This window comes from Castor canadensis, chromosome 14, assembly GCF_047511655.1.
Source record: "Castor canadensis chromosome 14, mCasCan1.hap1v2, whole genome shotgun sequence".
NCBI lineage: Eukaryota > Metazoa > Chordata > Mammalia > Rodentia > Castoridae > Castor > Castor canadensis.
The window spans coordinates 21,095,210-21,167,298 of NC_133399.1; the positions used below are offsets into that span (position 1 = coordinate 21,095,210).

The window sequence follows — 72,089 nt, forward strand, 5'->3', positions numbered from 1 at the left end:
TGGAATGGTATCTGATTGGGGTAGGTAGCAATCTGCGTGGGCTCAGAGCAAGGAGCGGAGGAGAGTGAGGTAAGGTAAGTATCCTATTAAGGGAGGTGTGCTTGATAGGAAAGTGTGGGAAAGGAGAAAGGGCTGGCCATACAACAGCTCAAAGGGGCTTAGGCCAGTTGGCTGCCTAGGGGCTGCTTGGAGGTGAGTGAGGGCCAGGGGCAGCAGGTCAACCCAGGAGAGCCGGAGCTCCAGGGACAACTTGGTGAGCTGTTGTTTGATCAGGCCATTGGCCCACTCAACCTTACCTGAGGATTGGGGGTGGTATGGAGTGTGGAGTGTCAGTGATGGCCAGGTGTTTAGACTAGTTGAGTGACCTTGGAGATGAAGGCGGGGCTGTTGTCTGACTGGAGACTTCGTGGAAGGCCAAAACGGGGAATGATGTGATGGATGAGAGTGTCTGCTACGATTGTAGCCCCTTCTGTGGCCGTAGGAATGGCTTCAATCCACCCTGTGAAAGTATCAATAAAAGTAAGAAGGTATTGGAGTTTTTTGTGTTTAGGCATATGAGTGAAATCCATCTGTCAATCTTCACCGGGCTGGCTACCACAGAGTTGGTGGAGGGATTGGCAGAGATGGAGTCCACCATGGGGGTTTGCTTGAGAGCAAACGGAGCAGGCCTCCTGGACCTGACGGATGGTGGATTGGGGGCCCCTGGGGTGAAACAAGGGTTCCAGGAAGGAGAGAAGGGCCTTGGGGCCTATGTGTAGTGAGTTGGGGATGGCAGTGATGACCTCTGTTGTCTGGCCCAAGGGGAGGATCAGACGGTTGTCTTTGAAGATCCACCCATTGGGGGACATAATTCCCCCTTCTTTGAGGAGAGCATTTTGTTCTTTTGGCTCACAGTTTGGAGTAAAGCCAGAAGAGAGGAAAAGGACAGGTTGGGGGAATTGACTGTTTGGCTGTCTTTTGGGCCATTAGATCCACAAAGGCATTTCCTCATGCCACTGGGTCGTTGGAGGTCTGGTGTCCCCTGCAATGGATGATGGCGACCCCCTTTGGGAGCTGTAGAGCTTGTAATAGTTTAGCAATGAGGGGTCCATTGACCACCAGGGTGCCCTGTGTGGTCAAGAAGCCCCTCTCCTTCCAGATGGCTGCATGAGAGTGTGCTATAAGGAAAGCATATTTAGAGTCAATATAAATATTAGCAGTTTTATCTTTGGTGATGGTGAGCACCTGGGTTAAAGCCATGAGTTCAGCCTTTTGAGATGTTGTTCCCAGGGGAAGGCAAGTTGCTGTCAGTACCCGAGGAGGGTTCGATGGTCACTATGGCATAGGCAGCTTAGTGGCCTCCCTGGTCATCTAGGATGGAGCTCCTGTCAACAAACATAGTGAGGTCAGGAGAAGGTAAGGGAGAGTTGGTAAGATCCTGCCTGGGGGTCATGAGACTCTCCACTGTTTCAGGACAGGAATGGGTTGGGTTAGAGGCTATTGGTAGGGAGGTGAGAAGCAGTGTAGTGGGGTTGAGTGGGGAGCAAGTAGTGAGAGTTATATCAGGATTGTTGATGAATAGGAGGTGAAATGTCTGTAGGCAGGAAGCTCATGAGAGAGAGAGAGGAATGGGTGAGGAGGTCAGTGAGTCTGTGTGGGGAATATATAGTTATTGGTTATAGTTAGGATAGCTTAAGAGCCTCCCTGGTGAGGGTGGCTGCTGCTGCAAGAGCTCGGAGGCACGGCTGCCAGCCCCTGACAGTGGGATCCAGCTGCCTGGAGAGGTAAGTGATTGGTCAGTGAATAGGGCCCAATAGTTGGGTAAGGACCCCTTTGGCTATTCCAGAAGTTTCATCTGTAAATAAGTGGTACGGTTTGGAAGGGTTTGGGAGGGCTAAGACTGGAGCCTGAAGGAGGGTGTCCCTGAGAGAAGAAAAACAGCGAAGGACCATGGACAGAGAGGTGAGTGGACCAGTGGGAGTCTCCTTGGCAGCCTGGTACAGTGGGCGGGCCAACAAGGCAAAATTAGGAATCCAGTGTCTAAAAAACCCAATGAAGCCCAAGAAGGATAAAATTTTGGGGGCATCATTAGTAGGAGGGAGGTCCTTTAAGGTTTGGACCCAGTCCATGGTAAGTGCCTTTGAGGTGGGGGTGAGACAGAAGCCCAGGAAAGTAAGAGCTTGTAAGCAGAGTTGGGCCTTGGCTGGGGAGACCCGGTATCCCTTAGAGGCTAGAAAGTTAAGGAGGTTGGCTATTCCCTTTTCAGAGTCCTGTTGGGAGGGGGAGCACAGAAGGAGGTCTCGAGCCAGAGCTTGACCAAAGGGGTGGGGGCTATCACGGAAGCCTTGGGGAAGAACTGTCCAAGTTAGCTGTTGGGTAAGGTGAGTATAAGGGTCGTCCCAGGTAAAGGCAAAGAGGAAATAGGAGTCCAGATGGAGGGGGATAGTGAAAAAGGCATCCTTGAGATCGAGGACAGAAAAATGAGTAGTATCAGGGGGGACATTGGAGAGGATTGCATATGAATTTGGGACCAATGGGTGAATGGGAATAACAGCCTCATTTATGATGCGTAGGTCTTGGACTAATCTGTAGGACCCGGAAGGCTTTTTTATTGGAAGGATAGGCGTGTTACATGGGGAATTTATAGGTATAAGGAGACCTTGATTTAGGAGTTTGGTAATTATTGTTTTTATGCCTTTTTGATGAGTTTCTGAAATAGGGAATTGGGGTCTACAGGAATATTGGTTAGGGTCCTTAAGAGAAATGTGGATGGGCGGGTGGTGTGTAGCCACAAGTGGGACTGAGATGTCCCAGACAATGGGGTTGACCGGAAGAGGAAAGGTGGGCGGAGCAGGTTCAGGAGGTGAAGGGGCTAGAAGGTTGGCTGAGGCCAGAAGGAGTGAGTGGGAAGTTAGAGGTTCTGGTAGGTGGGGAGGGATGGTTATGGAGGCCCCAAGCTTTGTTAGAATATCTCAACCTAAAAGTGGGGCAGGATAGGATGGGATAATAAGAAAAGAGTGTACAAATAGTATACCTCCAGCAAAGCAAGGGAGGGGTAGAGTTTTGTATGAACAGAAGGGAGAGCCATCAATTCCCATGACAGAGACCAATGAAGGAACTGTTAAACCCAAGTGGGCAGGCAGTACAGAATAGGTAGCCCCTATGTCCAAGAGGAAGGAGATGGACTTACCCGCTACCTGGAGCATGACCCTGGGCTCATCGAGGGTGATTGGGGTCCCCAAGTCAAGGCGTCTTCAATCTTCTGCCAGTCTGAGAAAGTCGGGGATCTGGATGTCTGGTGGGGCTAACCCTCCACGAGGAGCCGCAGGGGGTAAGCCCTGTCCAGGACAATCTGATCCCCAGTGACCCACCTGTTTGCATTTTGGGCAGGGTTTAGTTGGAGGTCTCGAGTTGGGGCACTGGATAGCCCAGTGGCCTTCCTTGCCACATTTGAAGCAGGCCCCCGGAGGGGCTGATGGGAGGTTTCGGGTTCCTCCTTTGACTCGGGGCTGTGGTCCAGCCGGCCGCAGGGCTGTTACCAAGGCTTGGGTTTGGAGGGTCGCCTTCTGTTGGAGATATTTTTGGCGGGTTGACTCTGCTGCCTCTTCTCAGGCATTAAAAACTTTAAATGCCATTTTCATCAGATCCCGTATAGGGGTTTGAGGGTTATCTTCAGCCTTTTTTAGTTTAGTTCTAATATCTGGTGCAGACCGGGATATAAAATGTCCAGCCAAGACTGCCACCACAGCAGGGGAGGTGGGGTCTAGTCAGGTATATTGGGTGAGGGCCTCCTGGAGGCAGTTAAGAAAAAGGGCTGGATTTTTGTCAACCCCTTGGGTTACCTCACAGAGTTTGTCAAAATTTACAATTTTGTTGGACACTGTGTCCATGCCCTGTAGGAGGCATCGGATCATTATGTCTCTCCTGCAATGACCTGGAGCTTCAGGTTGGTAGTCCCAGTTAGGGCCGCGGTTGGGAATTGCGTCTTTCCAACTGGGACTGTGGGATCAGCAAAGTGGGTTTGGTCAGCATAATGCCAGGCAGCAGCTTTGATGTGTTCTTGTTCATCAGGGGTAAGGGTGGAGGCCATAATGACAGATATGTCATGCCAAGTTAAGTCATAGGCCTGAGATAGATAGCAGAACTCTTTGGCATAGACAGGGGGGTTGGCAGAGAAGGACCCCAGGTGCTTTCCTATTTGTGATAGGTCCTGGAGGGAGAAAGGAACATGAACTCGGACCGGTCCTTCCACTCCAGCCACCTCTCAGAGAGGACAAAGGAGAGGGGGTAGGGAAGGGTGGTGTGACAGTGTGGGAGGCTATTGGGGATGTAGGAGCGCAGGGAGTAGGTGGAGCAGAGGGTGAGGGAGGCAAGGCCAAAGGAGATGGCTCCTTGGGTGGGAAAGGTTCTGTGGGTGGGAGAGGGGGAGGGGAACCTGGATGTGATGGGGAGGGGAAGCTGGATGTGACGATGAGAGTGGCTGTGGTCGGTGGGGGGGAGGGGTGAGTAATTCTGAGGACTCAGATAAAGGAGAAGGGTTGGGTGTGGGGGAGGGGACCCAGAAGGATAGGGTGTCTGAGCGAGAAGGATCTGGGAAGAGGAACATTGGAGGCAAAGAGAGGGACGAGACCGCAGCTCCCAAAAAGCCTGTACAGATGGGACTTCAGACCATTTGTGGGTTTGGCGACAAAAATTATCAAGATCAGTGAGGATATTAAAGTTGAAAGTGCCCTGTGGAGGCCATTTTGAATTGTTATTTAAAGTATATTGTGGCCATGCTGCGGTACAATAGAAAATGAGCCATTTGTGGTGGAGGTCTGGAGAGAGTCCCAAATTTTGGAAATATGAGAGGAGACAGGACAAAGGAGTCCCTGAGTCCAGCTTGGATTGGGAGGACCCCATTCCCAAATTGTTGGAGAGTCTCAACTTTTAGAGAAGCATCCCTCACTAAAAGAGGAGACCCAGTTTGGAGGAGGCAGCCTGGACAGGGGAGACTTCTCTCCGAATGCCCAGGTACGAGGAGAAACGGAGGGGCTGATCCTGGCACAGCCACGACTAGGACAGGGGCCCGAGGATGAACAAAACCAGGGAGGAGACTCACCCAAGCCGGAGCTGGAGCATCGATCCAGAGAGGAGGAAGGGCCTCAAGCCAGGGCCTGGCCCAGGGCCCCGACTGCCTGAAGTCGGGTGAGACTCGCTTCCTCCCGGGTTTCGGCACCAAATGTCAGGTCAACATGGATGGGAAGGTCAAATTGAAGCCAAATAACAAAGCAAATAGGCTTAAAGCAGGCTTTATTGAGAGCGTGCTCTCGGGCGAGGTTCACCGTCCCCAAAGAGCAGGGCTGGAGAAGCTGCGCCCGAGAAATGGCAGCCCAGTTTTTATAGCCTGGGTGAAGTCAAGAGCTTAAGGTATTATGGGGCATTGGGATAGGTTGAGGTTGGTGGGGAGGACCTCAGGGTAATATGGATCTGTAGGATAGGTCAAGACCCATTGCCCGCCAGTGGGAGTTGCCATGGTAATTAGAGGGGAAGAGGAAGGAGGAGGGTGAAACAGGAAGTCTCTAATTGCCTTGTACAGAAGTTGCCATGGTAACCATGAAAGGAAGGAGGGGGTGGAGTGGAAAATCAAGCAGAGAGTCCCTGATCGCCATGGGGTGGCTGCCCACTGGCCAAACAATTCTATTATATCTAAATTCAATAGGTGGTTTTAAGAAATTGCCCTGGGGGCCAGCAGAGTGACTCAAGCAGCAAAGCACCTGGCTAGCATGCATGAAGCCCTGAGTTCAATCCCCAGTACCTCCAAAATGAAAAAGGAAAAGAAAGTTTTAGAAACTAGATTGTTTCCAGGGATCATCAAAATAGGTTCCCCGTCTGTAAAAAGGAGATAAGCTCACCAAAAGCACTGATGCAGTAGTGTCTACACAATTTTTGAATTGAGCTCTAAATTCGCTTGACGTTTCTGCTCATATCATCAGTTTGACTACTATCAAGATTCCAAGATGGCCACTAGAGGGAGGAAGCAGAAAGCGTGCCTCCTAAAGTAAAATCTTGGAGAGATGCTGGAGACACACCTTACAGGAAAAACCACCAAGAAGAGGCAAAACTTTGACCCCTCCACACCTCCAGCTGGCGCAGAGCATCTCCACTTCACTTTAAGCAGAGAAACCAGGAGGGCCCCCAGGCTGCAGATGGCTTGGGAAGACACGGACAAGGTGAGCTCAACAGTACATGGTACTCCCACAGACAACCCTGGACCAGATCAGCATAGCCCCTGGACAATCCATTCTCTGACTTCCCAAGGCAGTATGCAACAATTTCTGGTTCCTGAAGAGACAGATTTCCAGTTCCAAGGTGTCTCTAGTTACAAACTTCCTATTTCCAGATCTGAGGATACCAACTTCCTGATACCAGCCATTCATGGGGTGGCCAGGGCGCTATTTCTCTACCAATTCACAGGAAATGTCTTTTAAGACCTGAGTGGACTCAGCACTTACAAGAATTTAAAGTAGAGAAATCAAGAAGAAGATTAGCTGACCTCAGAATGTATATTGAAGCATTGTAGGGGAAAAATCATAAACAAGATAATAGCTCACATTTGTTGACTTTTTTAGCCAGCCTTTCCTTCTTTTTCACGGGTAAAATTAAATCTCACACCTTCATCTGGCAATGATCATCCCCAATGTACAAAGCAGCAAACTGAGGCAGAGGAGAAATGTTTGCTTAAAGATCAGAGACGTTGTCAGTGGTGTAGCTGGACTTTGAAATCAAGTAGCCCAGATCTACTGTGGATATTCTTTTTTATTGTTTTTGTTCCTTTGAATTTTTTTATTATCATATTTTGTAAATTGACATTTACAGAAGCTTTTTTTGGTGGTGGTACTGGAGTTTGAACTCAGGGCTTCACACTTTCTGGGTAAGTGCTCTACCACTTGAGCCATTCTGCCAAACCTTTTTGTGTTGGCATTTTCAAGATAGGGTCTCACACAAAATTGATATTTATTGGAAATTTTCAACGTTCTCATGAAAATCTGATTACCCATTTCCTCTGCCTGAGTTCAGGATCCTGGAGTAGCATAAGGAGATCACTATGGTAAGGGAACATTCATATATCTTGAATGCAGTGTTAGTTACATGTGACAAAATGGCATGGAAAGCACTGTACCAACTGGCCTTGCCACTGGACTATTGTTATATAAAATATAATTTTTGCAGAAGCAGTGATGATCACACAAGACTCTTTGGTGCTGTTTTTTTGCAACTTCCTGTGAATCTTTATCTCAAAATAGAAACCTACTATGCTCTTCATAGCGGCAAAAAAAAAAAACAGTAGCATGATTCTTCATGTTTGAAATGTTTTCTCAAATATACAATGTCACACATTCCTATGTCAAAAGCTTTTAAGAGCCACCCTCAAAGTTTTCAGTACAGTTACTAGGAATACCAAGCAAAAATTTGAAAATAGATCTATGAGTTCCTGAAATGTTAACCATGGGACAGACTCGGGGGGATAAATATTCAGACCAGTGGTTTCCTAAGTCAGCTCAGTTAGTCACAAGTTACACATAAAACAGGAAGTACTTTTAACTCACACAGACCAGAATCAAAAGTCCTCTATGGCTTGGTTTGCTGGACTGTGGACCATGAAGAACAGACACCCAATCTTGCTTCTTCTGGGTAAGTAGAATTATGACAACAGATATAGACAAATAAAGACAGCTGAGAGACACTTATTCTGTCTGAGAATCTTCTGTCTTTTGATTTATTTCTGGCTGAGTTTTTTTTTTTTTTTTTTTTGGCGATGATCCTGGAGGTTGAACTCAGGGCCTCACACTTGCTAAGCAGGTGCTCTACAACTTGAGCTATTGTGCCAAAATTTTTTGTGTGGGGGGTATTTTTGAGATAGGGGCTTACAAAGTATTTGTGGCTTCTCCTAATCTCTGCCTCCTGAGTATCAAGGATTATAAGTGTGAGTCACAGGTGCCCAGCTCTGGCTGATTTTTTACTTCCCTGTAAGTAAGATTAAGGAAGACATTTTTTAAAGATATTTGCTCTTTTATAATAAGTTCTCCAATGAGAAAGTTACTCCTAAAAACTTAATTCCTGAGGGAAAACTTGGGGCTTTCACTATACTACCTGTATTCATCAGGGTTTGCCACAGAAACAGAAATAACAGAGTGCATGTCCAGAGAGAGCAAAAGGCATTTAATGATGTGACCCATGCAATCGTAAAGACTGATTTGGGGCTCAAAAATCCTCAGGATAGGTTTTGATGTAGTGACCCATGGAGGAGTTGATATTTAAGCTCTCATCCAAAAGCAACCAAATGCAGAACTCTCTGTTCCTCAGGAAGTTAGTCTCTTAAAGGCTTTAACTGACTATGTGAGGCCCACCCACATGTGGGGCGGTCTCTCCTTTACCAAAAGCCTACACATTTATTTGCATCTCATCTTTTAAAAATGCTTTCACATGGGCTGGAGAATGGATCAAGTGGTAGAGTGCATACTTAGCAAACCCCAGTACTGCCAAAAACAAAATGCCTTCAGACAATGTCTTAGACTAATGTTTCACCATCCCAGTACCGTGCCTGAATAAATTGACATGGAAAATTAACTGTTACACGTCCTTGACTACTTTTTTTTTCAGAAGAGTAGATAACGGAAGTCTGAAAACTCTAAGTTTTGGGGGGGGAGGTGGGACTGGGTTTGAACTCAAGGCACTTGTAAAGCAGGCGCTCTACTGCTTGAGCCACACCTCCAGTCCATTTTGCTCTGGTTATTTAGAGATAGGGAGGGAAAGGAAGAGGGAGAGAGGAAGAGAGGGAGAAAGGGAGAAAGAGAATTAGGAAGGGGTGCAGACATGAACAGAGAAGGGAGGGGGAGGTAGTGCACTTCAGTAGCAGGTGCCCCTGGGGAGGGGCCCCTGTAGAAACACTGGGAAAGCAGCAAGGACCCCTATAGCCCAGAAAGACTGGAAGGAAGGTGTTGGCAGGGTGTGGGGACCACAAGGGTCATCTTGGGCATGGATCACTTTCTGGGCCAGGCAGAGGGAGTGACTCACAAAACTCAGCTGGTCCATTTTGACATGGAGGGTGTTCTGCTGACATCTGGTCCTGGAGATGCCTGAAGCCCCCTCCCCAGACCACACAGCTTCCCCTGGACACAGGCAAAGCCTGGTGTGTGGGGAAGTTGGCTCCTCCTGGGCTGGAACATGCATCAGGCAGGATCGTGGCTGGGGATACAGCAGGCTACTTCATGGGGACGACTTTCTTTTGAGTGTCTGCCCAGAGGCATGGCCTATGAATCGCCCTCTGGTCCCTGCCTGCTCCTCACTGACCCCCTCTCTGCTCTCTTGCAGCCCTGTGCGTCTTGCTGAGTCCACAGGGAGCTGGAGCCCAGCATGGCCCTGGTGAGTCTGCTGGGAACATGTGGACCCAGGCACAGCCTGAGGAAGGGGACGTCCTCTACCTCCCCTGGGCCCCTCTGGGTGCTGCCAGCCCCACTCCCGCACTCTCTGAGCATGGTCTCTGTCCCCACAGCATGTGCTAAGTGGTGTCCTCCGAACTCTGTATGTGTCAGTGGCACCGCCTGTCGCTGCAAGCTGGGATTCAGTCCACCTGATAAGCTCATCACCAGTCCCACGGGGACCTGTGACGGTACCGAGGCTGGGGCCGTGGTGGGCACACTGGGGATGGTGGGGGGTCAGGAGTCACGGCTGGGGTGTCAGCCCTCAGCCTCAGACCATCATCAAAGACAGAAACAGAAAGGAAAAGAGGACGGGGGAGAGGCAAGAGTGAATAAACCTGGCTTCCTGGAGAGAGGGGACTGGGTCCCAGGAGTTGTGCCTCAAGGTGCCCTCAGAACTAGGAGGGGGACACTGAGCTTCCTGCCCATCTGCCACCCTGCCACTGTCCACGGTGCCCACATCTGAGGTGTCAACCAGAGGACTGAGAGGAGCAGAGCTGCCTGTGAGGTCTTCAGGAATGGCTTGCTCCAGCTGCAGCACCGCCTCAGGGTGCAGCCCGAGACTGTGCCTAGGATCTGAATGACAGCAGGGAGTTAGGTTGGGGAGGAGCGAACTTCCCTGAGAGAAGGCACTCCTTTGGGAGGTGACCCTTTGTCCCATTGATTTGTAGACATTGACGAGTGTGCTGCACCCCTGAAAGTGTCTTGTGGCAAGTTTGCGGACTGTGAGAACACGGAGGGGAGCTACTACTGCACCTGCAGCCCGGGATATGAGCTCGAGTCCGGGGGAAAGAATTTCAGCAACGAGAGTGAGAACACGTGTCGAGGTGAGAGTCCCCTCTCCCCCCACCTCCCTTGTCACCAGCAGACAGGTCCCCTGTCACGCTGCCAAAGTGGCAGGGGGCGCCAGGGCCCCAACCTCGCAGCTGTGTGCATGATGTGAGGTTACTCATTCATAAACCACTGTTGACATGTGAGATGTGATAATATTATTGTAATTCACTGTAAAAAAAAAGTGGGAAAGAATCCCTAGCCTTTAAAGATAAAAGCAAGAGTAGTAGATAGAGCGCCTGCCTAGCAAGTGAAAAACCATCAGTTCAAACCCCAGTACTACCAAAAAAAAAAAAGAAAAGGTATCCTCACCTTTTGTCCACTGTGTGACCTTAAACAAGTTACTCTGCTTCTCTATGCCTCGATTTATCTGCAAAAGGGAAGTATAATAGTGTTTGCTTTTTAGCATTGCTGGGAAGGTGGAGGAGATCCAAAGGCACCTCACAAGCACCCCGACCCCCTGCAGACATGGCCAGGGCGAGCCTGGTCCCAGGATCTGTAGGGATGGCGTGCCAGTGCCCATCCAGCTTTAGGCTCCAAGCAGGGGCGCCTGAGGCGTTCCACAGGTGGAGGCCACAGAAGCCACTGAGGAGGGATGGGGCCCAGGCAGGTCAGCAGCCTGAGGAGGGAGAAGATCTGCAGGTCCCACAGGGTTCCAGGCCACCTACCCCGCTATGAACTCATCCTCAGCACTGCAAAGCCACCTCACAGTTCCTGGCACAGAAAAGGATGCGTTAGCCATGGCTTCTGAACTTTTTTGGGTGTTGTGTTTTCCTAGAGCCCTGCAGAAAACAACCAACTAGGAGGGAGGTAGTGAGCAAGGGGCTGACAAGGCCAAGGCCGGGCAGAGGGTCCAGGACGACCCTGAGGGGTGTCAGCACCCCCACCACCGCATTGCAGAAGGAAAAGAGCCCATAGCCCAGGTCCCAGTCCTGTCCCTCCAGCCCCAAGTGCAGGCAGAATGTCCAGGACAGCAGAAGTGGGAACAGGGCTGAGATGTGTGTGTCCCTACCCCGCCAGTCCATAGGGGCCCCTGTGGGAGGTCATCCACCAGCCTGGGTCAGAGGTCACAGTCTTTGTGCAAATTGGGAAGACCTCCCCCCCACACCTTCCTCGTGGACACAGCCACAGTTTGGTGAACAAAGTCGCTTTCAGCCCATCGGACTGACATCCCTGAGCACTGAGCCACCGCACAGCTGTCCATGTGACCTGGATTCTTCTCGGCAAGCCCTGGCACAGGGTGCTGTGAGCCCTTGTGGGTGGCTGTGGTGTCGAGGAGTCCCTGCTGTGACAGGAGCAAGCCAGGCCTGGAGAGGCTCCACCAGGGGACCCGGCAGAAAAATGGCTCGGCAGGGGTGAGGTGGCACACGCACCCCCTCCCGTAATGGACCCCCAAGGCAGGTGACGGAGAGTATCCTGAGGACGTGCCCACGAGGGGCAGGAGCCTGGGCTCCCGCTCTCTTGACTCCTTTTCTACTTTCCTGATACCGGGTCACCCATCTCTGTCCCATCCCTGACTCCACCAAGGACCACTTCCGGAAGTTCTGAACATCCCCAGCCCATTTGCATCTCATTTGCATAAATCCAAAGCTCTTCCTAGCACAGTGTCTTCTCCCGGTCGCCAGTGACCACCAGGGTGACGCCAGCCCCCTCTGGGGCCCACACAGGCTCAGCTGCACCTGGACCCCCTCTGAGCCACCAGCCACGATGGACCCAAGGACCCATCTGGACGAAGGAGGGTAGAACATGGTCCCCAGCCACCAATCCTGCCTGGAGAAGACGCCTTTTGGTGCTGACCCCCTTTTTGGACACTCAGCCTCTGTCCACTCCCCTCAAGTCACCACCTTGACCAAGCCCAGCAACCCTGGTCCCCCTGGGGGCACTGGAGGACGGTGTGATTGGGGTGGCAGGGGGCATCGACACCCAGAACCACAGAGAATTGGGGGAAGAAGGAAGCTCCAGTCTGGGCCACTCAACAGAAGGAAGGTGTCACTGGGGACCCTGGCCCCTGGCAGACCCTCTCCCAAGGATGACAGCTCAGACCCCTAGGGCCAGGCCATTGGGACAGAAGATGGAAACTGGGCCCGCTCAGCAGGGCCCCCAGGTCTGTCCCTAGTGGTAGACTAAAAAGAGGTGACTGGCACCCCTCCTGTGATGGCTCCTGTCCCCAACTCTGGCACTAAGATCTTGACCATGGCAGGCCTTGCTACAATATGGATTCTCCTGACCACCAGCTTTTGGGCTTCATGCCAGTCCATCTCCACAGCACTGGGTTCTTGGGGGTTCTGTGGATGAAAGAGCGAGTCCTGCTGAGCCCCAAATTTTCATGGAGACCTCTGCCAGTGGACGGTCCTCATGGAATCAGGAAAGAGGACACCAATGGGATCCATGATGGCCACTTGGGGACACAGTGTCTCTGTGGCTCAGTCCCAAGAAGCCCCAAGTGGCTGTGACCCCCTGCCCCAGCTGGCAGCTGAAGAGGTCATGTGTGACACCAGAGTTGGGGCCACCACAGTCACCCTAGGATACCTCCGTGTGAAGTACAGATGGCACCCTCTCTCCAGGGAGGAGACCAGAGTCCTCCAGTTGCATCTGTGTGGGAGACACACACCAAGCCCCAGCCTGAGGCCACCACCACAAGTGTCCCTGGCCCCCTGCAGACGTGGCCAGTGCGAGCCTGACCCCAGGATCTGTAGGGATGGCGACTCGGCACCCACCGGGCTTCAGGCCCCAAGCAGGGGCGCTTGAGGCTTTGCGCAGGTGGAGGCCATGGAAGCATGGAGGGGACTGGAGCCCAGGCAGCCCGAGGAGGGACATCTGCAGGTCCTCTAGGGTTCCGGCCACGGATCCTGCTATGGACTCAGCTGCCAGGAAGGTCTCACCACAGGGCAGGGAGGTGGCAGTACCTTCTGGACCCAGGGTGCCTGTGCAGCCTCAGACCTCACCCCTTTCTCACCTGTCACCTGCCCTACAAAAAGAAAGTGTCACTTCCAGCTCTGCAAAGGGGAACCTCAGCCATGCCCAGGGAATGAGCAAGCGAGAGACCTCCGTTGGGACTCAGTTTCCCTCCTGGTTTCATTGGCCATAAATTGGGGACCATGCGCCCCACTGTGCCCATCTTGCTCAGAGGCCAGGATAAGGGCTCTGACCGTGAAGATGGGGGTCACCGGGCGGTGGCACATGAAATGAAAGCCCTTGGTTTAGGGGGGAGGAGCAGCGAGGGAGAGGGGCCGGTCTGATCCCTGACTTTGTCCTCAGATGTGAACGAATGCATCTCTGGACAAAACCCGTGCCACCGCTCTGCCCACTGCATCAACAAACCTGGAGGCCACCGGTGCCAATGCCGACGCGGCTGGAGGCCGATCCCTGGCTCCCCCGACGGCCCAGACAGCACCGAGTGCGAAGGTCCGAAGCCAGTGGCACTTCCCAGAGGCCGCAGTCCCACATCCCAGCACACTTAGCGGCCCGCAGGGACACCGGGTGCACCTGCTGGGCTGGGCGTCCGTTCATCTGAGGCTGGCTGTGAAAGCCGGGGTCCCCGAGAGGGAGCTGGGGTACCAGCAGCATTTCCGAATTTTCACAACTTGTACATCTGTCCCGCGCGCCGGCCTCTCCACCCTTCCCTTAATGCCGCGTCCATCTCCCCACGGCCTGCGGGCACCAAGTGGTGGACCCAGCCCGGGGACACAGATACAGAAAGAAGGGCTGGGGGCAGGGAGCGGGGAGAGGATTCCGACGGGTCTGGGGCAGGGTCTGACCCTTTCTCTTGTCCCCAGATGTGGACGAGTGCAGCTCTGGACAGCATCAATGCCACAACTCCACCGTCTGCAGCAACACCTTGGGGTCCTACAAGTGCCGCTGCCGCCCTGGCTGGGAGCCGGCTCCTGGGTCCCCCAATGGCCCCAAGAGCACAGTGTGCAGAGGTACCAGACTGAACGTACCAGAACCCTCCACCCCTGCAAACACCGCCCCCCCCTAATGAGCCCCTGTCCTGTCCCCTACAGAGATCCCACTCCCCACCTGGACCCGGCCCGCGGGAGTCCACAGCCAGGTGAGTGGTCCAGCCTGGTCCCAGAGGAGGATCCAGGAGGCAGAAAGTCCTCCAGGCAGCGCCTCCTCCACCCCTTCCCTGCATTTCCCCACCCCACTCCCCCAGGCTCTCTGACCCCTGGTGTCCTCCTGCAGAGTCTCTCCCACTTCTTGGACAAAGTTCAGAATCTGAGCAGAGACTTCAAGCCAGTCAAGGCCCAGAACATCATCCAGGTGAGGGCAGGACCCACGGGAGGCCGGCTGGAGACATCCTATAAAGGGAGGCTGGGGGCGGTGAGGGCTTTGGTCCAGGAGAAGATTCCTACATTCTTGCATCCCACATGGAAAAACCCAGGCAGGACATGTGACTATAGTAAGGGAGGTAATGGAGTTTATTATAGGTGAAGGTTGTGGCATGGTTCCTGCCAGGTGGGACAGAAGAGGACTGGACTGGGGGAGAAAGGGAGGGTTCTTTGATTCATGGCATTTTTAAATTGCCAATAACCTGCAGGGTAGACCCTGGGCTAGGGTGATAGGTCACAATGCACATGTATGGGTGTAATCAGTATTCATGTTTTAAGAAGGGATTTGCAAATGAAAACAGCTCTACCACTAGCAAAGGTCACATGGAGTCTGAGTCCCAATAACTTCCTTTCTCTGCTTTCTCACCTGCCTCAGCAGTGCAGTGGGGTCCTGACATAAGCCCTGCCTCAGGACTGGCAGAAGAGGACACCTTTGGATCCAGTGCACTCCCTCTCTTTTCCCTTGCTCTAACCCAGGGTTTACATCATCCTTGACATTTGTGAAGGGAGTTGACCTTGGAGGTCTGGGTTCCAGAGACACCATGAAGTGCTACCTTTATCCCCAAAGCAGACAGTAGCTGGAGTCTGTTCTGTGTGTCTGAGCAGTCAAGGTCTTCATGCTATCCTTTTGCCCCATGGTCACTGGCTCTGTGTCCCCATCCCTCCAGGGTGTTTTGCAGGCTGTGGATGAGTTTCTGGAGACCCCTGGGGACGTGAAGACTCTGCCAGGCTCACAGCAGCACTGTGTGGCCACTCACCTGCTCCTGGACTTGGAGGGTGTCTTAAGAGTCCTGAGCCAAGCCATGCCTGAGGGGTCAGCCACCTTCAATTATTCTGCAGGCTCCGGTAAGTACCCAGGTCTGCCCCCAGCTCCTGCTTTGCCCATTCCTGCCTCATTCCTCTTCCATCCTCACTAGAGCCAAGTGACCTTGTTGTATCTCACTGTTATTCTTATTAATAAGTTAGAACATTTTAAAAATATGTAAAATCTTAAATGTTATACGTTCACATTGTAATAAATTACCAGCAGGAAAACAATTATGAAAAAGACAGAAACAAGAAAGAAACAGCTCCAGGGGAAAACTATTACTTTGGAAGAAGAGAAATTGGTATTTGTCAGTACTGGTGGCTCACACCTATAATCCTAGCTACTCAGGAGGCAGAGATCAGGAGGATCACCGTTCAAAGCCAGCCCAGGCAAATAGTTCCGTGAGACCTTATCTCGAAAAAACCCTTCACCGAAAAGGGCTGGTGGAGTGGCTAAAGGTGAAGGCCCTTCACCCCAGTACCACAAAAACAAAAAGAAATTGATATTTGATATTTAAATTTGATTTATTTTATTGGGATGAAATTCACCGTTTTAAGTCAGGTATTGTGGTAATTGCCTGTAATCCTAGCACCTGGGAGGGTAAGGCAGGAGAATCATAGTTTGAGGCCAGCCTGGGCAAAAGTTAGTAAGGCCGTGATCTCAAAAACAAACCAGGAAAAAAGTAATAAAAAATTTTTAAAAATAAATTTACTATGGGTATAGAATGAGGTATTCCATCAACAATGTTGAGAGAACTGGGTAACAATTTGGAAAAAATCAGATTAAAGAACAAAATGTAGACCACAATGCAGTAAAAGTAGAACTCAACAACAAAAGTAAAGACAAAAAACATGCAAACAGCTGGAAACTAAATAACTCATTACTTAATGAAGAATGGATCATCGATGCAATAAAAGAGGAAATTAAAAAGTTCCTAGAAGTCAATGAAAATGAAAACACAACCTACCAGAACCTATGGGACACAGCTAAGGCAGTCTTGAGAGGAAAGTTTATAGCCATGAGTGCATATATTAAAAAGATTGAAAGATCCCAAATCAATGACCTAATGATACATCTCAAACTCCTAGAAAAACAAGAACAAGCAAATCCCAAAACAAATAGAAGGAGAGAAATAATAAAAATAAGAGCTGAAATCAACGAAATAGAAACCAAAAAAACCATACAAAGAATTAATGAAACAAAAAGTTGGTTCTTTGAAAAAATAAACAAGATCGATAGACCCCTGGCAAACCTGACTAAAATGAGGAGAGAAAAAACCCAAATTAGTAGAATCAGGAATGCAAAAGGGGAGATAACAACAAACACCATGGAAGTCCAGGAAATCATCAGAGACTACTTTGAGAACCTATATTCAAATAAATTTGAAAATCTAAAAGAAATGGACAGATTTCTAGATACATATGATCATCCAAAACTGAACCAAGAGGAAATTAATCACCTGAATAGACCTATAACACAAAATGAAATTGAAGCAGCAATCAAGAGTCTCCCCAAAAAGAAAAGTCCAGGACCTGATGGATTCTCTGCTGAATTCTATCAGACCTTTAAAGAAGAACTGATACCAACCCTCCTTAAACTGTTCCATGAAATAGAAAGGGAAGGAAAACTGCCAAACACATTTTATGAAGCCACTATTACACTTATCCCAAAACCAGGCAAAGACACCTCCAAAAAGGAGAACTATAGGCCAATCTCCTTAATGAACATTGATGCAAAAATCCTCAACAAAATAATGGCAAATCGAATTCAGCAACACATCAAAAAGATTATTCACCACGACCAGGTAGGCTTCATCCCAGGGATGCAGGGGTGGTTCAACATACGAAAATCAATAAACGTAATAAACCACATTAACAGAAGCAAAGACAAAAACCACTTGATCATCTCAATAGATGCAGAAAAAGCCTTTGATAAGATCCAACATCATTTCATGATAAAAGCTCTAAGAAAACTAGGAATAGAAGGAAAGTTCCTCAACATTATAAAAGCTATATATGACAAACCTACAGCCAGCATTATACTTAACGGAGAAAAATTAAAACCATTCCCTCTAAAATCAGGAACCAGACAAGGATGCCCACTATCTCCACTCCTATTCAACATAGTACTGGAATTCCTAGCCAGAGCAATTAGGCAAGAAGAAGGAATAAAAGGAATACAAATAGGTAAAGAAACTGTCAAAATATCCCTATTTGCAGACGACATGATCCTATACCTTAAAGACCCAAAAAACTCTACTCAGAAGCTTCTAGACATCATCAATAGCTATAGCAAGGTAGCAGGATATAAAATCAACATAGAAAAATCATTAGCATTTCTATACACTAACAATGAGCAAATGGAAAAAGAATGTATGAAAACAATTCCATTTACAATAGCCTCAAAAAAATCAAATACCTAGGTGTAAACCTAACAAAAGATGTGAAAGACCTCTACAAGGAAAACTATACACTTCTGAAGAAAGACATTGAGGAAGACTATAGAAAGTGGAGAGATCTCCCATGCTCATGGATTGGTAGAATCAACATAGTAAAAATGACTATACTCCCAAAAGTAATCTACATGTTTAATGCAATTCCCATCAAAATTCCAATGACATTCATCAAAGAGATTGAAAAATCTACTGTTAAATTTATATGGAAACACAAGAGGCCACGAATAGCCAAGGCAATACTCAGTCAAAAGAACAATGCAGGAGGTATCACAATACCTGACTTCAAACTATATTACAAAGCAATAATAATAAAAACAGCATGGTACTGGCACAAAAACAGACATGAAGACCAGTGGAACAGAATAGAGGATCCAGATATGAAGCCACACAACTATAAGCAACTTATCTTTGACAAAGGAGCTAAAAATATACGATGGAGAAATAGCAGCCTCTTCAACAAAAACTGCTGGGAAAACTGGTTAGCAGTCTGCAAAAAACTGAAACTAGATCCATGTATATCACCCTATACCAAGATTAACTCAAAATGGATCAAGGATCTGAATATCAGACCCCAAACTCTTAAGTTGATACAAGAAAGAGTAGGAAATACTCTGGAGTTAGTAGGTATAGGTAAGAACTTTCTCAATGAAACCCCAGCAGCACAGCAACTAAGAGATAGCATAGATAAATGGGACCTCATAAAACTAAAAAGCTTCTGTTCATCAAAAGAAATGGTCTCTAAACTGAAGAGAACACCCACAGAGTGGGAGAAAATATTTGCCAACTATACATCAGACAAAGGACTGATAACCAGAATATACAGGGAACTTAAAAAACTAAATTCTCCCAAAACTAATGAACCAATAAAGAAATGGGCATGTGAACTAAACAGAACTTTCTCAAAAGAAGAAATTCAAATGGCCAGAAAACACATGAAAAAATGCTCACCATCTCTAGCAATAAAGGAAATGCAAATTAAAACCACACTAAGATTCCACCTCACCCCTGTTAGAATAGCCATCATCAGCAACACCACCAACAACAGGTGTTGGCGAGGATGCGGGGAAAAAGGAACCCTCTTACACTGTTGGTGGGAATGTAGACTAGTACAACCACTCTGGAAAAAAATTTGGAGGCTACTTAAAAAGCTGGACATCGATCTACCATTTGATCCAGCAATACCACTCTTGGGGATATACCCAAAAGACTGTTACTCCAGAGGCACCTGCACATCCATGTTTATTGCGGCACTATTCACAATAGCCAAGTTATGGAAACAGCCAAGATGCCCCAGCACTGACGAATGGATTAAGAAAATGTGGTATCTATACACAATGGAATTTTATGCAGCCATGAAGAAGAACGAAATGTTATCATTCGCTGGTAAATGGATGGAATTGGAGAACATCATTCTGAGTGAGGTTAGCCTGGCTCAAAAGACCAAAAATCGTATGTTCTCCCTCATATGTGGACATTAGATCAAGGGCAAACACAACAAGGGGATTGGACTATGAGCACATGATAAAAGCGAGAGCACACAAGGGAGGGGTGAGGATAGGTAAGACACCTAAAAAACTAGCTAGCATTTGTTGCCCTTAATGCAGAGAAACTAAAGCAGATACCTTAAAGCAACTGAGGCCAATAGGAAAAGGAGACCAGGAACTAGAGAAAAGGTTAGATTAAAAAGAATTAACCTAGAAGGTAACACCCATGCACAGGAAATCAATGTGAGTCAATGCCCTGTATAGCTATCCTTATCTCAACCAGCAAAACCCCTTGTTCCTTCCTATTATTGCTTGTACTCTCTCTACAACAAAATTAGAGATAAGGGCAAAATAGTTTCTGCTGGGTATTGAGGGAGGGAGCGGGAGGGGGTGGAGTGGGTGGTAAGGGAGGGGGTGGGGGCAGGGGGGAGAAATAAACCAAGCCTTGTATGCACATATGAATAATAAAAGAAAAATGAAAAAAAAAAAAAAAAAGATTATGTAAGCAATTTCCAGCTATTTAGTTAAGTGTAGGAGGTAGAAACAGTGGTAACATGCCCTTGTTTCAGTATTTATATTGGGATAGAAATGTGTACTAGGGTTGGTTATTCAACATATGACACTTTAAAGAATATGTGAAACAACAGTGTTCAGAAAATATAGAATGACAGAAAACATAGGCATATTACTAAAGAGAAGGAAGAAAAAAAAAAAAAAGAACAAAATGTATTCTCAGTGTAAAAAAAAAAAGCAACAGGTATGATGATACACACCTGAAAACCCAGCCACTAGGGAGGCGGGGGATAGGTGGACCATAGTCTAGAGCGAGTCCAAGCAGAGTTAGTGGCAGAGCCTAGCCAAAAAACCAACTAAAAAAGCAAAAGGACACAGGAGTGGCTGAAGTGGTAGAACACCAAGTGAGACCTTAAATTCAGTCCCCAGTACCACAAGAAAAAAAAATCACTATTTTAATTCACCAAGCATTCCACATTTCAATGACATTGAGAATTGAGTGCATCCACAAAGTTTTACAACCATTACCTTTATCCCTACATTTTCTTTTTTTATTTGATAGTTTTTTATTAGGATATAGTCGTTTTACAGGGTGACAATTCCAATTAAACTTACATTTTACGTTATTCACATTGCCCCATCATCTCTCCTCATCAACCCCCTCCCCACCCCACTTAAAGCAATTGCAAGAGGTTTCTTAGCTTCATGTAGATATATGATGTCCATCAACCATGCACCATCACCTTAATCTTCACTCACTCTCTCCCTCCCACTAATCACACACACACACTGTGCCTATTTTACAGTCCTGGCTTTCAGTATTAATATTTAAGCTGATATCCGAAGGGGTGTTTCAATGAATGCCCGCTGTATATTTTATTTGGTCCATTCAACCCCTTCCATTGCTCTCCTTTACTCCTTTACCTCCCACCCCCCATTTTTCAACAGCTTTCCATACACATCCTTATTTCTTCTACATTTTCATCACCCTAAAAGTAATCACTGCAGCTACCACACAATCATTCCTTATTCCTCCCTGTCCCCAGCACCTGACAACCAGTAATCCACTTTTGTTTCTCTGTGGATTCCCCTAATCTGAACTTTTAATGTAAATCAAATCATACAACATGTGACCTTGTACTCCTTTCACTTAGCATGCTGTCTTCTTTAATTTTATCAGCATAAGATAGTTGTCCAGGGGGACACATTGTGACATTTACATATGTGCTTAAAATCTATCTTAGATTCACCTCCTCCAACGTCCTCCTCTTCCCCCCCCCCTCCATCCTCATCTTAGAACAATTTCAACAGGTTTTGTTCTTCAATTTTCATATACGGGTACAAAATACATCCACCATATACACTCTTATTTGCCCTTTCCTTATGCCCACCCCCTCTTTCTGGTCCCCCACCCCCAGAAAAGACCATTTTTCCCTGTTTTTGAAGTTTCTGTATCAGTACATCACTCTTCTTCATGGCTGAGTAGTGCTCCACTGTATGGTTAGACCACATTTTGTTTCCTTTTGTCCACTGATGGACATATAGGTTATTCTAGGTTATCTCCACTTTGTGAGTAGCGCTGCTGTGAATATTAATGAACTGGGTTTTGTTTGAAAGATTGTTTTCAATTTCTTTCAGTATACACCTAGCAGCGAAATTACTAAAGTAACATAACTCTGTGTTCAAACTTTTGCAGAACCACCAAACTATTTTTCTAACACGGCTGTGCTATTTTATATTCTCATCACAAATGTTTAAGAGTGACAAACCCTACATCTTCAGCAAAATGGTGTTTCTTCCTCTTCTTTTGCCATGCTGGGGATGGAACCCAGAGTTCCCCCTCCCTTCACTGAGCTACACCACCAGCCCTGTTATGCGTGAGGTGGCATCCCATTGTGGCTTTCATTTGTCATTCTCCAATGACAAATGATGTTTAGTACCTTCTCGTGTTCCTGTTGGCCATTCCTGGGTCTTTTTTTGGAGAAACATCTATTTAAGTTGTTAGCCTGTTTTTGAAAGAGTTCTCTGTCTTTTGGTTGTTGACTTGTGAGAGTTTTGTTAATTTATTTTAAGAATAGACAATGATGAGATATGCAATCCAGAATTGTTGTCTTCAGTTTGACAAGTTGTCTTTGCACTTTCCTGATAATCTTTCCTGGTGATCTTTGCACCGTAGAGAACAGATAAATTTTGAGGAAGTCTATTCTGTGAGAAAATAAGGGGCAGAGAGATGCTCAAACACCAGTACAGGGTTTATTGTTCAGGCAGGAGCCCTGGGGAGGGAGACCCCAGCAAGAGAGCTGGAGCCCACTGCCACACACAAGCTTGAGCTAGATATAGGGGGCTAGTGGAAAAGTACCAGGAAGGTCACTAAGGATACTGTTGCTGGGCAACCAAGAAAGAAAATTTGTAGTTAAGTCACTGTCTGTTCAGCTGTCCTTGGCATCCATCCAGGGAGTTAAAGATTAATAATTGTCCCTTTGTCAGTCTTTGGGGTTGGGTGAGAATTTCTGACAAGCCACCTGCAAGTGGGTAGGTGGTCTGGTGCTGACATGGCTGTCCTCACTGTTAACCCCAACAAATTCTGTTTTTTCTTTCATTACTTGTGCATTTGGTGTCATTGCTGAATACAGAGTCAGAAAGATACCCCTAGGTTTCCTCCCAAGTGCTAATTTTAGGTCTGAAATTTAGGTTTTGACTTATTTGGAGTTAATTTCTGTGTGGTGTGAGGTAGGAGTCCCACTGTCCCGCTTGGTAAAATACCCAGGCAAAAATCCCATTGACCAATGAACATACACCTAAACAATGAAGGACAAGCACATAAAACAGGTCACATAATGGGAGAGGGAGGGTAAAAGAAGAACGTGAAGAAGATGAATATGGATGATGTACTTTCTGCACAAGTATAAATATGGAAAGTAGAAATCACCATAAGAAGGGGACTGAGGTAGAAACAAGAAAGTAGAGGGGATAGAGTTCAGATGTATAGGTTTATTTCTGGACTCTGAAACTTGTTGTCCTGTAGGTCTGTCTCCTGCCAGTAGCACACTGTCTGGATCACTGTTGCTTTGCAGTAAGATTTGAAATCTGAAAGTTTGAGTCCTCCAATTTTAACAATATTTGGGGCAGTATTCTGATCAATTGTGATGCCTTATCAATTTTAAGATGAGCTCTTCTGTTGGGGCAAAATAATATTTACACTAATGTTACTGATAACAGCCGGCTGTTGGGTTATGGATAAGGGTTTTATTGAATCCATACATCACTTTGGATTTTTTTTTCTGGTAGTGGGATTGAACCCAGGGTCTTGTGCGTGGTTAACAAGCACTGTATCACTGAGCAGCACTCCTAGCCTCTGCAGATGACTTTGGGAAGTACTGCCATCTTTACAATCTAGAGTCTCAATAACTGATCGATCAAGAATGCTTTATTTCATATGCCATCTTTAAGTACTTTCAAACACATCTGGAGATTTCTTTATATGGGTCTGCAGTCTCCTTAGTTTAAATGCATTCTTAATATTGGGTTGAAGATTTTGGCATAATTTTACTGCTCTTTTTTAATTTTATTTTATTTTTATTATATTATTGTGCTGGGGATATTTTGAGACATTTACAAAAGTTCTTACAATGTATCATAGGTGAATTCACCTCTCCACCATTCTACTTTATCCCTTCTCCCCCCCATTCCTGGAATAGTTTTAGCAGATCTCATTTTTCCATTTTCATGCAAGAGTATATATTTCCACCATGTTCACCCCCTACACCCCTTCCCTATATCCTCCCCCCTCCAACTGGTGCCAACCCCAACACAGGACCCATTTGCCTTTCAGTTCTCCATTTTTGTTTGATGCATTTTTGGGGAATGCATTATGTGACATACTATACTATACAAACATACTATGATATAGATTTTGAAATATAAAACATATAGTATTCATTATTATATCATATGTTACAAATTGCTTTATATAATATGTACTTTACATATGATTTATATTATTGTTATATAATATAGTATAAATTATACTTTTATGAGTATATAAAATATATATATATAGTATATATTGTATATATATATATATATATATATATATATATATATCTGTCCTAATCTGACTCTTATAATTCCCCAAACTCGCAGAACTGTCCCTGGATGTGCAGGAACAAAGGGAAGGGCATGTCACCTTGAGTCAGAATAAGGCAGAGATGCAGTTGAGCTGGGATCTGGCGCAGGAACCTGGGAACAGAGGTAATATCTGAGATTAGGACAATGTCACTAAGGCCTCGTGGTAAGCACCCAATGTAAAAAACAGAGGGTTAAAAATGAAAGGAAACTGTGGGGGTAGAATGGGGCATCAATAAAGGAACCCATCTAAGGATCCAACCTTGGTCTTGTTCCACAGGCCCATCTGTGGTGGGCCTCATGTCCCTGCCAGGGATGGGCAGGTTGCTGGCTGAGGCTCCTCTGGTCCTGGAGCCTGAGCAGGAGATGGCTAATGAGATAAACAAGGGCTCACTGCAGGTGGCCTCCCTGGTCCTGCTCTCAGACGTCATTTCAGCCTTCCTGAGCAACACAGACACCTGGAACCTCAGCTCCCCGGTTACCTTCACCTTCTCCCACCTTGTGAGTGCTGGTGGGCTGGACCACGGGTGTGGGACAGCATGAGTCTGGGGCACACCTGGCTGTGCATCTCTGAGGTTCATTGGACTCCCCCATAGAGTAGCATCATCGCGCACACACACACACACACACACCAGGAAAGTCAGCCCTTTCCAAGCACTGGTAAGCATCTCTGAGCACAAGAAGCTCCAGCCCACACCTGTGTCCTTTCCTACAGCAGGTGACAACCAGCCCAAGGCATCAGGTACTCTGTGTGTTCTGGGACCATGACCAGAGTGGATGTGGTCACTGGGCCACCACAGGCTGCAGGACGATGGGCACCAAAGACACCAGCACCACCTGCAGCTGCTCCCACCTCAGCAGCTTTGCCGTGCTCATGGCCCACTACCCCACACAGGTGAGGGGACTGCGTGCGACATCTGCTGCTGTATAGCAGACACACATGCAGAGGCTGGAATAAAACTAACTTAGGATCTCACAGTTTTTGTAGGTCACCAGAGCAGCATGGGACCTGAGTTCTCTGCACAGAGTTTGTATTGTTTGGTTCTTCTTTGTTTTGTTTTGTTTGCCATATTGGGGTTTGAACTCGGGGCCTCACACTTGCTAGGCAGGTGTCCTAACACTTGGGCAACTGCATTGGTTATTTTTTAGATAGGGTCTCACTTTATGCCCAAACCAGCCTGCACGGCAATCCTCCTATTTATGCTTCCTTGCATAACTGGGATGACAGGCATGCATCACCCTGCCCAGTCATTGGGTGAGATGGGGTCTTGTGAATTTTTATCCAGGCTGGCTCAAACCACAATTCCCCTGATCTCTACCTCCTAAATAGCAAGAATTACAAATGTGAGCTGTGAGAGTGGTGTGCTCTGCACCACTCTCTGAACACCAGCTCTGCATACAGTTCTTGTCAGGACTGTAACTTCATCCAGGTCCTGATGTCCTCCTCCAAGCTCCCTGGTTGCAGGCAGAATTCAGCTCCTTGTGGCTATAGGACTGAGGTCTCACTTTCTTGTTGGTTGTCACCTGGAGACCACACTCAGATCCTAAGAGCCACTCACAAAATTCCAGTGGCCCTACCAAAGGCCAGCAGGAAAATATGCCTCATATGGAAGTCCTCTTGAGCTTGAACGTGTTTCTCCAAAAAGAGTCCAGATCCTCTGATTAAGCCAGGTCCACCAGGATCAACGCCATATCAGAAAATCAACAGATTTGGGGGTTAAATTCCACCTGCAAAATCCCTCCATGGTAACGCCAAATAATTTTCTTGAGCACTAGGAAGGAAGGAGGGGTGTGTGACAGCAGGGGATGGAGATGTAAGGGCCAAACTGGAATTTTACTAACCACAAGAGGTGGTTCAGGAGCTCAGGAGCTGGAGAAAGGTAGACTGGGTGATAGCCAAGGTCATGGAGGGCCTGGAAAGACAGGTGGATCCACGGTCATTTTGCTTCCTCCTGAAGTCAGGGGAATCAGTCACTTTGTTTAATCAGGTGATCCCAGGTGGTGGGGCTTTTCTTATAAATACCCACATGAAAATAAGCATAAATCAAATCTCAACCAAATTCCAAACCTTGCAGACTCCCAGGGATCTGAGGGCATTCCAATACCTCATTGCTACGTATGCAATCACCACAGTTTTGTTTACTGCTATTTATTTTGTGGTTCAAAATCCAGACAAGAAAACCTGGAAGAGTGTTCCTCAGGTCCTCAGACAACCAAAGCATTCACTTTCTTCTGCACTGTGCTATGGACATTTCACCTTCCTTTAGATATAGTGAACAAATGCCTGTATTTATTTATTTAAAAATAAACGAAAGGTCTCTAGGTGATTTTTAATGCATATTAAATTTTGAGACCCTTTGGTGTAAAGACAAAAAAAGGCTGATTACCTTAATATATAAAGAGCTCCCACAAGCCAGGTGCCAGTGGCTTAAAGCTGTAGTCCTAGCTATGAGGGAGGCAGAGATCAGGAGGATTGCGGTTTGACGCCAGCCTAGGCAAATAGTTTGTGAGACCCCATTTCGAAAATACTCAACACAAAATCAAGGCTGGTGGAGTGCCTTAAGTGGTAGAGTGCCTGCCTAGCACATGTGAGGCCAGTACTGCAAAATATTACTCCCTTTACCCAAGAATCTGATTGTAAATGTGTCCAGGAGCAGGCACTGCTCAATTGAGACAAGTAGTGTCTGTGGTGGGGCGTCCAGCCCTGGACATCCAGGTACAGATTCTGCTGTGTGGCCCCATGTGACTGGGACAGAAGAGCATCAACCTCAGCCTGTTGGTACACACACACACACGCGCACACACACACACACACACACACGCACGCACGCCTCCCGCATGCACACATGAGCTTAGCTAACCCACGTCATGGGCTTTGTCCTGAGAAAGGACCCTCTTCTACCTCAGCCCTTCACGGAGCTTGATCCATCTTTTCAAGAATGCCTCCAAGGCTTCTTAAAAATCTAAACACAGATCTACCATTTGATCCAGCAATACCACTCTTGGGGATATACCCAAAAGACTGTGACACAGGTTACTCCAGAGACACCTGCACACCCATGTTTATTGCAGCACTATTCACAATAGCCAAGTTATGGAAACAGTCAAGATGCCCCACTACCGACGAATGGATTAAGAAAATGTGGTATCTATACACAATGGAATTTTATGCAGCCATGAAGAAGAACAAAATGTTATCATTCGCTGGTAAATGGATGGAATTGGAGAACATCATTCTGAGTGAGGTTAGCCTGGCTCAAAAAACCAAAAATCATATGTTCTCCCTCATATGTGGACATTAGATCAAAGGCAAACACAACAAGGGGATTGGACTTTGAGCACATGATAAAAGCGAGAGCACACACGGGAGGGGTGAGGATAGGTAAGACACCTAAAAAAACTAGATAGCATTTGTTGCCCTCAATGCAGAGAAACTAAAGCAGATACCTTAAAAGCAACTGAGGCCAATAGGAGAAGGGGACCAGGAACTAGAGAAAAGTTTGGATCGAGAAGAATTAATTTAGAAGCTAACACGCATGCACAGGAAAGCAATGCGAGTCAACTCCCTGTATAGCTATCCTTATCTCAACTAGCAAAAAACCCTTGGTCCTTTCTATTACTGCTTATGCTCTCTCTTCAACAAAATTAGAGATAAGGGCAGAATAGTTTCTGCCTGGTAGTGAGGGGGGAGGTAAGAGAGGGGACGGGGGAAGGGAGTAGAAATGACCCAAACATTGTATGCACATATGAATAAAAGAAAAAAGGGATGTCTCCAAATCTAAAACTGTGCTGTGTGTGAAGACAGTAGGCGGTTGAATAAGAGGGGAGCAGGGTGACAGAGAAAGAGTAAGCAATACAGGGGTCCATCTGGCTAAAGCACGACGCACACGTGCGAAATATGGAGGCGAAAGCCCTTCAACGGTCACAGTGCACTTAAACACAGGAAGGACAAGAAGGTACAACAGGTCTTGTCCCCGGGGTGGGCATCAGTGGGAGAGAAGAGCGTGAACACAGAGGGTGAAGGACGGCGAATGTGGTCGATGTACTCTGTGTTTGAAAATAGAATAAGGAAACCTGTTGAAATTGTTCTAAGAAGGTGGAGGGGGGATGAGGAAGAGTGATGGAGGGGGTAAATGTAATTAAGATACGTTGTAAGCACATATGTAAATGTCACAACGTATCCATTGTACAACCAATACATGGCAATAAAAAAGAAACTCTACAGCTCTGAATCTGTAGTCACTTACCCACCAAATTCAATACTTACCTGGTCCCCACAGTCTAGAATTTTTTGAGCCACATAACAAGAATGGTGGGGGGACCACTAACCCAGAGAGGACACTGTGACCATGCCCTCTTCTTTTGGGACCCAGGAGGAAGACCTGGCGCTGACTGTCATCACCTATGTAGGGCTCAGCCTGTCTCTGCTGTGCCTCCTCCTGGCGGCCCTCACCTTCCTGCTGTGCAAGGCCATCCAGAACACCAGCACCTCGCTGCACCTGCACCTCTCCATCTGCCTCTTCCTGGCCCACCTCCTCTTCCTCACGGCGATCGACCGAACGGAGCCCAAGGTACTGGTGGAGTCCCAGCTCCTGCCCTGCCCCAGGAACTACACCTTGGGTTCTGGGGCAATTTAGAGGGGTAGGTACCAATTTCCCATTGTCTGACTCAACTAGAAAACAAATCCTCCAGTTTAAAGCTCCTTCATACGTGGCTATACACTGTTTAATGAAAGGAGTTGCATCATTGGACAGTTTTGTCATTGTGGGACTATCATAGAATGCACTTGGTGTAGGACAATCACAGATGTGACCTCCTGATATAATCAAGGTAGACAGTAAGGTGGAGATGATGTATGAAGCTGCTACTGGTGTAAACTTTAACAGGAAAATGTTTCATTATTTTCTTGGCTGTACTGGGATTTGAATTTGGAGCTTTAGGCTTGCAAAGCAGGTGCTGTTACTACTTGAGCCACTCCACCAACCCTTTTTTCTGTTGGGAACTTTCTTTTTTTTTTTTTTTTTTTGTGTTTGTAACAAGGAAACAAATTTATTGATTTTAAAAGACAAGACACCATTTTGTTTTGAAAAACACAAGAAAGCTAGCCTGAGTTCAAGTCTGAAATATTCAGAAAAATCCTACTAATATCTTTAGTATGTTCCAGTCATTTGTTTAAACAACACACTAAAAGTTAATATATATTTTTATAATTATAAAAGTTCCCCAGTTATTGTACAGTACACAATACAAATTGCCCACAAACTATTACTTAGCTCCTGCCAATTTTGAGAGGACATGATATACTAAAAGATTTAGCATTTCTCACAAAAATCACATCAGGAAATACGTATTTACAAAATCAAATACATTATACAAAAAACCATCACATGTTATTCGGTAAAGATGTTTTTAAATAATTAAAAAGTTTATTCAACTGTAGCCCAAAAACTGGAAAAGAACATTACATTATCTCACACATACAATCTCTACAAAAGTTGCTTACCTCATTTACATAATATATTCAGTTGATTGTAAAATAAATGTTGAAATATCTCCTAGTGTTACTATGTTTCTGTGCTTGTGGGACTGAATAATGTAATCTGCCACTTACTAAGTGAAATTTAAATGATGGCACTTAAAAAAAATACAGTATCTTAAAAAAAACACAATGAAAGAAGTTTTACCTAGAAGGTACGAAAGCCCTGAGTGATAGTAGAATTACTGATTGGTAAGCACTACCATTAACCTAATTAAAAGTTTACCACCTCAGGCACAAATTTCCAAGTTTTCTCAAGGCACACACTTAAAGTTTCTGTAACCAACACATTGGTCACCACCATAGATCCAAATTGATGATGGAGATGAGTAGAGAAAAAATTTGCTTTGGTACAAAAGGTGCTTTTTAAATGAATAAAATTCAGTACCTCCTTTATTGGGTCATTTAAAATTGTGTTCAGCAGGTTAAAACAAGGCAATCATTTGTTCAGAAATAATAATTTATTGAAGAAAAATTTACTTGGTTATCAACAGTTTTAAAATTTTTCTTTCCTCCCCAGAATCAAAATTCTTCTAACTGTTGGGAACTTTCGAGATCAGGTTTTGAGAACCTCTACTTCTGATTTCTGCCTCCTGAGTAGCTAGGATTCCAGGCGTGAGCCACCGGGGCACCAGGAAGAAAGTGTTTTTATAAGTAGAAAGGGCAAACTCTAAAATAATGAGAAAAGCACAAACCAGTCGCGTGAGCATTTGCCAGTGATATGTATCATCCATAATCGTATTTCTGTACTTTTCTCTAATTGGCAGTGTGGTAGGTTTATTTACACTGGCGTCACCACAAATACATGAGTCATGCATTACCCTACGATGCACTATGATGTTTTAATGGCAAGACATCACTGGACATAGGAATTTTGCAACTCTTATCACAGTGCTATGAGTCCACCATCACATATTCAGTCCATATTTGAACAACAATTACGCAGTGCACAATGGAATACCAGAATTCTCCCTACTATCAGGACGCAGGAGAGTTCTGAGCCACACTCAGACCCTGACAGCTCCTCTGGTGTCTCCCCCCACACTCCCAGGTGCTGTGCGCCATCACGGCGGGCGCCCTGCACTACCTCTACCTGGCGTCCTTCACCTGGATGCTTCTGGAGGGCCTGCACCTGTTCCTCACTGCGCGCAACCTGACGGTGGTCAACTACTCCAGCAGGAGCAGAGTCCAGGGCAAGGTCCTGCTCCCCGTGGGCTACGGAGTCCCAGCTGTGATTGTGGCCATCTCTGTAGCATCCAGGCCTCACCTGTACATGACAACATCCCGGTGAGCACAAATTCCACCTGTCCTTATCTCATCCAGCATGTCTGTGGCCATCACGAGAGCCACAGTGGCATTTTGAATATTTCAGGGCTCAATATGCAGAGAGAACGTCTTTCTTGGAAAAGATTATACTAACTAAAGAGAGTATCTTTATTTTTAATGTTATTAGTGCATAATAGTTGTACAGGGGGTCTCATTTTGACATTTCCATATATGTGCATACAATGTACCCCAGTTTGGTTCATCCCCTCCATTATTCTCCATTATTCCCCCCTTCTTAAAGTGACTTCAGCAGGTCTCAATATTCCATGTTCATGCATGTGTAGAAAATACATTAACCACATCCACCCTCCTTTACCTCTTCATTTTCCCTCCCCCTGCTATTTCCTACCTCTTAGCATGACCTGTTTTACCGTCCTGACCTTCATTCTTTTAAGTGTCTGTTCACTGTTCAGTGGAGTTTTTCCTGTAAATATATTGTACTTTGATCCGTCTAGCCCCCTTCATTACTCTTCCTTAACCTCTTCCCCCTACCCTGTATGTTCAGCAGTTTTCAGTACATTTTGTTGTGCCTTGTTCCTACACAGATGCGATGTATTTCAATATTATTCAAGAGAGCATCTTTCTTTTGGCTGTGCTGGGGTTTGAACTTAAGGTCTCACACTTGCTAGGTAGGCATTCTACCACTTGAGCCACCCTGCCAACCCATTTTTAGCATTGAGCATTTTCAAGATAGGGTCTCACAAACTATTTGCCTGAACTGGCTCTGAACCTTGATCTTCCTGATCTCTGCCTCCTGAATAGTGAGGATTACAGGCATAAGCCACTGGCGCCCAGTCTCAAGAGAGTATCTTTAAACTGTTATCCTAGAAACAGCAAAAAAGAAATCAAATCAAAAGAATGACTTAGGACATCTTTTGTTTTTTTTAAATTTAACCTGGGTTTTTCTTTAATCCAAATCATATAGGACACTCCAGTTTATCATTGGGAAAAATAGAGTAGATTTAAATAATCAAAATAATAGGGAGGGCTGAGGATGTAGCCCAGTGGAAGAGCACTTGCCTACCATGTGCAAGGGCCTGGGTTCAACCCTGGTATTAAGTAATAATAATAATATTAACAATAATAAGCTGGAGGTGGTGGTGGAAGACAATCACCAAACTCATGATGGTGGTTATCTCTGGGATACAAAGGGGATGCAATTAATAGGGGATACTGTGTTATTTTTGTGTCACTGTGACCAAATATCTGAGTAAAACAACTTAAGGGAGGAAAAGACTTATCTTGGCTCATGTTTCAGAGGACTCAGTCCATCATGGTGGGGAGGGTGTGGCAGAGTAGAGCAGCTCACATCATGGTGGCCAGGAAGCAAAGACAGGAGTGGGCCAGGGCAAGACATGTCTTTCAAAGACATGTTCCCAGTGACCTTCCTCCTCCAACCAGGTCTACCTTCCATAGCTCCACTACCTCCCAATAATCTATTCAACTTTTGAATTCATCAATGGATGAATCATTGCTTTGAGCACAGCACTCATGATCTAATCATATCTGGAACTGTCTGTATCTACTCCAATCTCAGAGAGCTTTAGCCAGGTGTCACCTTGAGAGAGCACCTGTTATTTCATACTGAGTCTACCACAGTGTCTGGGAGGGAGACAGCCAGAGAGGCAGTTGTGGAAAGGGGGCAGGTTGCACAAGACCCACTGAGAAACTTAAGCAGCAGGGAGCTTAGGTTGTGATGGGCACTGTGGTCAGAGGCCCCACCCTCTGTGACAGGAGTGAGCCCCATCACTGGTGGATCAGCACAAAGACTAAGCGATCTGAGCCTGAGCCCAGCAAACAGAGCTCCTGCACACCCATGTTTATTGTGGCCCTCTACACAATGGCCAAGCTGTAGACTCAGCCGAGATGCCAATCAGCAGATGAATGGATAAAGAAAGTGTGGTATATACACATCATGAAGTTTTATTCAACCATAAAGAAAAAAATTATATCATTTACAGGAAAATGGATGGAACTGGAGATCATCATGTTGAGATTTCAGAATCACAGACTCAGAAAACAAAGATCAAATATTTTCTCTCATATGTGCAGTCTGGATTTAAGAGGGAGAGAGAGAGAGAGATGAAAATAGAAAGAAGACTGTTTGGGAAGAGGAAAGAGACCATCAAGAGGGAGAGAGGGGACAGAAAAGGGTAAAGGGGGGTAAATATATCAAAGAACATTACATACATGTGTGAATGTGGAAGCTGGTGGGTAAGTGACTCCAGGTTCAGAGTTCTAGTGGTTTTTTTATTACCATATATTGGTTGCACAGGGGGATACCTTGTGACATTTATATATGTGCTTACCATGTATCTTAATTAAATTCATCCCTTACATCATTCTTTTTTTTACTTTTTCTTTATTCATTTATTCATATGTGCATACATTGTTTGGGCCATTTTTCCCCCCTACCCCCATCCCTCTTTCCGCCCCCCATCCCCTTGATTCCAGGAAGAACCTATTCTGCCCTTTTCTCCAATTTTGTTAAAGAGGAGACATAAGCAATAATAAGAAAGACAAAGTGCTTTTGCTAGTTGAGATAAGGATAGCTATACAGAGAGATTCCTAGCATTGCTTCCATGCACATGTGTATTACAACCAGAATTGATTCATCTTTACATGACCTCTTCACTACTTCCCGGTCACCTTCCCATACTGACCTCTGTTGCTTTAAATTTTCTCTATTAGCTTCTCTTCAGTGGCCACACCAAACACTTTCAAGTTTTGGGTTTCCTACCTATCCCCATTCCTACCGTATGTGCTCTCCTCTTAGCATGTGACCCAAGTCCAACAACACTGCTGTATTTGCCCTAAATCTAAAGTCCACATATAAGGGAGAAAATATGATTTCTGAGCCTGGCTAACCTCACTCAAAATGATGTTCTCCAAATCCATACAATTACTTGTGAATGATAAGATTTCGTTCTTTGTCATGACTGCATAAAATTCCATTGTGTATAAATACCACATTTTCTTAATCCATTTATCAGTGGTGGGGCATCTTGGCTGTTTCCATATCTTGGCTATTGTGAATAGCGCTGCAATAAACATGGGTGTGCAAGTGCCTCTGGAGTAACCTGTGTCACAGTCTTTTGGGTATATCCCCAGGAATGGCATTGCTGGATCATATGGCAGATCTATGTTTAGATTTTAAGAAGCCTCCATATTGTTTTCCAGAGCAGTTGCACAACTTTACATTCCCACCACCAGTGTACAAGGGTTCCTTTTTCCCCACATCCTCACCAATACCTGTTGTTGGTGGTGTTTTGATGATAGCTATTCTAACAGAGGTGAGGTGGAATCTTAGTGTGGTTTTGATTTGCATTCCCTTAATGGCTAGAGATGGTGAGCATTTTTTCATGTGTTTTTGGCCATTTCAATTTCTTCTTTTGAGAAATTTCTGTTTAGTTCAGTTGCCCATTTCTTTATTGGTTCACTGATTTTGGAAGAGTTTAGTTTTTTGAGCTCCCTGTATATTCTGGTTATACATCTTTGTCTGATGTACAGCTGGCAAATATTTTCTCCCACTCTGTTCATGGTCTGTTCAGTTTAGAGACCATTTCTTTTGTTGTACAGAAGCTTTTTAATTTTATGTAATCCCATTTGTCCATCTTTTCTCTTAGCTGCTGAGATGCTGGGGTTCTATTGAGGAAGTCTTTGCCTATACCTATTTGTTCCTGAGTGTTTCCTGCTCCTTCCTGTACTAACTTCAGAGTTTCAGGTCTGATATTAAGGTCCTTGATCCATTTTGAGTTGATGCTAGTACAGGAGATAAATATGGATCTAGTTTCGGTTTTTTGCAGATGGATAACCACTTTTCCAAGCAACATTTGTTGAAGAGGCTGTCTTTTCTTCATCATATATTTTTGGTGCCTTTGTCAAAAATAAGGTGGGCAGAGCTGTGTGGATTCATATCCGGTCTTCTATTCTGTTCCACTGGTCTTCATGTCTGTTTTTGTGCCAGTACCATGTTGTTTTTATTGCTATTGCTTTGTAATATAGTTTGAAGTCAGATATTGTGATACCTCCAGCATTGCTCGTTTTGATGAGTATTGCCTATTCGTGGTCTTTTGTGTTTCCAAATGCATTTTAGGGTAGATTTTTCAGTCTCTGTGATGAAAGTCATTGGGATTTTGATGGGAATTGCATTAAACATGTAGACTGCTTTTGGTAGCATAGTCATTTTTACTATGTTGATTCTACCAATCCATGAGCATGGGAGATCTCTCCACCTTCTGCAGTCTTCCTCAGTCTCTTTCTTCAGGGGTTTGTAGTTCTCCTTGTAGTGGTCATTTACATCCTTTGTTAAGTTTACTCCTATGCATTTGATTTTTTTTGATGCTATTGTAAATGGAATTGCTTCGATATATTCTTTCTCTCAGTTTGTTTGATGCTGGTGTATAGAAAAGCTAATGATTTTTGTAAGTTGAGTTTTTATCCTGCCACCTTGATGTAGCTGTTCATGGTGGCTAGGAGTTTGAGGGTAGAGTTTTTTGGGTCTTTAAGATATATGATCATGTCATCTGCAAATAGGGATATTTTGGCAATTTCTTTAGCTATTTGTATTCCTTTTATTTCTTCTTCTTGCCTAATTGCTCTGGCTAGGAATTCCAGTATTATGTTGAATAGGAGTGGAGATAGTGGGCACCATTGTCTCATTCCTGATATTAGGGGAAATGGTTTCAGTTTTTCTCCATTAAGTATGATGTTGGCTGTAGGTTTGTCATATATAGCCTTTACAGTGTTGATGTACTTTCCTTCTATTCCTAGTTTTCTTAGAGCTTTTATCATGAAGTTGTGTTGGATCTTATTAAAGGCTTTTTCTGCATCTATTGAGATGATCAAGTGGTTTTTGTCTTTGCTTCTATTAGTGTGCTGTATTACATTTATAGATTTGCCTATGTTGAACTATCCCTGCATCCCTGGGATGAAAACAACTTGGTCGTGGTGAATGAGCTTTCTGATGTGTTGTTGGATTCGGTTTGCCATTATTTTATTGAGGATTTTTGCATCAATGTTCATCAAGGAGATTGGCCTATAGTTCTCCTTTTTGGAGGTGTCTTTTTCTGGTTTTGGGATGAGTGTAATACTGGCTTCATAGAATTAGTTAGGTAATGTTCCTTCCCTTTTTATTTCATGGAACAGTTTAAGGAGGGTTGGTATCAGTTCTTCTTTAAATTCTGATAGAATTCAGCAGAGAATCCATCAGGTCCTGGACTTTTCTTTTTTGGGAGACTCATTATTGTTGCTTCAATTTAACTTTGTGTTATAGATCTATTCAGGTGATTAATATCCTCTTGGTTCAATTTTGGATGGTCATACATGTCTAGAAATTTGTCCATTTTTTCAACATTTTCAAATTTATTGGAATATAGGTTCTCAAAGTAATCTCTGATGATTTCCTGAATTTCCGTGGTATTTGTTGTTATCTCTCCTTTTGCTTTTCTGATTTTACTGATTTTGGTCTTTTCCTTTCTCATTTCAGTCAAATTTGCCAGGGGTTTGTCAATCTTGTTTATTTTTTCAAAGAATCAACTTTTTTGTTTCATTGATTCTTTCTATGGTTGTTTGGTCTCAATTTCATCAATTCTGGCCTTTATTTTTATTATTTCTTTCTTTCTGTTTGTTTTGGGATTTGTTTGTTCTTATTTTTCTAGGAGTTTGAGATGTAGCATTAGGTCATTGATTTGAGATCTTTCTGTCCTTTTAATGTATGCACTCATGGTTATAAACTTTCCTCTTAGGACTGCCTTTGCTGTGTCCCATAGGTTCCGGTAGGTTGTGTTTTCATTTTCATTGACTTCCAGGAACCTTTTAATTTCTCTTTTATTTCATCAATGACCCACTGATCATTGATCAATGTGTTGTTCAGCTTCCAATTGTTTGCATGTTTGTTACTACTGTTGTTGTTGTTGAGTTCTATTTTTAATGCATTGTGATCAGATAGAATGCATGGGATTATTTCTGTTTTCTTATATTTGCTGAGGCTTGCTTTTTGCCCTAAGATATGATCAATTTTGGAGAAGGTTCCATGAGCTGCTGAGAAGAGTGTATTTTATGTGGCTGTTGGATGAAATATTGTGCAGACATCGGCTAGGTCCATTTGATCTATGCTGTGATTTATCTCTAGAATTTCTTTATTGATTTTTGTTTGGATGACCTATCTACTGGTGATGGGGAGTATTAAAGTCTCCCACTACCACTGTGTTTGAGTCTATACATGCTTTTAGGTCCTTCAGAGTATAGTTGATGAAATTGGTACACTGATGTTGGGTACATATAGGTTGATAATTGTTATTTCCTTTTGGTGTATTTCCCCTTTTATTAGTATGGAGTGTCCTTCTTTATCTCATTTGATCAATGTAAGTTTGAAATCTACTTTGTCCGAGATAAGTATTGCTAGTCTTGCCTGTTTTGGGGGGCCTTTGGCTTGATAAATCTTCTTCCAGCCTTTCACCCTAAGCGAGTGCTTGTTTCTGTCAATTAGATGGGTCTCCTGTAAACAACAGATTGTCAGGTCTTCCTTTTTAATCCAGTTTGCCAAATGGTGTCTTTTATTGGAGAGTTGAGTCCGTTGACATTCTGTGTTAACATTGATAGATATGTGATGATTTCTGTCAGTTAGTTGTTTTTGTTGTTTGAGGATTTGATTGTGTGTAGCTAATCAGTGTTACTCTTTGCTTTCTTGCCTTTTCTTCTCCTGTGGTTTGGTATTGCCTGACCTTTCATGGTTTTGTTTCCTTTCATTTTCTGTGTGCAGAATCTCTTGAAGAATCTTTTGTAGTGGTGGCTTGGTGGTCATATATTGTTTTAGTTTCTGCTTATCATGGAAGACTTTTATTGCTCCATCTATTTTGAATGATAGTTTTGCTGGGTAGAGTATCCTAAGGTTGAAGTTATTTTCATTCAGTTCCTGGAATACCTCACTCCATGCTCTTCTTGCTTTTAAGGTTTCCACTGAGAAATCTGCTGTGATTTTGATGGGTTTACTTTGTATGTTATTTGTTTTTTCTCTATTACATCCTTCAATATTCTTTCTCTATTCTTGTGCTTATTGTTTTAATGATAATATGTCATGGGGTAGTTCTATTTTGGTCAAGTCTGTTTGGTGTCCTGGAGGCTTCCTGTGCCTGAATGGACATAACTTTCTCTACATTTGGGAAATTTTCTGTTATTATTTTTGTTGAATATATTACGAATTCCTTTTGCTTGCACCTCTTCTCCATCTTCAATGCCCATGATTCTCAGGTTTGGTCTTTTGATGGAGTTGGTGAGTTCTTGCATATTCCTTTTGCAGGTCTTGAGTTGTTTGATTAATGGCTCTTCAGTTTTTCCTTTAATTTCCATTTTATCTTCAAATTCTGTTATTCTGTCTTCTGTTTGTTCTAGTCTGCTGGAGTGGCCTTCCATTGTGTTTTGTATTTCTGTTTCATTCTTTTTTCTGAGGTTTTCCATATCATGGGTCACTTCTTCTTTAATTTTGTCTATTTTCATCTTTAATTAATTTATCTCCCTATTTATAGTGTTGTCTGTTTCACTTTGGTGTTTGTTTAAGGCTACTATGAGTTCATTTGTTTGTTTCTGTCTTCTCGTATTCTTTATTTTTGACGTCTTGGAATTTCTTGAGTGCCTCTTGTATGTTTTGGTTAACCGTATCTAGCAACATCTCCATGAAATTCTCGGGATTATTTACAGAATTTCTTCTCTGAGGTGTTCTTGTAGACATTGTTGTGTTCCTTGGCATTGTTTATCTTTGTTTTGTTAGAGTCCAGAACTGGGTATCCATTTTCTTCATTTCCCTCTGAATTATGTATTAAATTATTTTGTGGGGGAGAATGGTTTCTATCCTTTTTTTTCTTCCCATCCCTGCAGTTAGTACTGTGCAGCTATGTTCTTGATAGACTAGTTGCTGGTTTTGGTCACCTGCTTTCTTTCCCTTGGTTTAATTTTTGTTTTGTGGCTGTATTGGGTTTTTAGCTAAGTGTGTGTGTGCTATTTCTGTCCCTTGTCTGGGTATAATTTAGTATTAACTAATTCACAATAATAAAACTAGAAAGAAAAAAAAAAGAACAAAGAAATCAATGGGGAGAGATGAGCAAACAAACACAAACAAACAAGAAACAAAACTGGCATTCTGTCAGCCCTTCTGCCTTTCCAGCCTTTGTTTACTGAAAGTTTGCATGGAGGTCTGCTTCTTGACCTTCCCCCCTTCTCCAGTGCAATTTCAGCATCCCACTCCCTCTGCTGTGTGCTAGTTTTCAGTTCCTTGTTTATTTCTCAGTTGGGTTTTTTTGGAGGGGTGTAAGTCTGCCCAGGAGACTATGCTGGTTAATCTTAGGTGTGACTGTGGGAATACCACATAATGCTTGGTGCTCACCTGTTAGTCTGCTGAATGTCTCCCAACCAAGTTTGGAGCTGGCGGCAGGCAGCGGCAGCAGCCCTCCTGTTTTCTCAGTGTAAGGTGATGTGGAGAAGCTTTCTACAGGCTAGGGGCTCAGAGTGTCAAAGTTTTGATTCTCACTGGTGCTTTATTTCTGCCAAGTGTGGCTCCAGCATCTCAGCAAAGTTTTTGAGTCACAGAACTCAGGCTGTCAGCTTCTGTACCCTAGTCACCATCTTGGATCTACATCATTCTTTCTCATCCCCCTCTACCTTCTTAGAACAGTTTCAACAGGTTTCATTATTCTGTTTTCAAACACAATACAAAGTACATCGACCACATTCACCATCCTTCACTCTCTGTGTTCACCCTCCTCTCTCCCACTGATACCCACTCCTGCACAACTGGAAGGCGAGGGCCACCAGGAGGAGGCACAGCAGAGATAGACTGAGCCCCATGTAGGTGGTGACAATCAGCACCGGGTCCTCCTCCTGGGTCCCAAAAGAAGAGGGCATGGTCACACTGTCCTCTCTGGGTTAGTGATCCCTCCACCATTCTTGTTATGTGGCTCAGAAAAATTCTAGAATATGGGGACCAGGTAAATTTCAAAATAAAAAAAGTACCAAAAATAGTGTTTCATAAATCATGAGAGAGAGCGAGAGAGATCCCCTCACCGTAGTTAGAATGGCCATCATCAAAAAGGTAAAAGTAGCAAATGGTGGCAAGGATCCATGTTGTTGACAGCAATGCAGATGAGTACATTTATTATGGAAAATAGTATCTTGTGCCTTGGAACGCATATTCCTCAAAAACTAAAAACAGAACTATCACATGATCCAGCAATTCCACTCTCAGTGTATATTCAAAGGAGATTTTTTTTTTAAAGTCAATACTCGGTTTGAACTCAGGGCCTCCACATCTTGAACCACTCCTCCAGTCCAAGATGAAATCTTCATATCAAACAGATATTTGCACTCCCATGTTTTTTGTACCACTCTTTGTAATAGCCAAAATATGGACTCAACCAAGATGCCCTGAAGTGGGTGAGTGGATAAAGAAAATGCAATGTATTTTAATAATGGAATACTTTTCAGCCTTACAAAAAGAACAAAATCCTGTCATTTACAACAAGATGAATGGAAGTAAAGACCATTCTGTTAAGTGAAAAAATCCAGACACAGGAAGACAAATACTTTATGTTCTCACTCGTTTTTGGAAACCGAGTCATTCTCATAGAAGAATGGAATGGAATATCTTTCACAAAATACTGGGAAGGGCGGGGGGAGGAATTACAGAAAGAATTCAATAAGGCACATCAAAGACACAGAGAGGAGAAATCACTCCTGTTCCTTCTTCAGCACAACAAGGTAACTATGGAGTAAAACCACCCTTGATATATTTCAAAATGGTCAGGAAATGAAAGTGTGGTATTCCCCACAGAAAAGGTGACTAACGGTTGAGCTCAAAACATTCATTACTCTAATGTGTGCGCTGTGGGTCACCCATAAAGACACAGGTTAAGTAGATTGATTTCTAAGGCAGTTAAGTTAAGCAGGATGCTTATTTTGTGCCAGGCACGTCTTTAAACGTTTTATGCATATTAACTCATCACGCAGAATGAGTCAGTCATTTAAGATTACATATTATAAAGTTCCATTTGTGTGAAATGTTCAGAATAAACTAATCGTTAGAGACGGAAAATAGATTTATAGTGTCTTGGGACCAAAGTATAGGGTGGAACACATGAATTGCTAAAGTGTACAGGTTTCTTTTCTTTTCTTGTTTTTGCAGCACTGGAGTTTGAACTCAGGGCTAGGCAAGCACTCTTACTGCTTCAGCCACTCTGCCAGCCTCTCAGATTTCTTTTTGAAGCATTAAAATATTGTAAAGTGAGATTGTATCATCAAACACCAGTGAACTGTACACTTTAAATGAATGAATATTATGGCAAATAACACAGATCTCAATAAATTGATAAAAGAATTTTAAAGTCAGTGAATAAGTTTCTCAGCAGACAAAAAAAATAAATAGTGCAAGAAAAGCCTTAAAACTATGTTAGGTCTAGAGGAGTCTTAAAAACTGTTAACAGGTTCACAGTCCTCACCCCTACTTCAAAGATGTTCATCTCAGTAACATTGGCTCAGTCTTCGTAGCTCAGTAAAATATAATTTCCTTGAAAAATCCTTTTTGATTGTGAGACATCCAAAGATGGAGTCTCACAGCCTTCCATCTTTGTTTCCTGGTTACATTGTGTCTAATTGTGTTTCTGCCCAGATGTGGGATTTGTGGATATAAATAAAACCAAGTATACTTTCTTTGCCACTGTGTCTTCACAACATGTCACAGAAGAGACACTGTATATTTGTTCAGGAATGAAGAAAGTGAGTGAGGGACAGAAGGGGAAGGAAGGAAGGAAGAAAAGGGAAGGGAAGGAGAGAGATGAAGGAAGGAGGAAGGAAGAATAGAGGAAGGAAAATATGGAAGGAAAGAAAGAGAAAGAAAGGAGGGAGGAAGGGAGAAAAGGAAGGAAGGAAGGAGAGATGAGGAAGAGAGGAGGGAGGGAAGAAGATAAGAGAGATGGAGATAGGGAAGAAGTGAAGGAGGGAGGAAGGGAGAACAGATTAAGTAACTGTTCTATTGCCTCCAAAGATCAATGCCCTTATTTTATTTTATTCTCTCTCCTGTTCAGCTGCTGGCTTCACACAGAAAAGGGTTTTGTGTGGGCCTTCCTCGGACCCATCTGCACCATCTTCTCTGTGAGTGATATCATCAGAGTGCCTTACTACCCACTTAAGGGTCATTAGACTAGGATGATAGGATGGTGATGGGAGCAGGAATGCCCCAGGTTATCACAGGTTTGGGGTTTGTTTTTCCAAGACTTCTCATAAATCTACAAATTCTAACACTATCACTAAATATTAAAAGTATTTAGTGTAGAATTGATGACAGAAGGACGAGAATGAAGATAACCGTTTTCGATTTTTATACCATGGGGAAGCTCAGTAGTAGAGCGCTTGCCTAGTATGTACAATGTCCTGGGTTTCATCCCAGCACTGCAAAGAAAACGGAGAAGATATTAATAAACTTCCTGTGGCTTCCCAAGGTCAATTTTGTTCTCTTCATGATGACCCTTTTGATCGTGAAACGCAAGATCACCTCCATCAGCAGTGACGTATCAAACCTGCAGAACACAAGGTGAGATGTGGCAGAGAGAGACACCACCTCAGACATGGGTGCTTCCCAAAAACAAAGCCATGTGGGGCCCCTAGTGTCCCTTCTCAGGGCCTTCTGAGTGGACCCAGAGTCGACAAGTGTAACCTTTCTTCTGTGGCAGTCAGAGGTTTGCTGCCAGCACACCGAGGTGTCAGTCTGTCCATCTCAGATCCCCACCCCCAACAACAGGAAGAGCTGATTGATATTGGTTCATGTTCTTTGTGCATTTCTTCAGCTGTCTTATGACAAAATACAAAGAATATTTGAATTTCCATGGTGGTCCCCAAGGTCCAGCCTGTACCTCCATTTCCCACCCTCAGTTGGGGCTTCTTCTCACCCTTCAACCCTTCCTCCCTCAAGAAAAATCCTACCAACATCGAATCCTCAGGATTCCTTGTGTAAAGTCAACACTCCCTCTTCTAGCTTCCTATCATTCTTTCAGTATTTTGCACATTCTTATTGGTCTTTGAATAGACTGTGAGCTTTATGAAAACAGAACTCTGGTCTCTGAGTTTTTTTATTTTTGTTTTGGTATTTATTTTTGTTTGGTTTTGAGGCAAGGTCTCACTAAGTTGCCCAAACTGGACTCCTAATCTTCTCACTTCAGGCTCCCTACAGTGTGGGACTACAAGCATGTGCTACCACAACTAATCTTTCTTTGCTACTTTTCATGCCAAAACCCTAGCACAGATACAAGTGAGCAGTAAGTTCGGTTAAATGAAACCAGGGAGTGTAGTGAAACATCATAAAATTTGGGGAATTTGGGGGAGAAGGGATGAGGGATGGATGGAGTGAATTCAACTGTGATATATTGTAAGAACTATTGTAAATGCCACAATGCACCCCCCAGTACAACAATAATTTAAAAATGGGGGAACTTCATGAAGTGTCATTGTCCTCCTTGGTCCAAGTCAAACAACATCCTAGACCCAAATGGCATTTCTCTTGTGGAATATCATGACAGTAGCAATCCCAGCTCAGCCTGAGAAATCACCCAGAGAGGACAGACAACAGGGGAGTCTACATGTGGAGATGAGCCTAGCCTTGCTTTCCCTCCAAGTGCATCATGGGCCACCTTTCTCATTCAACCCAGGATGCTGACATTCAAAGCCACAGCACAGCTCTTCATCCTGGGCTGCACGTGGTGTCTGGGCGTCCTCCAGGTGGGTCCAGCTGCCCAAATCATGGCGTACCTCTTCACCATCATCAACATCCTGCAGGGCATCTTCATCTTCCTGGTGTACTGCCTCCTCAGTCAGCAGGTACCACTGCCCTCACCCACCATGACCTCTCATGGTCTTCCACCCTTCTCAAGGACCTATCTCAGAGCATGATCTTCCTCTGCAGGTCTGGGAGCAATATAGGAAGTGGATCAAAGGGAACAGGAAGTCAAGAGGTGAATCTGAGTCCTACACGCTCTCGGGCAAGTCTATGTCTGACACCTCTAAATGCAGCACCGTAAGTTCCTTCAGTGTACCCTCTAACTGATCCATGGGAGCCACACACACCTGTTACAGTGGGCAGCCTGTTGCATACCACAGGATGGCTCACTGTTGGTCACACTTGGTTTCCTCCTGAACTCGTTAACCAATAACAAATGTGTGTTGGTTAACAATCCTTTGTAATTACACCATAGGGAGCTGTACTTACCTTTATTTTTATTTTTGTCCCATAAAAATTGTATTTATTTATGGGGTACAGAGTGATAATTTGATACATGTACTCAGTGTGTTGTATTCAAATCAGAACAACTAGCAATTGCATTTTCTAAAACATGAATTCTGTCTTTGTGTTGGGAACCTTCAATATCCTCTCCTGTAGCCTGGCACTGGTGGCTCACACCTATAATTCTAGCTACTTGGGAAGCCGAGATGGGAACGATCACGGTTCAAGGTCAGTCTGGGCAAACAGTTCACAAGACCCCATCTCCAAAATCACCAGAGCAAAATGAACTGGAGGTGTGGCTTAAGCAGTAGAGCATCTGCTTTGCAAGGGTGAAGCCCTGAGTTCAAACTGCAGTCCCACAAAAAAAATCCTTTCTTCTTCTTCTTTATAAAATATATAGTAAATGGTTGTGAACTATAGACATAGTCTCATACCACTGGGCTAAAAGGCAGCTCTATGTGTCCATACCACACAAGGTAGATGACATCATATTGGAAGTGGGTGCAGGAGAAAGAGATCATGTGCTAATACAGGAAGCCAGAGAGGGATTATGGGCTCAAGATCACTCTTTTATAACAAATCTCTCAGAAGACCTAGCTGAGCTGTGGTGGCTCAATCCTGTAATCCTAGCTACTTGGGAGGGGCAGATAAGGAGGATCCTGGTTTAAGGAAAAAAGTTCACATGACCCCAACTGGACATGGTGTCACATCCCTGTCATCCCCCAGCTACACAAGGAAGTTTGAATAGAAGGATTACAGTCCAGACCTCCTACATTTGAGACCCTATCTGAAAAATAATCAATACAAAAAGGGCTGATGGAGTGGCTCAAGTGGTAGAGCGCCTGCCTAGCAAGCACAAAGCCCTGAGTTCAAATCCCAGCACCACCAAAAAAAAAGCTAACCAGGGTCCCCTGAGAAGTACCTTCCAAGAGTAGTGTCCCCATGACAAATGTCTTCTCACCAAGTTCCACCTCTTAAAGATTCCTGTTAAAAGGATTGTCACATTGGGAACCACACCTGAATCCTTGGGGGACAAACCCAAATTATAACATCATCTATTTTACAAAGAAAATCCAAGTTATCATAATGATACTTGGTGACTTACCTGCTGTCAATCACAGCAACCAAACATCAGCCATCCTCTGCACGTTGCCATCTTATTGACAGATTGTCCTGTGCAAAGACAATGGACAATGCTTGTGCAATCTCTCTATCCTCTCCCTCTCTCCTATCTATCTCTATCTCCCTTTCTTCCTCTCTCTCTCCCTCCCTGTTTCTGTCATTATTTCTACATCTCTTATCTTTTACTCCCCTGCCTCCCTAGTGAAATCATCGCCCCACCTGGACAAACCAAGACAGCTTTTGTATCTCAGGGTCTTTAACATGCATGATCCCACTCATAAGTGTAATCTTAAAAAGTAGATCTCATAGAAGTTACAGGAGAATGGTGGTTGCCAGAGGGTGGGGGAAGGATGGGTGTGTAGGAAGATGTTGATCAATGCATACTAAGTTACAGTTAGAAACAAGTTCTGGAGTGCTACTGCACAGCAGGGTAAATATAAATAACAAGAATGTGCTGTGTGTCTCAAATATCTGGGACGCATCTCTGTGGTAGAGTTGTTGAGTAGCATGTGAGACGGCCTGGCCTGAGATCCTCCTATACATGCCTCCATGTAAGCTGGTACGACAAGTGCATCACCACACCTGCCTTGTTGATTGATATGGGGTCTCACTACCTTTTGCCCTAGTTGGTTGGCCTTGAACCATGATCCTCCAGATCTCTGCCCCCTAAATATATGGGGTTACAGGCATGAGCCACCATGACTGGCTTAGAATTTTGAAAGTGTTTACTGTAAAGAAGTAACATTTGAGGGGATAAATATGTCTAACCTGACTTAAACGTTCCAAAATATATACATGTATCAACATTATCCCATTAATGTGTAGAGTTTTAACATTTTATGTGAGTCAAAAGTAAGTTAATTTTTCAAAACATATTTAATATAATTATATCTGGGCTGGGTATATCATATTATAATATATAGTATAGTGAAGCAAATTAAACTATGTATGAATCATCTCACAAGATAACTTTTTTTTACGTGAGCAGGTAAAATCAATTTATCTACCACGTACAAGTTTTTTATTTCATTATCTTAAATGGAACTTGTGAGTTAGGATTCTACATATCAATTTTTTCAAATTATCATTCCAGGCTAATTAGAAAGATCTTATGAGCTAACTCCTGTTTTCCCATGGGAAACTTGAACAGCCATTCTTAGAGCCATTGGCTGGGGAACTGAAGACTTTGTGGCTTGTGTTTCAAGAAAACTCATCCCGTCAGCAATGTGAAGGATGAATTCATGGGTGGTGTGGTTCACAGTCAATCCCTGAAGAATCTGGAATTTTTCTGTGCCCTACCAAGTTCTCAGCACATAAGATGGCCACAAGTCACTCAGTTCCTTGGTCACACTGGACTAAACCTTCTTCCACCACCTCCCCTTCCTCTGAAAATCCTAAGAGCAAGAAGACCAGCTTCAAGGGCTTTCATATCAACCACATCCAATAGGACTGGAGTATGTTTTATTTTTGTGATGAATACAGCTTTTATTGAAGTATTGTGATCTCTACAAAGAAGACTGTCTTCTCTATGTGCCACATTGACTTTTCATGGTGTGGGTGGCTCCTCTGAATGCTAAACTCTGCTTAAAGTCATCCATAGCCTTGTGATGAAGTGAAGACCACATTGCAAAGAAAATATGTGCCAAAATTATTTCATTTTAATTATTGATGCACGTTAATCATGCATGTTGACAGGTTCACTGTGGCCTTTCCACATGTGTATATTTTATGCTTTGATCATACCCACCTTCCCAACTACCCTTTCTACCTACACTCTCCCCACCCCCATGTCTGTGCCCTCCCTAATGGTCCCTCCAGTACTCTCGGGTCTTTCTTTTATTCTAGTTTCTACAAGTGAAAGAAAACATTTCATACTTGTCTTTCTGTGTCAGGCTTATTTCACTTAACATGGTGCTCTCCAGTTTCACCTATTTTTTTGAAATGACATAATATCATTCTTCTTAATGGCTGAATAATACTCCATTGTGTGTGTTTGTGTGTGTGTGTGTGTGTGTGTGTAACTTATTCTGTATCCATTTATCTGTTCACAGCACCTAGTCTGATTTCAGTTTGGATGTTGTGACTAGTGCTACTACAAAAATGATGGGGTGTAACTTATTCTGTATCCATTTACCTGTTGACAGCACCTAGGCTGATTTCATAGTTTGGATATTGTGAATAGTGCTACAATAATGATGGATATACAGGTATCTCTACAGTAAACCAAACTTCTTTCCTTTGAGTCTATGCCCAGGAATGGTATAGCTGGATCATATAGTGGTCCTATTTTTATTTATTTGAAATTCATGTTGATTTCAATAGTGGATAGCCTAATTTACATACCAGCCAACATTGGATAAGGGTTCCTTTTTCCCCACTCCCATCACCAGAATTTTTATCTTTTGTTTCATCAACAGTAGTCATTCTGAAAAAAGATGAAATGGAATCCCAATGTAGTTTTAATTTGCCTTTCCCTGATGGCTAAAAATACTGGGCATTTTTTATGTGTTTGTTGGCCATTTGTGTTTCGCCCTTAGAGAACTCTCTGTTCAGACCATTAGCCCATCAACTCAGTGAATTACTTGATTGTTAGTTGTTAAATCTTTTAACAAATCTTTATGTATTCTGAATGTTAATCCTCTGTCAGATGAATAGCTGGCATGGATTTTCTCCATTCTATCGGCAATCGCTTTACTCAGTTGATGATTTCACACATGAGCCCACTAATGTGATGTAATCCTATCTGTAGATTCTTTCCTTTTTTATCTTATATGTTTTATTACTTTATATTAATTGGACAAAGAGATTTGATTTTGATATTTATATACATGCATATAATGTACTTTAATCAAATTCCTCCCCTCTTTCTAATCCCTCCTCCCCCCTTTTTTTAAACAATTTTAACAGGTTTCACCATTCTGTTTTCATACATATCTGTAAAGTACATATTCACCTTCTCCTTTCACCCTCCCCCTTCCCCCAGACAGTCCCTGTTTATATATGAAAAATGTCATACATTTTTTAAGGTCTAGATTCTACATATGAGAGAGGACATGCAATATTTACCTTTCTCAGTCTGGCTTATTTTGCTTAACATGACAATGTCTAGTTTTATCCATTTTCCTGCAAAGGACAAAATTTCATTTTTCTTTATGGCTGAGTAATACTTCATTGTGTGTATATATATATATATGGCACATTTTCTTTATGCATTTATCATTTGTTGAGCACCTGGCCTGATTCTACACCTTGGCTACTGTGAATAATGCTGCTATAAACATGGGTGTGCAGGTGTCCCTATTGTACACTGACTTACATTTCTTCAGATATGTGCTTAGGAGTGGTATAGCACAATCATATAGTAACTATAATTTTTTGAGAAAACCCCACACTGATTTTATTGAATGCTATGATTTACATTCCCACCAACAATGTGTAAGATTCCTTTTTCCCTTCATCCTGGCCAGCATTTGTTGTTGTTGTTGTTTTTTATAACAGCCATTGTTACTAGGAGAAGGTGACATCGTGGTGTTATTTTGATTTGTATTTCCTTTATGGCTATTTGTTGGCCATTTGTACCTCTTATTTTAGGAGCTGCCTGCTTGATTCTTTTTCCCATTTATTAATTAGATTGGTTGGTCTTTGGTGCTTAATTTTTGGAGTTCTTTATATATTCTGGATATTAATCTTTATCCAATGAATAGCTGGTAAAGATTTTCTTCCATTATGTAGATTTTCTCTTAATACTGGTAATTGTTTTCCTTTGCTGTGCAGAAGTTTTTTTAAGTTGATGCAATCCCATTTGCCAATTCTTGTTCTTATTTGCTGAGCAATTAGGGGTCTATTGAGAGAAGTGTTGCCTACACCTATAACTTCATTTCCCTGAGTTTTCCTCTACACATTCATAATTTCAGGTCTTACATTAAGATCTTTGATCCATTTTGAATTAACTTTTGTACAGGGTGAAAGATAGGGGTCTAGTTTTGAAAACCTATAGCCCAATAGACTGAAAAATTGAAGAAATAAATATATTTCTAGATGTGTATGACCTACCAAAATTAAGCTGAGAGGATATTACCTACCTAAACAGATCTATAACAAGCAAAGAAATTGAAACAGTAATAAAGAGTCTCTCAAAAAATAAAACCCAGGACCTGATGGAGTCACAGCTGAATTCTACCAGACCTTTAAAATAGAACAAACACAATGCTCCTCAGACTACTCCATAAAATAGAAAGGGAAGGGACACTACCAAACTCATTCTATCAGCCCAGTATTGCCCTAATACCAATACCAAATAAGGACACAAAAAAATTGTAAGCTAATTTTCTTGATAAAATTCTCAATATATTCAAGAACACATTAAGAAGATTATATACCATGATCAAGTTGGTTCATCCCAGGGATGCAAAGATTGTTCAACATACATAAATCTATAAATGTAATACACCACATAAACAGAATCAAGGACAAAACCATGATTATCTCAAGAGATGCAGAAAGAGCCTTCGACAAAATTCAACATTCCTTCGTGACAAAATCTCTGAAGAAACTAGGAATAGAAGGAATGTGCCTTGACATAATAAAGGATATATATGATAGGCATATAGCCAACATCATACTAAATGGGAAAAAAATGAAACCATTTTCTCTAAAGTCAGGAATGATATAAGGGTGTCCACTCTTCCCACTTTTATTCAATATAGTGCTTGAAATCTTAGCCAGTGCAATAAGGCAAGAGGAAGAATACAGATACAAATAGGAAAGGAAGAAGTCAAAGTATCTCTATTTGCAGATGATATGATTCTATATTTAAAAGATTCTAAAAACTCCACCCAAAAAACTCGTAGATCTGATAAACACTTTTGGCAAACTACCAGGATGCAAAATCAACATGCAAAAATCAGTAGCTTTTATATACTAATAATAAACAAGATGAGAAAAAATCAGGAAAACAATCCCATCCACAATAGCCTCAAAAAATAAATACTTAGGAATAAACCTACCAACAGAGATGAAAGACTTCTACAATGAAAACTACAAAACACTGAAAAAAGAAATTGAAGACACTGGAAGATGAAAAGACCTCTCATGTTCATAGACTGGCAGAAATGTGAAAAACAAACTACCAAAATCAATGCAATCACCATCAAAACTCCAGTGTCCATTTTCACAGAAATAGAAGAATTAATCCTAAAATTTATATGGAATTTTCATATGGAAAAGATCCCAAATAACCAAAACAATCCTAAGCAAAAACAGCAATGCTGGAAGTATCACAGTACCTGGATTCAAATTATACTACAGAGTCATAGTAACAAAAATAGCACAGTACTAACATAAAAAAGCAGACAAAAAAATCAATGGAACAGAATAGAAGATTCAGACATAAATCCACATAGCTACAGCTCTCTAATTTTGGACAAAAGTTGCCAAAAACATACATTGGAGAAAAGACTGCCTCAAGTGGTTACATTTTTGGACATAAGCTGATAAAATCAACTTATCTAGCAATTTTCATTTTTAAATAGAACTTATAAGTTAGCATTCTACAGTCTTACATTTCATTTCTTTAAAAATTATCATTCCATGATAGAACATCAACAATATCATCAAACATAATAACTGTGAAGGTAGAGAAACAAGTGTATGTATCGAAAGCTGTTGAAATGGAAGTTGGGAGGTAAAGGGGTAAGGGAGAGTAATGGAAAGTGTTGAATGGACCAAAATAAAGTATACTTACAGCAGGGATGCACTGAGAAACCCCTTCAAACATTGACTTAAATATTAATAACAAAAGACAGGACTGTAAAGTAGGTACAGTGGAGGGGTGCTAGTGGTAGAGGGAGGGTGGATGAAGGAGATTAAGGTGAAGGAACATGGTTGGTGGATTTCATGTATTTCTATGAAATAGAACAAAGAAACCTCTTGCAATTGCTTTAAGTGGGGTGGGGAGAGGGAGAGATGGTGGGGGCAATCTAACCAATGTACAATATAAGCCCATTTGAAATTATCAAAATTAATCTCCCCTGCACAACAAATATGTCCCAGTTTTGAAAGGGGTTGAGGAGGAGGATCAAGGACAGCCTGGGCTGCGTAGTAATCATCTGAACCCCAAAAAATGTTGTTCTTCTTTACAATAAAAAAATTATCTTCACAAAAAAATCATTCCAGGTTCATTTAAAAAGGTCTTCTGAGCTACATCCTATTTTCCCATGAAAAATCTGAACAGCCATTTTTGAAGCCATTAGGAGGAGAAATGAAGACTTTGCAGTGTATGTTTCAGGAAACTCGTCCTGTCAGAAACGTGAAGGATGAACTCGTGGATGGCAGGGCTGGCATTCAATCTCTGAAGAATCTCATTTGCTTACCTACTCATCTAGTGAGAATTATTCTTCCCATATTTTCATGTGTTTTTTAACCTTCTTCTTCCGTGTGTATAATTCCTTTAAATATGTCCTGCAGCACTGGCTTAGTGGTCATGAAATTGCTTTGGCATTTATCATGAAAGGTTTTTACTCCTTCAATTATGAAGGATAGATTTGATGGGTACAATAATCTCTGCGGACAGTTATTTTTCATTCAGGGCTTAAAATACCTCATTTCATGCCCCTTTTGCTTTTAAAGTTTCTGTTGAGAATCCCGCTGTTACTCTGATGGGTCTGCTCTGTTGGTGACTTGGCACTTCTCTTGTGATGTCAATATTTCCTTATTCTATATGCCTCATGTTTTAATATGTCATGGTCAGGTTCTTTTCTAGTATTGTCTGTTTGCAGTCCTAAAAAGCCTCCCATACCTGGATAGCCATTTCTTTCTCATGATTTGGGGATTTTCCTGCTATTATTTTATTGAATATATTTTCTATACCTTTGGCTTGCTTTTCTTCTCCCTCTACGCTCATGATTTGCAGATTTGTTCTTTTAATGGTATCCCAGAGGTCTTGCATGTTTCATCCATTCTTGTTTAGTGCTTTTCTCTATCTTCATATTCATGTTCAAATTTTTGGAGGTGCTGAGGTTTGAACTCAGAGCCTCACACTTGCTAGACTGGCACTCTACTGCTTGAGCCACTCAGCCAGCCAATCCTCATGTTCTAACACATCTACCTTCTCTTCAACCCCTAACAGTCTATCTTCAATTCAATCCAGGCTATTGGAGAGACTTTCCACTGAGTTTCTATTTGATTTATTGAACTTTTCATATCCAGAATTAGAATTTGATTTTTTTGTCAGAATTTCTATAGCTTTATTCAACCTCCTTCATGTTCTGCATTGTCTTCTTTCTTTTTTTATTTTTTAATTATTTATTCATATATTCATATGTGCATCCATTGTTGAGCCATCTCTCCTCCCTGCCCCTTACCCCTTCTCCCCCCACACCCTACTCACTTCCAGGCAGAACCTGTTCTGCCTGCTTCTCCAATTTTGTTGAAGAGAAAACATAAGTGATAATAAGAAAGACAGCACTTCTACTAGCTTGAAATAAAGATAGTTATACAAAGAGATTCCTAGCATTGCTTCCATGCACAAGTGTATTAAAACCTGAATTGATTCATCTCTACCAGACCGCTTCACTACTTCCTACTCCCCTTCCCATAGTGGCCTCTGCCTGTTTAAGATTACTATATTCCATCCTATACACTGAGCACATCAAAAACACTCAAGTTCTAGTTTGCCATTTCTTTCCCTATTCCTCCCATGCACGTTCTCCCCTTAGTGTGTGACCCATTCCATTAATATTACTGCATTTGTTTTCCGACTATAATCTGTGTATTAGGGAGAACATATGATTTTTGACCTTCTGAGCCTAACTAAAGTCACTTAAGATGATGTTCTCCAGTTCAATCCATTTACTTGCAAATGAGAAAATTTAATTCTTATTTGTGGCTGGGTAAAATTCAATTGTGTATAAATGCCACATTTCATTAATCCATTCATTGGTAGTGGATCATCTTGGCTGTTTCCATAACGTGGCTATTGTGAATAGTGCTGCAATAAACATGGGTGTGCAGGTGCCTCTGGAGTAACCTGGGTCGCATTTTGGGGGCATATACCTAGGAGTGGTATTTCTGGATCATATGGCAGATCTATGTTTGTTTTTTTCAGAAGCCTCCATACTGTTTTCCAAAGTGGTTGTACTAGCTTACATTCCCACCAGAAGCATACAAGGTTTCCTTTTTCCCCACATCCTTGCCAACATTTGTTGTTGGTGGTGTTTTTTTATTGTAGCTATTCTAACAGGGGTGAGGTGGAGTCTTAGTGTGGTTTTGATTTGCATTTCCTTTATGGCCAGGGATGGTGAGCATTTTTTCATGTGCTTTTTGGCCATTTGGATTTTTTCCTTTGCAAAACTTCTGTTTGGTTCAGTTTCTCACTACTTTATTAGTTCATTGATTTTGGGGGAGTTTAGTTTTTTTCAGCTCCCTGTATATTCCAGTTATCAGTCCTTTGTGTGATGCATAGCTAGCAAATATTTTCTCCCAATCTGTGTGTGGTCTCTTCAGTTGAGAGACCATTTCTTTTGTTGTGCAGAAGTTTTTAATTTCATGTAGTCCCATTTGTCCATCTTTTCTCTTAGTTACTGGGCTGCTGGGGTTCTACTGAGGCATTCTTTGCCTACACCTATTGCTTGCAGGGTATTCCCTGCTCTTGCCTATACTAACTCCAGAGATTTGGGTCTTATATTAAGGTCCTTAATCCATTTTGAGTTGATATTAGTATAGGGTGACAGACATGGATCTAGTTTCAGTTTTCTGCAGGCAGATAACCAACCACTTTTCCCAGCAACATTAGTTGAAAAGGCTGTCTATTCTCCATCATATGTCTTTGGCACCTTTGTCAAAAATGAGGTGGGTGTAGTTGTGTGGCTTCATATCTGGGTCCTCTATTCTGTTCCACTGGTCTTCATGTCTGTTTTTGTGCCACTACCATGCTGTTTTCATTACTATGGCTCTGTAGTATAGTTTGAAGTCAGGTATCGTGATACCTCAAGCATTGCTCTTTTTGCTGAGTATTGCTTTGGCTATTCATGGTCTTTTGTGTTTCCAAATGAACTTTAGGGTAGATTTTTCAATCTTGGTGATGAAAGTCATTGGAATTTTGATGGGAATTGTGTTGAACATGTGGATTACTTTTGGTAGTATAGCCATTTTTACTATGTTGATTCTGCCAATCCATGAGCATGGGAGATATTTCCAGCTTCTGTAGTCTTCCTCGATCTCTTTCTTCAGAGGTTTGTAGTTCTCCTTGTAGAGGTCATGCACATCCTTTTTAAGTTTACTCCTAAGTATTTGACTTTTTGAGGCTATTGTAAATGGATTGTTTTCATATATTCTTCCTCAATTTGTTCATTGTTGGTGTATAGAAAAGTTAATGGATTTTGTAAGTTGATTTTGCATCTTGCCACATTTCTGAAGCTGTTTATGGTGTCAAGGAGCTTTTGGGTAGAGTTTTTTGGGTCTTTAAGGTATAGGATTATGTCATCTGCAAATAGGGATACTTTGACAGTTTCTTTACCTATTTGTATTCTTTTTATTTCTTCTTCTTGCCTTATTGCTCTGGCTAGAAATTCCAGTACTATGTTGAATCGGAGTGGGGATAGTGGGCACCCTTGTCTCATTCCTGATTTTATGGGAATGGTTTCAGTTTTTCCCCCATTAAGTTTAATGTTGACTATAGGTTCGTCATACATAGCCTTTACAATGTTGAGGTACATTCCTTCTATTCCTAGTTTTCTTAAAGCGTTATCATGAAGTGTTGTTGAACTTTATCAAAGGCTTTTTCTGCATCTATTGAGATGATCAAGTGGTTTTTGTCTTTGCTTCTATTAGTGCACTGTATTACATTTATAGATTTACGTATGTTGAACCCACTGCATTCCTGGGATGAAGCTGACTTGGTCGTGGTGAATGATCTTTCTGATGTGTTGTTGAATTTGGTTTCCCGTTATTTTATTTAGGATTTTTGCATCAATGTTTATTAAGGAGATTGTCCTATAGTTCTCATTTTATGATGTGTCTTTGTCTGGTTTGGGGAAGAGTGTATTAGTGGATTCACAGAATGAGATAGTCAGTGTTCCTTCTCTTTCTATTTCATGGAAGAGCTTAAGGAGAGTTGGTATTAGTTCATCTTTAAAGGTCTGGTAGACTTCAGCTGAGAATCCATCAGGTCCTGGACTTTTCTACCTTTCTTTTTGGGGAGACTCTTTATTGCTGCTTCAATTTCATTTCATGTTATGGATCTGTTTAGGTGGTTAATATCCTCCTCTTGGTTCAGTTTTGGATGGTCATAAATATCTAGAAATTTGTCCATTTCTTCAAGATTTTCAAATTTATTGGAATATAGATTCTCAAAATAGTCTCTGATGATTTCTTGGATTTCCGTGGTGTTTGTTATTATCTCCCCTTTTGCATTTTGGGTTTTACTGATTTGGGTCTTTTCCCTCCTTGTTTTAGTCAGATTGCCAGAACTTTGTCAATCTTGTTTATTTGTTCAAAAAACCAGCTTTTTGTTTCATTGATTCTTTGTATGGTTTTTTTGTTCTGTATCTCATTAATTCAGCCCTTATCTTTATTATTTCTGCTCTTCTGCTTGATTTGGGTTTTGATTGTTCTTGTTTTTCCAGGAGTTTGAGATGTAGCATTAGGTCATTTATTGGAGATCTTTCTGTCCTTTTAATATATGCACTCATGGCTATTAACTTTCCTCTTAGGACTGCCTTTGCTGTGTCCCATAGGTTCTGGTAAGTTGTGCTTTTATATTCATTAACTTCCAGGAACCTTTTAAGTTCCTTTTTAGTTCATCAATGACCCATTGATCATTGAGCATTGTGTTCTTCAGCTTGCAATTGTTTGCGTATATTCTTCTGTTGTTTTGTTGTTGATTTCTAGTTTTAATGCATTGTGATAAGGCAGAATGCAGGGGGTTATTTTTATTTTCTTGTATTTGCTGAAGCTTGCTTTTTGCCCTAATATATGATCAGTTTTGAAGAAAGTTCCATGGTCTGCTGAGAAGAAGGTATACTGTGAGGATGTTGGATGAAATAGTCTGTAGACATCAGCTAGGTCCATTTGATCTATGGTGTGATTTAGTTCTAGAATTTCTTTATCAATTTTTTGTTTGGGGTATTAAAGTCTCCACTACCACTGTGTTGGAGTCTATATGAGTTTTTAAGTCCTTTAGACTATGTTTGATGAAATTGGGTGCATTGACGTTGGGTGCATATAGGTTGATTGTTGTTATTTTCTTTTGGTGTATTTCCCCTTTTATTAGTATGGAATGTCCTTCTCTGTCTCATTTGATCAATGTAGGTTTGAAGTCTACTTTGTCAGATATGAGTATTGTTACCCTGCCTGTTTGGGGGGAGCACTGGCTTGGTAAATCTTCTTCCAGCCTTTCACCCTAAGCCAGTGTTTGTTTCTGTCAATGAGATGGGTCTCCTGTAAACAACAGATTGTTGGTGCTTCCTTTTAATCCAGTTTGCCAATGTCTTTTGATGGGGAAGTTGAGTTCATTGACATTCAGTGTTAGTATTGATAGGTATGTGGTGATTCCTGTTATTTAATTGTTTTTGTTGTTTAAGGGTTTGATTGTGTGCAGCTCAATCAATGCAACTCTCTGATTCCTTGTCTTTTCTTCTGTGGTTTGATACTGCTTGTCCTCTCATGATTTTGTTCGCTTTCATTTTCTGAGTGCAGAATTCCTTGGATAATCTTTTGTAGTGGAGGCTTGTGGTCATATGTTGCTTTAGTTTCTACTTATTGTGGAAGATTTTTATTGCTCCATCTATTTTGAATGATAGTTTTGCTGGGTAGAGTATCCTAGGGTTGAAATTACTTTCATTCAGTGCCAAAATACCTCACTCCATGCCCTTCTTGCTTTTAAGTTCTGTTGATAAATCTGCTGTGGTTTTGATGGGTTTACCTTTTTATGTTATTTATTTTTCTCTCTAACAGCCTTCAATATTCTTTCTCTATTCTCTGTGCTTGTTGTTTTAATGATAATATGCCATGAGTAGGTTCTATTTTTGTCAAATCTGTTTGTTGTCCTGGAGGCTTCCTGTACCCGAATGGGCAAAACTTTCTTGAGATTTGGGAAATTTTCTGTTATTATATTATTGAATATATTATGAATCCCTTTTGCTTTTATCTCTTCTTCTTCTTCAATACCCATGAGTCAGGTTTGGCCTTTTGATGGAGTTGGTGAGTTCTTGCATATTTCTTTCACAGCTTTTGAGTTGTTTGACTAACATTTCTGCAGTTTTTTTCTTTAATTTCTATTTTATCTTCGAGTTCTGAGATTCTGTCTTCCACTTGTTCTAGTCTGCTGGAGTGGCCCTTCCACTGTGTTTTGTGTTTTTATTTGATTCTTTTTTTCTGAGGTTTTCCATATCTTTGGTTACCTCCTCTTTAATATTTTTTATTTTCACTTTTAATTCATTTATCCCTATTGTGTCCTCTGTTTCACTTTGGTGTTTATTTATGGCATCTCTGAGTTCGTTCATTTGTTTCTGTGTCTTCTCATATTCTTTATTTTTTGGTGTATTGAAATTTCTTGAGTGCATCTTGTACATTTTTGTTAACCATGTGTAGTATCTTCTCCATGAAATTCTCAGAGATTTCTTGCAAGATTTCTTCTTTGAGGCTGTTTTTGTGGGTATTATTGGGTTCCTTAGTGTCATTTATCATGGTTTTGTTGGGGTCAGGAACTGAGTATTCCATTTTCTTCATTTCCCTCTGAATCTTGAATTTTTTTAAAGTGTGGTTTTCATCACTTCTTCTTCTTCCCATTGCTCCATTTGGTGCTGTGCTGCTGTGTACTTACAAGCTAGTTGGTGGCTTTAGTTGCCTGTTTCCTTTCCCTTGATTTAATTTTTGTGTTGTGACTGTCTTGGTTGTTATCTAGGTTGGAGTGCTATTTCTGTCCCTGGCCTGGAGGTGTAACTTAGCAATACCTAGTTCACAGGTTCAGTGCCTGACCAGTTGTTTACATGTTCTATAGAAGAAGAAGACCTCTTGGTGGAATTATCTACAAACAGTGGGAGTTGGAGGGTTAATGTTTGTTAGTACAGCTACAGAAATTTGAGAAATTGGTTAGGGTGGCACTAAAAGGGGAGATGGGAGGTAGATGGGTGAGTGGGGGAAGAGATGTGGGGTTTGCTGGGTTTTGTGGCTCTGTGTGTGTTTGGGTGTATTTCTGTTGTTGTGGTGTAGGGTTCTTGCACCACAGGGGATTGCAGGGGTTTGGGGTTGTGTAAAGTTGGTACAGTATGTTAGTTGCCGAGTGTGTAGGAGGAAGGGTAGTGTGGTAACAGGTTGGGGGAGGATGAGAAGGGTAGGTGAAGGCATGGGGAGAGAGTGGATGAGAAGGGGCAGAAAGAGTAGTTGGGAAGGAGAACAATGGATTGTAGCACAGGAGAAGGAGAGAGAGTGAAGGGGGTGAGAGTAGGGATGAGAAGATAGTGATGGTGAAGTTGATAGTACAGAAAGAAAATAGGAATAAAAATGAAAATAAAAAACCCACAATAATATAACAAACAAAAAAAGCACAATAAAAAACACCAAGTTCAGGATAGAATTTTAGTCTTAGTTTAAGTTCTGGAGATGCTCCTCTAGCGTCCCGTCCTTGTATTGGCATATAAGCAGAAGCTCTGACATGATCTCACCAGGTCACTGGCTTGTGAGTAGTGTTTTGTTCTGTTCACCAGTTTAATTGAAATTGTGAGCTGGAGTAAGTTTGCCAGATCATGTAGGGTGGTCAGGGCTATTGTTTTCCCAGCTGACAGCTGTGTTATCCTTCAGCTGCAGCTGTTTAGTCAGGTCCTCCCCTAGTGAGGTGAGGCAGTTCGGTTTTGAATGCTGCCATCTGGCTCAGGAGATCATCTCTGTGATCCACTACCTGCCCTGATTCCGGGAGTGGCTTATTGCCTGCCCGCTTTCAGCCTTTGCACCTTTCCTGTGTTTATTTACTGAGAGTTCAAGGCTGAGTGTAGCTCCTTGCCCCTCCTCCTTTTTCTGGTGCAGGTTCAGTGTTCCACCCACCTCTTCCACTGTCCATGTTTGATTATAGATCACTGTTTGTTTTTCAATTTTGTTGGGGCGGGGGTCAGTCTGCCCAGGGGCTGTGCTGGTTTATGTTCCTGGGGGTGGATGTGGGAGTCCCACGTGATGCGTGGTGCTCACCTCTTCATTCTGTCAATTGACATGCAGGCATGTTTGGAGCTGGCAGTGGCAGTGTGGAGAAATGGCATCAAATTTTCTCAGTGCAGCATGCATGGGGAGGCTTTCCACAAGCTAGGGGTTCAGGATATCATAAAGTTTGATTCTGGTTGATGCTCTATTTCCACTTGATGGAGGAAGGAGAAGAGAAGGAGAAAAAAGAGAAATTGCCATGGGGAAGGAGGGTTTCCCCAGGGCTGGACCTGCCTTGCTGGCTCTGTGCCACGGGTCGCAGCTGTTAGGTGCAATTAAAGGCTGACTTGAGGGTCAGTCTTTGAATTTTTTTCTGCACTTAATGTGATGGCAGTTATTAGTTTGGCTAAAAGCAGTCACAATTACCCAAGTGTGGCTTCAACATCTCAGGGAGATTTTTGGAGTCACAGAGAGTAGGCTTTCTGCTTTGGTACCCAAGTCACCATCTTCTTGTTCATCATTATTTCACTCAGCTATTATTTGAGTTTTCTTTTAAGTATTTATTCATTCCTCTTTAATTTCATTGCTCATTGTTCTAATCATTTTTTAATTCTCTAAGATTTCATCCACTTCACTATTGTTAGTGTTTATTACTATAGAGTTGAGTTTTGGAGGAGTTGTGTTGCCTTGTTTTTGCATATTTCTCATGTTTCTGCATTGAGTTTTGCACATCTGAGGCCAAGTTGTTGGTTGGAAGCTTGAAATATTCTCAGTGTTCAGGCAGGACAGTGTAGTGGCCAGGTTGAGGTGCCATTTCTCACAACTGGGCTGGGGGGTGTGCCTCATTAGCCCAGAGCTCACTCACATGCTCAGAGCTTGGAGCTTGATCCCCAACTGCTCAGATCAAGGTAAACTAGTGGAAGTCTCTTGTACAAGGGTTTGTCACTTGCTTCTAGGATGCTTTCACTATAGAAGCTTCCTTTCTTTGTGTATTGGGAGCCACTGGTGCCTGCTGGGAGTTTCACAACCTGTGGCCAGGCCAAGTTCCCACTTCCTCCACAGTGCTGCCCTCCCCACCCCACCCCCCCAGTTTGTGTCCTCAAGGGCAGGAAGCATCCACGCCTCATGGTCCCCTGAATGTGTCAAGAGAATAGGGAGACAAACAGAGCACTGAGTTCTGCAATGACTGGGGCAAAACAGAAGGACCTGGTCACTCTGCTTGCTGGTTTCAGTGCTTATAAACCTTGTCCAGGGGTTCAGCTCCCTGTAGGTATCATGTGATTCAAAGTCTTGCCTCAGAGCTCTGATCCACCTTGCAGAAAACACATGTGCCTAGGAGGCAGACTCTGGAGACTAAATACTATACCAGCCACAGGCTCAGTACCTTATTTCTGCTGTGATCCTCAGGCAATGGGTCTCGTTCCTTATTGGGGGGGTGGGACCTCCAACCACTGTGCCCTTCACTTCCATAGTTCCCTGCTGGGGACCAGGAATGAACCCTGGACTGGGAAATAATGGAGCTTGCAGAGTCTCTCCATAGTAGGAGCTTGCAAAGCCTCTCCTACCACATTCTTCCCAGCACCTGGTGTCTTGTTCCCACATCTTCTTGAAGAAAACAACCAGCTGTGTCTGCAAAACAGCCCCCAATGCAAAACTAGATAAAGTACCAGAACTGTTAGGAGACTCCCTGATGCCAAATTAATCAATACCTTAGATAAGGTGTTCTGTATGCGTTGATGATTCCAGAACTGATGTGTTGTAATTAAGCTTCATTAGCCTTAGGAAAATTAGCCCACCAGACCTCATTCCTTTTACCTTAGATCTAAGAATTGTTGAAGCTTGATTTTTACCTGAGTCTTTTCCTCGTACTGACCTATAAAATAAAGACTCTGGCTCAGGTAAGCACTCACATTTCCCACCAGGAATGTATAGCCCTCCAGAACCCACTTTCCTGTTTTATGTCTGTATGTCTGTGTGTGTCTTATTTCTCATTCCCCACTGCTCTTAGGTTAACACAGCACACCCATGCAGGCTGTGGCAAGTGGTGCCCAATCTTGGGGCCTGACTACAGGAGAACTCACTGGATAAGGCAAGGGAATGATCTCCAAAGGATGCATTCACAAGGAAGATAAGGTAAGGAGAGAGCACAAATATTGAATATAGTCAGGAGTAATAAATATGGAACAAACTGGATCTAAAGAAAGAGATCTCTATGTACAGATGCTTAAAGCTAGAGGTAAATCTAAAGTCTTCAATGTCTAAGTGTGCACTCAGAATTAATGTAATTTTTTCTGTTTCACTGTGTGAACTTTGTGTATGTCTATTGTATGATTAAGTTATTAGAGACAAAAACCTTATTGGAGACTGAGACTGACTCAAAACACCATTCCTAAAATTGACTCTTGCCTCAGCTGTTGCTGCCCAAAATGAGTCCTAAAAGAACAGAATGGGACACTTCTCAATCTGCTCCTAAAAATTTTTAAGAATAACTAATCAATATACTTGTGGCCACTTAGTTAATTTTTACATGTTCTTGAGCTCTTGAATGTATGCATGCTTAAATTGACATTTATGGCATGCTTAATTTAAAACTTTTTTACATATGCATATATATTTAAACATCTTTAGTATGATTTTTATTATAAAATTATTGCAAAGAAATACAAGGCTTCTGTTCTCTTCTCTTCCCTACCTCTTCTGCTGCTACTTTTAAGAAAAACCAGTTTTTAAAGGTTATGTTAATCAGGTCTAACTAAATTATAGGCATTATTTTCTGGACAGTAACATTAATCTGTTTCATTTTGTCATAAGTATAATTTACATTTAATTCTTTTATAATTAGATCTATTAACAAAAAGGTGCCTTAGGAAAAGGGGAACAGGAACTAGATAAAAGGTTAGATCAAAAAGAATTGAAGGTAACACCCACGCACAGGAAATCAATGTGAGTCAATGCCCTGTATAGCTATCCTTATCTCAACCAGCAAAAACCCTTGTTCCTTCTATTATTGCTTATACTCTCTCTACAACAAAATTAGAAATAAGGGCAAAATAGTTTCTGCTGGGTATTGAGGGGGGAGAGGGAGGGGGCGGAGTGGGTGGTAAGGGAGGGGGTGGGGGCAGGGGGGAGAAATGAACCAAGCCTTGTATGCACATATGAATAATAAAAGAAAAATGAAAAAAAAAGGTGTCTTTAAAATAAGACTAATTGGAAAAACAAATTTAGGTTTAAATTTAAAATTCTTATAAAAATTATTTTTAAAATACAAGTTACAAAGTGAACAAGTAGAAAGGATATCACTAGGTATTGAGTGTATTTTTGGGGAAAAAGTTAAAGGAAAAAAAGGAATGCTTTTGGATGAGAAAGGATTTTGTAAACAAGAGTTTGTCCTAAAGATTGTTCCAAATATGGAGAGGAGGGATAAGGACAAACCATCAGAGGGTTCAGAATGTTATATAAAGGTCTGAGTAAATCTTAAAAGTGTATAATAAAAGCTTCAGTGTGTGATAAACTTACAGTTGACTATAAGCTAAGAGTTGCCTAAAAGATTTTTTAGGGTCATGTCAAACTAAAATCTAATTCCCTATGTCCATAACATAACAAGGCTATCTTAATATTGTTCTGCCCTGAGTAACATCTGCAGGAAATTGTTATAGGGAAAGATTTTATCAAAGTAACTACTTGTGTTTTCTGTTGATCTTGTCAAGCTTTAAGTATTACTATATCAGAGTTCATTTACATATTTGCTCATGAAAAGGTCTCTTAAATGACCACCTTATAACTGTTCTGTGTCTATACTTTATCTAAATATGGTACAAATATTTACAAAGTTAAAAGTGTCAGTTTATGTAAAGTGAAAAGCTAAAGTTCTCTTTTATCCAAAAGTGTTACATTTAACTGATCAGCTAAACTTTTTTATCCAAAAGCATTACATCTAAACCTTTGACATATAAAATTCTTAATGAAACTTTTGACAGGAGTGCTGTTTATAATCAGTAACATTCAGAAAAACTTGCCATTTGAGCAATCCTGCTACTGAAAACCTGGCCTATATTAGTTTTAGTCAAATAAGTGTTACTGTATATATATAAAATGCAACTGTACATCAAAAAATAAGGCTATTTGGGATCACAGACATTGGTCCCCTAACTTGAGGCGATCTAAAGTTAATGATGCTAGACTTTTGCAAGTTTGTGTCCATGTGTTCCTAAATGTAACAAGGAGCATTTAGTGCTGCTGTTTTAATACTGTCAGTCATAATTATTTTCCTAAAAATGCAGTCTGCAATGGAAATAACTAAATGTCTGACAATTTCCAAACTACTTTTCAGTATTTTAACCATGGCTATTCTAAATCTTTTCATTCTCAGTCTGGTCCTTCTTCAGAGCATTTACAATTACCCAATATCTATTTTCAATTGAGTTTGGCCTTCTAAATATTTACTTTTGTTGGATTTTTTCAAAACCTCTAACTGTTGTCTGTTGACATTCTGCAGCATTTTTTAGTTGTCAGGATATCATCTATAGTCCAGACAAAACTAAATATGGATGTGCTAGGTAAGCCCACTTCTTCTAAACTTCTTTTGTTGCTTAAAATTTGGCCAATTGGGTCTTATTATAGCTCCAAATAAGGTACAAAAACAATCTCTCTTTTCATATTTTGGACAGCTTATTGAGGGATGGACTATCTGCCCCAAAAAATAAAAATCCATAAAGATAATTTTAAAACTTTAAATGATTTTCAAAAATTATTAGGTGATATAAATTGGTTACATCCTGCCTTAAAACTTACCACCTGTGAACTGTTTCCTCTCTTTAAAATTTTACAGGGAGACACTCAACCATCTTCTCCTAGCTATCTCACACAGGAAGGTCATACGGCCCTGGCTAAGGTTGAACAAGCTATTCATAACTCTCAGAGAATTTGTGTTGATTATTCTCAACCAATACAGCTTCTTATTTTACCTACTACGAGTCTACCCACAGGAGTTTTTGGCAGTCTCAGGGAGTACAAGAGTGGTTACATTTACCTCACTCCCCTGATAGGGTCATCACTCCTTAACATAATATGGTAGCAAAATTAATAGCCATGGGATGTTTTTGCACTGCACAACTGCTAGGACTAGAACCATACCTTGTTATTGTCCCATTTACCAAGAAACAACAGGCTTGGTTATGGCATACTGATACCATGTGTCAAAATGCATTGGCAAACTTTGCAGGACAGCTTGGAGAACATTCGCCTTCCTCTAAACTTCTTAATTTAGCTTCTCAACGTGCTTTTATATTTCCTCACAACATCTGAGAGGATCCCATGCCTCAGGCTCTTATGATTTTTACTGATGCTTCAGGTTCTGGAAACACTGCTTACTTTTCCTCTCAGGACAAAAAGTTGTACAAACACATTTTTCCACTGCTCAATGTGCTGAACTTCAGGCAGTTATACTGGCTTGTCAGGACTTTCCATATTAAAACTGATAATGGCCCAGGCTATACATCTACTGCCTTCAAGGCTTTTTGTTCCTCCTACCAAATTCTTCATACCACAGGCATACCCTACAATCCACAAGGCCAAGCTATAGTGGAACAAGCTCACCAAACTTTAAAACTTCAATTACAAAGTCAAGAAGGGGGGAGATAGCTCCCTGACTACTCAAATTAACAAAGCTCTTTTTACTTTAAATTTTTTTAATTGCCCTGAATCTGGCTTTACTCCAGCTGAAAAACATTGGGAACATCATAATAAACAACATTTGCCACAGGTATTGTGGAAAGATATAATGACTGGAGTCTGGCAAGGCCCTAGCCCAGTCTTGTTTTGGGGCTGAGGCCATGTTTGTGTTTTTCCTGAAGGTGCAGAAAGTCCAATTTGGGTACCCTTATGGTTTGTGAAGATGCATGGAACCCATCAGACATTAGATGCAGAAGCTCCACCTGACGGAGGAGAGGAGCCCAAGCCCACCAAAATCCAAACCAACAGAGATCCTGTCACTGAAAGTGATAAGGAACTATCCTTACCAGTCCTTCAAGAGGTGACATCATCACCTTCACAAACGCAGTAAAATGACCCAGGGATCTACTCCCCCAATTTGGGGTCAAATAAAATGCTTAGTGAATATGGCCAAGAATGCCATTAAGGAGTAGGGACAGGAAGAGACTCCTGCTGTTCTTCTGCTAGCTATGATTAGAATCATTAGTCAACAGGTAAAATGCTGCAGAAGACCAGAACTTAGTACACTGGGTTTTTGTGGCTCATCCACCTCTGCTTCATGCGTTACCTGGAAAAGTCCATCCATATCAGTTTTTACTAATGACTCTGAGCTGGTAGGAGGTCACAACAATGGACACCTCATTCCTACTTTCACTAATTATAATTTTACAGGACAAGCTGTTGCTTTATTCATATGTCTGGGGAATTTGCCTTATTGTCTCCCTCTCACGCCTATTTGGAAAAGTGCTCTGTTATGGAATGGTGCTCAGTTTCTTGATAAAAAAAACTCAGCTTCAATGCCACTGAGCCATATAATGCTACACATTGCCCTCACATTCCCCACTGTCATGACAAACGCAATCCCTGGCACCCCCATAAGGGAGCCTCATGGGAACAGAGTATATTTGCTTCTCCAATTGCTATTAATGTTACAGGTGACAAGCTTATGTATTGCTCTTATAATGGCACTTCTAAAACTAATATTATGGGGTATTGGACCAGATGAAGGAACCATTCAATCAGATATATGGAAGCTCAGAGCTGCTACTGCCACTATCGATCTAACTAGCCATTCAGGCAGCTCTGTTATTAAGGGATTTCAAGCTTGTGTTCAACTTCCTTTAGCTTTATTGGCTGGATCAATTAACATTTCTAGAAATGGAACTATTTTTGATATCTCTTGTTCTCATTGCAATTTAACTTCTTGTGTGGACAGTTACATAAATGACAGCCTACTTGTAATAAAACAAAGCCCCTATATCTTGGTACCTACAAATTTCATGGAATCATGGTATCATGATAGAGGACTATAGGTTGTCAAAGAAATAAAATCATTATTAGTAAGAGAAAAAAGATTTCTAGGGCTCTTGGTAGCAGGCATTGTGGCAGCCATCACCGCTATTGCCACCATGGCTACTGCTGCAGTAGCTCTCTCCCAAAGCATTCAAAATGCTCATTACATTAATACCTTAACACAAAATGTCAGTTATGCCTTTCAACAACAAGTAACTATAGATGAAAAAGATGATATCCACTTAAATTCTCTAGAAGCTGCTTTGCTGGCTATGGGAGATGAAGTTCAAACGCTAAAATTCCATCAAGACTTACTGTGTCATGCAGGCTTCCAACATATTGTGTCACTGTGACACCCTACAATGCCACAGACTTCCCATGGAAACTCATTAAAGCACATGTCATGGGAGCTTGGGAAAAAAAAAACAATGATTGCCTTAACCTACAAGCCTTAAGACAGCAAATTTTAGCCATGCAGTGAGCACACAATCAGGTGCTGCTCCTGCAGATATAACAAAAATTATATTACATGAATTACAAGGACTTAATCCTTTTAATACTCTGAAATATTCCTTTTGGTATTTCATTGGCATTGTATTATTAATGATTTGTTATTTTTGCTTACTATCAGTCGGAGCTTGAACTGTCAAAAGGTGACTCCTCAGATTAGACACAGAAATGCATCAGGAGATTTTAAGAAATAGAGTAAGGGGAGATGTTGGAGACCAGGCATGGACCCTGGACTGGGAAATAATGGAGCTTGCAAAGTCTCATCTACCATATTTTTCCCAGCACCTGGTGTCTTGACCTTTGTTCTCACATCTCCTTGAAAAATACAACCTGCTGTGTCTGCATACCAGCCCCTGATGCAAAACTAAATAAAATACCAGGACTGTTAAGAGGCTCCCTGATACCAGATTAATCAATACCTTAGATAAGGTGTCCTGTGTGTCCAGAACTGATGTGTTGTAATTAAGCTTCTATAGCCTTAGGAAAATTACCCCTCAGACCTCATTCCTTTTACCTTAGATCAAAGAATTGTTGAAGCTTGATTTTTACCTGAGTCTTTTCTTTGTACTGACCTATAAAATAAACACTCTGGCTCAGGTAGGCGCTCACGTTTCCCATCAGGAATATGTAGCCTTCCCAATCCCCTCGTTTTATGTATGTCTATGTGTGTATTTTTTCCCATTCTCCACCACTCCTAGTCAGGTTCAGCAGCATACCCATGCAGGTTGTACCAGTTCCCCACTTCTTGAACTTCTGTACAGGATCATGTCAGATCCTCTCCCTCTCCACAACTACATCTTGTGATTGTCTCCCACTCAGACACTGTAGCATGGTGTCCCCAGACTCCTTGAGCCAAAATTGTTCTTTGTTTTCAAGCCCCCAGAGTACCCCAGTCTGAAACAATAGGCCCGCTCCCAAGAAGACATCTTGCTATAGCCCTCCTTGATAAGGTAAGTGACAGAATGTCTTTTTTCACCAAGGCTAGCCTTCCACACCACAGCAGTCACTGTCTCACCAAATCCCTGCAGTGTGTTTAAGGCATGAAGGAGGTGTGGGCTTATCATGCAGCTAGAATTGCCAGTCTGTTACTGGGGCCAGCTGGCTTGCCTGGTGAATGCATCTCTGGCTTCCCCTCCCTCTCATGGGGAGATGGGGTGGGCTTGGAAATGTTTGCTACTTTTCTCTGTTTCCTTGGCTACTCTGTGCCTTTCTGCTGTCCAACTACCTCTTTAACGATTCCCAATGTTCTTCCTCTCTTTCTTTCTCTCTTTCTCTCTGTCTGTGTTATCTGACCCTTCTTATTTATGGAGTCAAAACAGGAACATTTCTAATCTATCATCTTTCCCCACCCCTCTATCTGTCATTATTAAACATGCACTATATAAGAAGAATGACATCAAACTACACGTGCTCATAAATGTCCCTATCTCTACATGTGCTGAAAAGTCTTTCCTAAGTGAATATGAAAAATATTTCCCCAGTAAGAGCCCCTTGCTTTCTTTGTTCAAGGAGAGACTCCATGTTGGGAATCATCCCCAGAATTCTTGTTTGCTGAGGCAAATCTTTTTGTTTCACTTTTTTATCTCTTGATGTGTTTACCAAGGGGAAAAACATATTGCATTTGGTTACAAAACCTCATGGCTCTTCATAGGACATGTGTTCAGAAAATTGTGGCATTCAGCCAAGCACAGTGGTTCACACCTGTAATCCTAGCTTCTTAGGAAGCAGAAATCAGGAGGATCACAGTTTGAGGCCAGCCTGAACACTATCTCAACCAATGACTGGATAGAGCGGTGCATGCCTGTCATCCTAGCTACATGGGGAAGCACAAATAGGAAGGTTTAAGTCCAGAGCTACCCAGGCATAAAGCAAGGCTCTATCTCAAAAATACCAACACAAAAGGGGCTGGAGATGTGGTAGAGTGCATGCCTAGCAAGTGCAAGGTCCTGAGTTCAAACCCCAGTACCATCAAAACAGAGAGAGAGAGAGAGAGAGAGAGAGAGAGAGAGAGAGAGAGAGAGAGGAAGGAAGGAAAGAAGGGATGGAGGGAGGGAAGAAGGAAAGAAAGAAAAGAAATGAAGGAAGAAAGAAAAGAAAGGAAAGAAAGAAGAAAAAAGAAAGAAAGGAAGTGAGGGGAGGGGAGGGGGGAGAGGAGGGAAGAGAAAAGAATGATATTCCCATGGTCTGAGACTGGAGTTTTGAGTTCCCTGATGTCAAAAGATTATTCATCAGACATTTGTGCAGGCCCAAATGAAGGGATTGGTGCCTTCAAACAACTTGAGATAGACAAGGCTATCTCAAAACTACCTATAAAAAATAATTCAAAACAATTGTTACAAAGGTGACCATACATCAGAGCTATTATCTATAATAAAGTTATCAGGGGTCTATTATTTTATTGCTTATTTTATTTTATTTTTATTTTTTCTTTTATTCATATGTGCATACAATGTTTGGGTCATTTCTTCCCCCTTCCCCCCGCCCCCTATTACTTATTTTAGCCACTTATTTTATAAGCATATAAATTTATTGCACAAAGAAATTACAAAATTGTGATATTTCCATACATGCATATAATATTCTTGGATCAAATTCACCTCCTCTGTTACTCCTTCCCTCCCCACCCCCATAGACAAACCATATTTAAATTCAGTGATAAAAGCAAGTAACTAGAAGTAAGTGAAGCTAGAGGGTTGATTCAGGTTTCCTCTGAGTTTAGGGACAGGGAGTGTTTGGTTGATTGGGTTGGTTGGTTGGTTAGTTAGGTTGGTTGGTTGGTTGGTTGGGTTGGTTGGGTGGGCTGTGTTTGTTGGGTTGGTTGGTTGGTTGGTTGAGCAGGTTGGTTGGTTGGGTTGGGTTGGGTTGGGTTCATTGAGTTGGCTGTTTGGTTGGTTGGCTAGTTGGGTGGGTTGATTGGTTGGTTGGTTGGCATTTTTTGAGAAATGCTCTCACTGTGTAGCCAAGGCTATGATCCTCCAGCCTCCACTTCCTGAATGCTGGGATCATGGACATGGTTGTTTTCTTGCTGTGTTGAGGATAGAATACAGGGCTTTGTGCCTGCTTTGCAAGCCCTCTACCACTTAGCTACATCCCCAGACCTTTTCTGAGTTTCAAAAGAAGGTATATGCACTTTGGGTTTTAAACTTTAACTAGGAAGGGAAAATGGCTCAAACCTCTTACAAGAGAAAAAAAATACTGGTTTCATGATGGGAATACAGTTATAATTCCATATTCTTCATATTAATCTTTTTGGGGGGTTCAAACATCATATATGGTGGTGTTTGCCACTTAGATGTTTTAAGAATTGTTAACGTGAGGAATTCCAAGATGGCAGCTAGAGGGAGAAAGCAGAAAGCATGCCTCCTAAAGTAAAATCATGGAGAGACGCTGGAGATACACATTACAGGAAAAACCACCCAGAAGAGTCAAAACTTTGACTCCTCCACACCTCCAGCCTGCACATAGCATCTCCACTTCACATTAAACAGAGAAACCAGGAGGGCTCCCACACTGCCGCCAGACACCAGCGCCCAGATGGCTTAGGAAGATGCAGACGACAAGGTAAGCTAAGCGGTACATGGTACTCCCACAGACAATCCTGGGCCAGATCAGCATAGCCCCCTGGACAGACCGACCCCTACCCAGGGAAAAAAAGAGAAACTGAATAATAAGCAATAACAACAAAAAAGACACATAGCAAAGAGGGGAGGAGGAGAAATCCCTCACAAGGCGGCTGGAGAAGGCAGGGGCAGCGGCACACGCCCAACAATCAGGAGCAGGAAAGCTTGTAAAAGCATCAGTGGGAGGAAAATTCCACAGGAGAGGGGGGAAGACCCACTTCCCATGTGAGCTGTAAACAAACATGCAGGCCTGAGAAAGCTGGTACAGTGCCACCACCCCCAGTGTGCTTGGAAAAGGGAAAGCTTGTAGCAGTGGCATCACGCCCAGGAGAACTCTGAGTAAACAAAACCTGTGAGGCCAGGTGAGTGTTAAGCTCACTCCTGAGATCTGCATAAATAAAGCCTCCAGCAACAGCAGGCTGACAGCAATGGGCAGGTGAGCCACAGCTGCAGATAGCCATTCACAGAACTGTCCCCAGACCCTGTTTTTTTCTCTCTCTCCCTTTGATGAGACAATAACCAAACTACATCTGCATGCAAAAACTTACTGAAACTGTATTGCATTTGAACTTGGGACAATTTGTGGGGTTTATTTTTTTTGTTTTGTGCTGTTTTGTTTTGCTTTGTTTTTATTACTTTTGGTTCCCCTTTGATGAGATAATGATAGAACTACTTCTGAGACACTGTCTCCAGGACTGGAGGCTGAGGAACGAACACCAAAATTATTAAGACTGAAACTTTATTGCATTTGAACTTGGAGATTTTTTTATATATGTACATATTTTCTTTTTTCATTTATTTATTTTTTATTTTTATTTTCTCTTTTTATCTTTTATTTTCAATCCTCTCTCTGTCTCTCTAATGCATGTTCAGTTCGCTGTTGATTAGTACACTATCTGTCCCTGTTTATATCTTTGAAATTTTTTTGTTGTTTGTTTGTTTTGGTTTTTTTTCTACTTGTTCATTTGTTTTTCCCTTTTTCTTTAACTTCTTTGCTTTCCATCTCCTCTCACCCTTCCATTCTAAATATCACCATTCTTATTATTACAAGCTAGAAAATATTCAATTGCACACAGTACAGGGACAATAACAACACCAAGGGCAATGACAGGAAGACAGAAAAAACAGGGAAACCAGTTTCCCCACACCAAAAAATTAGTACAGGAACCAGAGGGGAATGAAGAAAACAGATACTCAGATCCAGACTCCAACAAAATGGAGATAAACTATGCCAAAGAATTCAGTGAAGCCCACAAGAACAATCTAAAAGAAAAAATACTACAGGTAATCAATGAGAATTTTATAGAGACAATACTGGATATGGTCAACCAAAATGTACAGGAGACACTCAAGAAATTGCAAGACAAAAGAATAGAGAATTTGAAAAAGCACAAGAAGAAATAAAAGAAACCATAGAAGCACTGTATAAACACCAAAGTGAAACAAAGAACACAATTAAAAAACAGATAAATGAACTCAGGACAAAAATAGACAACATTAAAGAGGAAGGGACTCAGGATATGGAAAAACTCAGAAAAAAGAATGAAACAGAATTGCAAAACAAAACAGAAGGCCAATCCAGCAAAATAGAACAAACA

At 42.4% G+C, this 72,089-nt stretch overlaps 1 protein-coding gene across 3 annotated transcripts; it reads left to right on the plus strand.

Annotated features, from left to right (window-relative positions):
* Nucleotides 1-7,589: 7,589 nt before the first annotated feature.
* Adgre2 (adhesion G protein-coupled receptor E2) lies at nt 7,590-48,135 on the plus strand. 3 transcript variants are annotated; one of them, XM_074053926.1, is made up of 19 exons: nt 7,590-7,653; nt 9,334-9,384; nt 9,515-9,631; nt 10,112-10,267; nt 13,530-13,676; nt 14,048-14,194; nt 14,276-14,322; nt 14,457-14,534; nt 15,271-15,448; nt 24,006-24,113; nt 24,268-24,488; nt 24,703-24,882; nt 28,361-28,558; nt 30,575-30,810; nt 41,922-41,988; nt 42,336-42,427; nt 43,539-43,707; nt 43,793-43,903; nt 46,326-48,135. In XM_074053926.1, exons 1-19 carry the CDS (start codon nt 7,593-7,595, stop codon nt 46,332-46,334), a joined length of 2,373 nt encoding a protein of 790 aa, XP_073910027.1. In that variant the 5' UTR covers nt 7,590-7,592; the 3' UTR covers nt 46,335-48,135. The 3 variants fall into 3 exon arrangements, with proteins under 3 accessions (XP_073910027.1, XP_073910026.1, XP_073910028.1); XM_074053925.1 differs by lacking the exon at nt 46,326-48,135 and having other exon boundaries at nt 43,793-43,956; XM_074053927.1 differs by lacking the exons at nt 13,530-13,676; nt 46,326-48,135 and having other exon boundaries at nt 43,793-43,956.
* Nucleotides 48,136-72,089: the final 23,954 nt, after the last annotated feature.

What these genes read in the sequence shown, in the direction of transcription:
- Adgre2 (XM_074053925.1), top strand. Translation starts at nt 7,593, where the DNA reads ATGGCTTGGTTTGCTGGACTGTGGACCATGAAGAACAGACACCCAATC. An exon ending in AGACAGCACCGAGTGCGAAG is followed by an intron (nt 13,677 to 14,047) that starts GTCCGAAGCCAG and finishes TCTTGTCCCCAG; the next exon opens with ATGTGGACGAGTGCAGCTCT. An exon ending in TGGCCCACTACCCCACACAG is followed by an intron (nt 24,883 to 28,360) that starts GTGAGGGGACTG and finishes TTTGGGACCCAG; the next exon opens with GAGGAAGACCTGGCGCTGAC.